The sequence below is a fragment of the Bemisia tabaci genome, chromosome 9 (genome assembly GCF_918797505.1).
Source record: "Bemisia tabaci chromosome 9, PGI_BMITA_v3".
Classification (NCBI taxonomy): Eukaryota; Metazoa; Arthropoda; class Insecta; order Hemiptera; family Aleyrodidae; genus Bemisia; species Bemisia tabaci.
The window spans coordinates 29983006-30044117 of record NC_092801.1 but is presented as its reverse complement, the minus strand read 5'-3'; the positions used below and the strand labels follow the sequence as shown (position 1 = coordinate 30044117).

At 41.9% G+C, this 61112-nt stretch overlaps 1 protein-coding gene and 2 non-coding genes across 3 annotated transcripts; all 3 read left to right on the top strand.

The window, feature by feature from the left end:
- Positions 1-15210: 15210 nt before the first annotated feature.
- On the top strand, positions 15211-57586 carry LOC109030378 (high mobility group protein DSP1). Its single transcript, XM_019041314.2, has 5 exons — positions 15211-16217; positions 41290-41460; positions 53633-53793; positions 54729-54903; positions 55801-57586. Exons 1-5 carry the CDS (start codon positions 15789-15791, stop codon positions 55903-55905), a joined length of 1041 nt encoding a protein of 346 aa, XP_018896859.1. The 5' UTR covers positions 15211-15788; the 3' UTR covers positions 55906-57586.
- On the top strand, positions 24730-24865 carry LOC140225554 (small nucleolar RNA snoR639/H1). The gene has a single exon (XR_011900600.1). It is a non-coding gene; the product is annotated as a small nucleolar RNA snoR639/H1 (small nucleolar RNA).
- On the top strand, positions 25062-25195 carry LOC140225553 (small nucleolar RNA snoR639/H1). The gene has a single exon (XR_011900599.1). It is a non-coding gene; the product is annotated as a small nucleolar RNA snoR639/H1 (small nucleolar RNA).
- Positions 57587-61112: the final 3526 nt, after the last annotated feature.

Here is a 61112-nt window from a genome sequence, read left to right as displayed (position 1 = left end):
AACTTCAGATTAGGTAATGCGAAGAACAGCTCATGACAGTATTGTGCTGCGCCCTATCTGACCTATTCTCTCGTCTCTTCGAATCCATAGTCTCGTGTAGCAACGAGGCGTCAGGAGACAATGGCGGACAATGAACCGAATGAAGTTAAGTAAGCCCGGAGAAAACTCTTAGGTTTCACAGGCTCTCTTTACTTTGAAATAATCTGCAGAAAAAATGCAAGCGAACGCTTAAATTTCGTCCGAAACGGAATTTCCGTTTAGACGCTAGAGTCAAACCACGGTCAAATTTATTTCCCGCCCAGACTAACGGTCAATTCAATTGGCACAGCTGCTAGCTTACGTCAGTAGCGTTCTCCACTCTCATTGGTCACCGGTTTGCGGTTAATCTGAATTGCGCCAATCAGAGCGAGGCTTACCTCCCTATGTTGGTTTCGCTGTACTGTGCAAGTGGCGTGGGGTCTGTGCATAGAAATCGTACAGTGAAGATTGCTTTAACTTGTGTCCTATTCTAACTCATTGGTAAGTAGATTATTTCAATATTTCATGTTTTATTTTGTGTCAGATCGGTAAATTCAATGTGTGTGAAGTTAATTTTTGATCAGATTTATTCGCGAAGTCTCCGTATGCCGCAGTGTTTCGTAAAAAATCTAGACGGTTTCTAAATCTTCGTTTTTCCCTATAGCCGTTGTATAGGAAATGGCTGCCTGTTCGCTGTACAAACCAATGGAGGATTTCTCGTTTTTTGGTCGGTCATTTTCCGCTATATTTCGCATTGGAAACTAACTTTACCGGGTGATTATTCAAGTTTACTCAACTTATTTTGCAGTTTTGTTCATATCGGCTTATCGGCTCGGGAGTTATGAACCGAAAATCGGCGGTAAAAACTAGCCCATTATGTCAAACGGAGACATAGCTAAGGGTATATCCTCCATTTAACTTGCATTGAAAGCCATAGGGAATGTACTCATAGCAATGCTACTTATGGCTTAAGCATAGGGAACGTGAAAATTTTTCGAAAACTCATCTAATCTTCACAGTTTATCGAACTTTCAACCAGTTTTGACTGGAATCTTGGTTTTGAGGTGGACTTTCATTCATGGAGTGGGGGTATTATTGCGTCTTTGTCTTATTATTTGCATTTTCAGTCCATTCCATTCTTCCTATGCTTTTCACAGTAACGGTTCCAGCCGAACTTACGAGATTTTCGCCACCGATCAAATGATTTTTCCCTTCCTCGATTCCATTAATGGGCTTCCTATTACGGCCTATTTTCTTTGTTTAGGCCTTGTATCCGTTAGAACCTTGATTTATTGGTTTTTTAGTGACACTTCAGCCCCTGAGCCACATTGAAGTGGGCCTGTAACTGACATCCCTTGAACTGTTGTTGTATGGCACAATGTCCTCGAGGCAGTTGTAGAATGCCTTTTATTATTTCTGATACTGATTAATCTTTGTGTTACTTCATCTCCTTACTTTAAATTGGTGTTTGGGGAATGTGTTAGATTGAAAATGCAGTAATTTTGTGCGCGTTTCCATCTCCCCAAAATATTTGATTTTTCCTCTCCCTTGATTCATGGTTAACCTCAAATGAAAGCATGTTTTCAGGGAATGGAAAATGTTTCAGCGACACGAAACAGTGAATGCCTCCGATTGCCTGCGTTAAACTTTCGACTCATGCTGATGAAAGGAATTAGTCCACGATATGCTGATATGGCCCATCCAATCCATTATACCAGTTATCTAGTAGCTAATTTCATTCTGAACGGATTCACTTCTTACTATAAAATGATTTAGTATGCTGCTATGAGTACCCTTTAACTCCAATTTGTTTACTCATTTACTTAACATCATGAATTAAAAAGGACTCACTAGTGAATTTTTTCTGCCCGTCTTTCAGTTCAGTCACTTCTGGGGCCCTACATTTTCACCAATTAATGCATTATTTAACCTGAAGTTAGATAATTTCAATATACTTCAATACTAATGACTAAATCAAGGTACTTGGGGAAGGGGTCACCAATGTGGTAGGATGGAACTATGGTTTGAATCTGTCATCGCGTTATCACAATGGATTTTGTAGATTCACTCAGCGCATTATTGACGGTCCACAAAACTTCTGTTTTTACAGAGAGATTTAATTAACCGTGAAGAACAAATTAAAGTCCTCATCAAGGTGATTTGTCCTAGGTTCTTGGTGCGCAACATATTCTAACGATCATACAATGAATCTTGGAATGTTTCAACCTTTCAGTCAAGGAAAGGATATAAGTAAGTCTGTGCACGTGTATGACGATTCATTCTAAACTGAAAATGTTATACAATTTGGAGAAACGAAAGCAGGATTTGGCCAGGTCTAGAAACATATTTCATTTATTGCAGAGGTCATTTACTGTGTTGAAAGCAAAGTTTTTTCGAAGTCAAATTTTGTTCTTACTTTTGCAAATTTTATAATAATTTTCATGGAAAGGACTCTTATTCTACTCATGCACAAAGGCTATCGTCCTTTTTTAGGTTGCTATATATCGCACACCAGTTTGACCACACTGAGACTTTAGGATGGATCATCTCCATTAATGTGACCTTATGTAGAGCTTCTTTGGTGTGTATTCTAGCGGGGTTGCCTAGCCTATATTTTCAGGGAAGTGAAGAAATTAGCTATCATGAATTTATAAAACATGATTTTCTGAATCATAATTTTGTCGAAAAAGTATTTGTACTTTAAAGAAACATAACTATCTCAAGTATCTTCAATGAAGAACATGATTTTAATCGTTTGCTATCTCTGCAAGCAGCTGTAAAGTTATCCTGAAGTCCGCAGCAACAGCACCTAGCAGCGTTTCTGTAATCTATGAAAAAATTGAGATAGAGATTTGAAATTTTTGTGAGTATCTAAGTACAAGGTCAAAGGAAACAAGTTTTGGAACCTCCCTAGAATTAAGGAAGGCCTTTCTGAAAAGGGTGAAAAAATCCTAGGGTTTGTAGGGGCACTGCGGGACTTTTAAATTATTCGTATATTACATACCATAGGTACCTTCAACCCGCAGCCATGCCTGGAAGTTGAAGTTAATGCAGGGATGCCAATCTCATTCATTTCCTTAAAATGTCAGTACACAAGACATTTCTTACTACAAGACCTCTACACCCATCTCTGTTTCATCCCATATCTTCTGCGAATTTGAGTCAGTAGCCCCCCATAGATTTCAGCTTTCGACAAAGCTCATTTTTATTTTATTCTGGCTTATATATTTTTGTTCAGCACCGTATGTACTAAAACGTTTTGCCGGTTTTACAAGAGTCTGCATAGTTTGATCAGCAGAACATGTGAATTGGTTTTTGTTCTGCTATAAAGTCTGTGCTAAATAAATGTGAATGATATGGAAAGTGGTGAATTCATTCTCTAATGCACCCGGAAGATCATTCTGACAGCCTCTCAGACATGGTTAAACCGTTGTTGAAGCCTTATACCAAAAACTCGGGTAGGGCAGCCTTGGACCACATTTTGCAATAGGGAATTACAATATCTGGCTTGCCTGTAAAAACAGTCAAGTGCACAGAGAAACTAATGGTACATACAATACTCCTAAATTGAGTCAGGAATTTTAGTTCCCCATTACAAAATGCAGTCTACTTCCTTTTACCCGTCATATTCATGTATATCAGCTCACAGCTTTTATCCCCTTAATAATTAATAGCCTTTGCGCTTCAGCTTGTACTAAATCCTTTTTTTTTATCATTTTTTACTGAGGTACATACATTTTTTTTCATCTATTCATCATCTGCTCAAGAATAGGGAGAAATAAATGTGCAACCCTAAAATATTATGAGTCGTCAACATAATTTGAATGAACACTGACAGGGCATTGCTGTAAAGAAAATATTCTTCCCAAAACTGAAGTTGTGTTTTTGAACTGCAATGCATTTTACCTCGGTTAGAGAATTAGAGAGCGTTGTAGTCTGATTTCAAATTTTTAGAAAAGTTCACCTCTTTTTCATGTCTGTCGGTAGATCTTGGGCAGGAAAAGTGAGGGAATTTTTTTCATCCCAGAATTTTATGATCAACCAAGCATTCGATCACTGTTTTTCTGTTACCTGTGCGGTTGTCAACTAAGCTGTCCGTAAAATATTCAAAGGTTGCCCTCTTTCCTATAAAATATTTGAAAGGTGATAAGTAAGTTCTCGAAAAAGGACAAACCGTGAAACGTCTAGGAATTTTGCTGCAGAACCTTAGATTTTTTTCTTTCAGCTAGAAAAAAATGCTTCTCTTCATTTTCAAGGGAATTTAAAAATTTTTCATGACTAAAATTTTCCTCGACTAAAATTCTTTTGGGAAATCATGCCAACTAATTCCTTGAAATTCAGATTATTTTAAAATCCAAGAAAACTTGCAACTTAATTTATTTTCGAGAAGTGGATGGATAATTGGATACTATCCCAGGTGTGTAAAATGTTCCAAAATGCCCACAGTTAGCCATGGTGATCCATCAAAAATGTCCTTTTTTCCGGCAACATGTGCGGCCTGTCCCACTATTTGTAGTAAGAGAGAGAAAAAACGTCTCACAGTTGATGATTTGCCCCCCCCCCCCCAAAAAAAAAAGAAACCCCTCACATTTGGACCGCGTTTAACAGAAAGGAACCAAGCCACATCAGCTACTAACAAATTTAACGGGGCATTTAATTTTTTAACGAGGAAACGTTTGTGGATTCTTTCGAAAATTTTAAGGAATTTGCCTCGCGTTAGGGAGAAAATTCCCTGAAATTTGCATGATAATCTGCACAACCGTTTTCATGTTAAAAAATCAAAGTGCCCAGTTAAATTTTGCAATAGCTGATGTGGCTTGGTTCTCTTTGGTTAGAGAGGAACTAAGCCACATCAGCCATTGCAAAATTTAACTGGGCAATTTATTTTTTAACATGACAATGATCGTGCAGATTTTCATGCAAATTTTATGAAATTTTCTCCCTAACGCGAAGCCAAATCCTTCAACGCGGTCCATTTGTAGGTTTGCCCTACGTTAGTTGCGATCCTTGGATCGCCAGATCAGGCATTTTTCAATCCGTTCTCGAGACCGTGAACAAGATCAGCTAAAAAGTCTCAGAAAAATGCACCCATGTCACTACAAATACTCGATAATTGGGCAATTTAATTTTTTACGCGTTCTTCACAAAGTGCAGATTTGGCTGCTGGAGCGAGGATCGCTGGTCCCGCCTAGAGTCCTTTAACTGAGAGTCAAGACAATGCGGTCCATTTGATTGGTCTACGTTTTTGCGTCCTTGTCACAACGGGAATAAGATTACATTTTTCGATTCAATATAATTGGAATGTGACCGAGAATTGGGTTGACAGGACAAACGGAAAAATGCAGGAACGGAGCAAGGAATTCAAGAATAGCCGATCAAAGATTACGAAAAACGTTCAATTTGTGTATTCTCTATTCCCGTTGTGACTCCATGAGGGGTGTTGTCTTGACTCAGTATAAGGGACTAGTCCCGCCATTCCCGTGATCCAGTGTCGCATTTCTCCCCTTCCCGGTCGAAACGACGCCTCGAACCCCGGGTTCCCGCGGGACATGCGCGGTTCTGCCATGCCGGCCGGCCGCGATGCCATTCATCCAGCATTTCCCGCGTTTTCGTGCGTCCCCCCTCCTACCCCCTCCTCCTGCTAAGCGCCTCCCGGCGGCGGTTGATCCCGCTTCCCTAATCTTCATCCGGCTCCCGCCAATTAGGGCCCAGGTCGGAGGTTCCCGGAGCCTTATTTCTCCTCGGAGAGGGAAGACGGATGAAGGAAGGCCCGCCGTTTTTTCAAGCGTACCTTTCTACGTCACTTTTGCCGCCCCCCCCCCTTGCCTTTCGTGTCGGCACCCCTCACCCCTCCTCCTACCTTTTTGGGGCTCTCGCCGTTTTCAGTGTATTTTTACACTGTTTCGTATTCGGTGGCGGGGCGTGATGATCGATTATCGACGTAATCCGGTTTGAAGCCATGGTTAAGAATCGATTACTAAGGTGTTCGTTGCGATCCGGTTTGAAGCAATGGCAAAGAATCGATCACTAAGGTGTTCGTTGCGAACACCCTGTTTATCGATTCTTTTCCGTAGGGTTAAACGGCAGATCGATCGATATATCGCAAAGCACGCCACGCCACTGTCGTTATTGGTTTTAGCCCCGTACGTCATCGACGCGGAATTGGATTACATTTTGCAATAAGGAACCACTATTTCTGGCCCATTTTAGATACAACATACATGCCATTGGTTTTCCTTTGCAGATAAGTGATTTTATGGGAGAGCCAAAGATAGTGGTTCCTTTTTGCAAAAAGTAATCTAATTAATAGACTGACGCTTACGTGGATTACGGAGGCGGATCTTCTCTCGAAGTCTAAAAGTGCTTAAACTTATTTGGCGTGGACTCGACCAATTTGGAGCTGAGAAAACTTACATTTACGAAAGCATGACTGTTTTGCAACCAACTTTGGTTCCGCTATCTTGTGAATAACGGGCAACAAGAGTGAGAAATCCAGGTCGCCTTCAACTCAATAGATACAATTTGAGAGACTTAGGAGTTTAAATAGTTGTATCACATAGTTTAGGTTAGCGTGGTGTCCAGAGACGAGTGACTGTCGTTGTAATCTTCATGTTTTTAATGACCATCGATGCGAACGTCCAGTACCTTTTACTCGATTCTTTCTGCAGAGAAATATTTTGATACCTACGAGAGAGAGAGAGAGAGAGAGAGAGAGAGAGAAATCAGTTCGCCTTCAACGCGATGGATACAATTTGAGAGACTCAGGAGTTTAAATAGTTGTATCACACAGTTTAGGTTAGCGTGATGTCTAGAGGAGAGTGACTATCGTTGTAATCTTCGTGTTTTTAATGACCATCGATGCGAACGTCCAGTACCTTTTACTCGATTCCTCCTGCAGAGAAATATTTTGATACCTACGAGAGAGAGAGAGAGAAATCAGTTCGCCTTCAACGCGATGGATACAATTTGAGAGACTCAGGAGTTTAAATAGTTGTATCACACTGTTTAGGTTAGCGTGATGTCCAGAGACGAGTGGCTATCGTTGTAATCTTCGTGTTTTTAATGACCATCGATGCGAAAGTTCAGTAACTTTTACTCGATTCTTCCTGCTGAAAATCCTACGAGAGAGAGAAATCAGTTCGCCTTCAACTCGATGGATACAATTTGAAAGACTCAGGAGTTTAAATAGTTGTATCACACTGTCTAGTTTAGCGTGATGTTCCGAGAAGAGTGACAATCGTTGTAATCATTGTGTTTTTAGTGACCATGAATGCGGAACGTCCAAAAACTTTTACTTGACTCTAATCATAGAACAATATTTTGATATTGACATCGATATAAGTTTCAAAAGCTAGAATGTAGCCCCTCTCTGGCAGTAACTTTTACTCGATTCTTCTTGCAGAATAATATTGTTATACCTACGAGAGAGAGAAACCAGTTCGCCTTCAACTCCATAGATACAATTTGCGCGACTTAGGAGTTGGTATTGTTGTATCACACTGTCTAGTTTAGCGTGATGTCCCGAGAAGAGTGACTATCGTTGTAATCTTCGTGCTTTTAGTGACCATGAATGCGGAACGTCCAATAACTTTTATTCGATTCTAACTGCAGAACAATATTTTGATTTTGACATCGAGATAAGTTGCAAAAGCTAGAATGTAGCCCCTCTCTGGCGCATAAATGAAAGTTGGAGATAAAAACCAAGTTCACATGGATCTCGGTAGAATAAGCTGAAGTCTCAGCGCAGGGTTGCAATTTTTCATAAAAAATAAAAGCTTGAAATTTCATGTATAATATTTCTCGTCTCAGAAAAATGTGAAAGATATTGATAAATATTTTTCGAAATCGCATGCAAAATTAAATGAGAGGTAAATGGATTTTGCTTCTTGTTGTATTTTAATGCGTGTTGCATACCCAGCCTCTTTAGATATGTTTCATATTTTTCACAGCTTCGTAAAACTCATGAAATATTTCACGAAAATTTACTATTTTTCACATTTGGACCGCGTTAAGCCAAAAGGAACCAAGCCACACCAGCTATTGCCAAATATAATCGTGCAATTCAATTTTTAACATGTAAACGGTTGTGCGGATTTTTGTGCAAATTTCAGTGAATTTTCTGCATATTACAAAGCAAATTCCTTAAAATTTTCAAAAGAATCCGCGCCAACGCTCCTCGGTAAAAAAATTAAACTACCCAGTTAAATTTGGCAATAGCTGATGTATCTTGGTTCCTTTCTGCCAAACGCGGCCCATTTTTTCCTTCACTTGCGCTACACTGTCCAACGGTAGCCGAAGTCAGGAAAATATGAAGAAATTATGGAAACCCTGTATTCAACTTTGCATTGGACCGAAATACTTAACCGATGCCGTCACCTGACTCGGCTGGCCCGATGACGGATACAGCTGTCGTTTTAACGCGGGGAATGCCGCCTCTCGACCAGAAACCTTTGCGCGGTGTACCAGGTGGCGCAGTCAGACATATACTGCCGTGCTAAGGACAAACGCCGTATGAACCTTTAGACGTTGCCAAATTTCCTTTGATAAAACTTTAATTTTCTGGAAAACTTATGAATATTTTCGCTCAAATTTTTCAGATAATTTAGTTCTAAATTTGATCTAAATATTCTGAAATTTTCAATGATTAATATTCATAACTTTTCTTAAAAATGAACATCTCATCGAAGGAAATTTGGCACTCTCGAATGTTCGTACGGCGTTTTTCCTCAGCACGGCAGTACAGGTCTTGGAGCCGCAATAATTCGAGTGCAAGCTCCCAATTAGTAGAGCCGACTTCACCTCATGAGCCGCGCATTCTGGTCGTTCCTTTCGTCGCTCCTCCGACGTAAGGGCGTATCCCTGTTTCCTCGTGAGCCCTGTCCTCTGTATGAATCAATGTTTCCTGGGGCTCACGTGAAAATTGAGATACGCCCTTACGTAAGAGAAGCAACGCTTTGTGTCTCAGGCCTCACGAGACCTTGCGGCTAAGGCGTGGTTCTTTTTTCGACTCGAACCTTTAGAGAGAATTATCATTTCAGAACGGCCCGTTCAGGTGGTGATGTTCAGGAAAACTCCTGGAAAGTCAGGGCATCTTTAACAACCTGTAGATTTTTCCCTCTGATTTGGGGGGGGGGGGGGGGTGTAGAAAATGCCTGAGTGAGTGAGCCCCAGCTCTTGCGCATTGCGTGAGAAAATTTTTCGATGATAACATTTTACCTGACCGAGCAATAAACGAGGAAAAACAGCTTTTCATTACTGAGAAAAAAATGAGTAAATTTTAATTTTTGGCTCGACGCGTTCTTATAAGTTCCACGCAGAGTGAAGAAAATACTTGAGGCAAATACTTAGTAGAGAGAAAGAGAAAATAACTAGCTTTTTCAACTTTTTGACTCAATGCATCTACAGGGTGATCCGAAAGTTCGCATACCACCCCTATACATTTTGGTGTTCCACCCCAAATCAGGGAAGTTCCTCTTTTTCATTTTCTAAATTCTGTGACACCCTTAGTTTGATCAGTTTCAAGATGCAGATAAGAGCTTTTACAAACGAGTTTGAATTTAGACTTTCTAATTGCTGAAAGTCCAATAAGAGGAACCCTTCCTCCGTTGACAGGCGGCCTTGACCTATTCTAATTACTGCGTCAGGTCGCAAGAAATCGCTCAGTGAGATGTCTCGTGACACTCCCGAAAGAAATCAGCTTTAACTCGACGATCTCTTGTTCTCGAGTTCCTCGTTAAGTCGTTAGCCGCGCTAAAAGCGGGCAGCTTTCGATGCCAGGCAGGAGGGGCAGGGGAGAGATATGTATACGCTCCTCTGCTCGCTTTTCGTACTGATATCAGAGAATAACCTCATATGCCGACTCGAATGTATCTCTAATTTGTTTGTCAATCTTGTTGCTCTTATCAGACAAAGTAGTGCACAGCGTTGTCGAGTGGGACGGGTTGTTATCGCTCTCTTTGCCGGATTTCACGATCGGGTTTTCCGGATGAAATCTTCAACTATTACCGTCGAGATCGGTGATTCGGTTTGAATGAAGTTTCGTTATCGGCTTTTGACGCTTCGTGGTTTGTTTATGTAATTTCAATGTCAGTTCTAGTTGAGTTCCCTTTTCGTTTGTCGTTTTAGTATTTTCTGATTTCTTTAGCGAGCCCTCATTTCAGGGTTGCCACAGGCAGGGAGCCCGGGAAATACTAGGGAAAATGACGAAAATGTCAGGAAAAATTGCAGGGACACCATTATTCGCTGTCCAGAATGGATTCGATGTTTTGAACAACAAATTCTGCCTAAAAACTATTTCTAATAATGTCTTGTTAATCATCTGGCGTACATTCAATTGTCAGGAAATTTCACCAAAACGTGTCAGGGAAATCAGGGAAATGTTTTTGCAAAATGGAATCCATTTAACCCACGACGCTCAGCTAAGCGAGAAAACTGGTAGGGTGACGAGAGCACAAGAACAGGAAAAGACCAGCGCGGAATATGCTGAGAAGGCGTTGGACATGGGAACACGGGAATCGTCCGTTCGTCTCGTATAGGGCTCCGCGCGATTTTAGAGAAAACTGCTGTCGTCGGGGTTTTTTTCCCCCTGAAAACGAGGAGAATTTCAAGAACAACGGTCGCATTTAAGCAGTGGCGGTCTATTTCGAGTGCGATTTGCATGTCTCATGATTTGCAGTCGAGCCCATTCGGATTGTTGCCGAATCGATCGATGGAGTGATCGTTGCACCTTTTCTGCTGCGGTTATCTTCATGATCGATACACCATAAACAGGGTTGCCGCAGTCAGGGAAAATTTGTCATATCACCCTCATTTGCTTTCTAGAATAGGTTTGCGATTTTGAATAAGAAATTTTGCCAGAAAACTATTTTCAATTTTGCCCTCTTAACCATCCGTCATATCTTCAAATGTCAGGGAATTGCACCAAAATGTGTCAGGGAAATCAGGTAAATGTCAGGGAATTTAATTATCTAAATTCTGTGGCAACCCTGTAAAATACGCAACCCTCTAGGGGGTGAGGGATTTAGGATAGCGTTACGTCATTTTGATTTTTAATTGGTAAGATCTGAGTCATAAGCGAGTCATGAAGGGGCAGTGGAGAGGAGGAAAATAAATCCGAAATTTTGTGTTGCGTAGTGCATAAGCGACGTCTAAAAGAACAATTCAAGTAAACTTTAACGCTTTTTGTGACTCTTGATTTGAAGTATGTAATTGTATTTTTAGGATCCTTTTTCAGAGTGACAATTACCTGAAAAGTCAGGGGAAACCTGGAAAAGCCAGGCGAAATTAAAAAAAAACCAGGCAAAACCTCATGACACGAATTTTGTCTCTCCAATCCTCTTGCAAATTTTAGTCTAATCGAGCCTTGTAATGATTTTGGAAGTGCAACAACGCCGCCCCCCCCCCCCCCCCCCCACCCGCACGTACCATCGATTTCAAGCGGATCGGTCTTCACCCAAATCAGCGGACTGACTATCGAAATTGATAGACAAAGCGATAGACGCAGAAGACATAGGGAGTATGCATCGATCCTATTGGTTGAAATGGGTGGTTCTTACAGAGCAAGGGATTAAATGATGAACTAACTGTTGAGTCTTTCGTGGAATTCCGTTATTAGTTAGTCCATTACCTACCTCATTTGTCCATTGCCACCACCCACTTCCACCAATAGGATCCCTCCAAATCCCTTTTGTCGTCTTCGTCTATAGCTTTGTCTATCAGTTTCAATAATCGGCCGGCAGGGCGACTGATGCGACCACGTTTTTGGCGGGAAAACCTGCGGCTTGTAGGTCAGGAAAGGGCTCATACTCTCGCCCCGCAATAAATCCTTATTAGTCGTATACCTATTTTCGCGGCTCCAGTGGTAGCTGTGGGTGGTTCCGACTTGGCAACCGTCAGACAGGCATGTAATGGTGTAACGCGTAGAATAAGGCGAGACTGAAGCAATTCCTGTTCAGAATGGGCGTTTCTCGAGTTCCTAACCTGTTCCATCGCTCCGGCCGTAAATTTTGTGAACGCACTTAGTGCTGCAGCTGACTCACAGAGGGCGCTAGCTGTTACGGAAATGTTCCAAATTACTTACATAACCTTTCAACGAGGAGCCCACGACATTTACATTGGGTGGTTCTATTATTGTTTTCTTTCGGTATTCCTTTTTTCAATTATTGGATTATTATTGTCAGCGAGTCGTATGAGTAGCCTTGGAGTAGTACCTCTATATCCATTTTTTGCTCGAATTCTCCAGTTTTTTCCAGTTGGTTATCTGTATAATATGCAATAAGTATCATAGTCATCTACCTATTCAAAGACAATTGAGGCATTGGGTGCAAAAAAGGCATTTCTTGGTTGATGTGTCTTAGAATCGCCAGTGCTAATTTTTATTTTAGAGAGGAAATTATCAGGTAAATTTCTGCCATTTTTCGTGTTCAGCTCTGTGAAATCCTGCAGAATATTCAGTAAAAGTTACAATTAATTACATATATTTGCTTCGATGATAATGGATGAAACGTAAGCGGAGATTTTGAGACACTGCAACCAAGAAATGCCATCTGTGCACCCAGCGCTTCAATTTGTGTCACCCCTTTTTACCATGATGCAAAATGTTCAAAATATTGGCGTGGTATCAAAATATCATTAAAATGATATTATGTAATCGAAATTTGGTATTTTGGTTCATGAACTCAGAGACTTGATGAGTTGGGGATTAAAAACTCCTAATGTATTGTAGCCCTAGAAAGTCCACATTTTTTGATGCTCCGCCGTCAACACGCTCGCTATTGTGTTTCCTGCTACGTGCCATGATCCTACCAAGTGACCAAAAGTTTTTTTTTTAAAAAAAAGGATTTCCTGCTTTTTTCCCTCTCAAATCAACGATTGCACGTAGTACACGTGCTAGGTATCACCATTTTTTCACTCAGTTTTAATTTTCTCCCCCCGAAAATTGGAATTTGCGTTTTTTAGCCTGCGCAGGCTACCACAAATTCGTTCAATCGCAGGAACATAGTTTTTGAGGACCGTCGCATTTTGCGCCCCTTTTTCTAAGTGAGAAACTCTTCATCAGGTTATCATTGGCAGATTTCGGTCAGCTCTAAAACTACTTCATTTTTAGAGTGTTCAATTCTAGTACATCCAAAGAAAAAAATGCCAAGTATTCAAGTGCTACTGTCATTTAGGCTCTCTATTGATTGTAAGGTTACAATCATGCATTGTAATTATTTTCGAATCATGAGAATAAATGACTCCGATCAGTGTTTTTCTCCTCTCCTCCCCCGAGAGTAAGGTCGTTTTTTATCCAAACGCTTGAATTTGACGTCGATCAGCGTTTTCTCGTTCTTTGCCCGAGGCTTGGGTCGTTTTTGATCCAAACGATTGAATTGGACTCCGAATGGTTTTTTTCAGTGAGACCTGGGTCGTTTTCGATCCTAACGTTTGAGTTTGCCTCCGATCAGTGTTTTTTTAGTGAGCCCTGGGTCGGTTTTGATCCTAACGATTGAATTTGACTCCGATCAGTGTTTTTTCAGTGAGACCTGGGTCGCTTTTGATCCGAACGATGGAATATGACTCCGATCAGTGTATTTTCTCTCGTTTCCCGGATACTTGGGTCGTTTTTGATCCGAACAATGATCAGCATTTTCCTGAGACTTGGGTCGTTTTTAATTCGAACGATTTTTGACGTCGACTAGCGTTTTCTTGTAATTTTCCTGAATTACTAGGAGCGGTAGCGACCCCATCAAGCCTATAGAGATCTCGAACAACGAAAATGGGAGCCGCTACTGTATTTTATTACCCGAACGATTGAATTCAGCTCCGATTAGTGTTTTTCTCGTCGCCCTGAGACATAGGTCATTTTTGACCGAAGGAATTAAATTTTTCATCGCCTAACGATCAACCAAAAGACCTTCACCGCACATAACGTTTAGTTCCATCGGCGTCCATTCGAGAGGCCGGGGGCGCCACCGCCGCCCATTGTTTCGGAGGCGTCGGTCCCGAGCCGACGGGGGAGAAAAAGGCAGGCGAAAAAGGCGCGATGCTACCGCGAGAGATATGGATACAGAGCGACACAAAGCCATTCCATTTGCCGAATTTATAATTATCGAGTGAGCCGAGGCACAATGGCAAGCGCCAGCGTTATATCCTCGCTGGCCGCCCGATCCAACAGCATCTTACCGGCCCGGCCGCCCATTGCCGCAGCCCGGCTGTGTAGGTAGCAACTGGCATACGAATGTTTCCCCTCTCGCGACGGCGCCAAGTCGATATCCTCTCTTTGTTCGATTTTTGGCGTTTTTGGTGTTTTTTTCGGTCAATTTGGGGTTCCACCACATTCTAAATGTACGTTTTTTAGGTTTTGGTGGTGAAATTAAGAGGTGGATCTTTAGGGGGGTGCGAAAGGGGGGTGTGCGGACGCTTGGGAGATTTGGCGGCGGTGTCGCGAGGGCGCCAAGTCGATATCCTCTCTTTGTTTGATTTTTTGTATTTTTGGGGATTTTTGCGGTCGTTTTGGGGTTCCACCACATTCAAAATGTACGTTTTTTAGGTTAAAGGGTTGAAGTTGATAGGTGGATTTTTAGGGCGGTGCGAAAGGGGGTATGTTGACGCTTGGGAGATTTGGCGGCGGTGTCGCGAAGGCCCCAGGGCTGTAGCCAAGCCTGGGAATTCTCGTTCCTTTATATTGACCGGCTTCGGCGCCCCTCCCCCCTGTTTCCCCTCGCGCCTCGCTGGAGGGGAGGGACTCGAGCGTATCCAACCCGGTCGTTTTTCGTTTCTTTCTACCGCGCGGCGCACAGTGGATCGAGTCTATAGGAAGGAGGGTCGGACAAAATTTGGAAATTTTAAACGCCTACAACTCCGTTTATTCAACATTTTGAGGTTCTAAAAGTGGTTTCATTGGTTTCCTCGTTAAATTTTCTTCGGAAAGCACCCCCTTGAAATGTAAAATGTGACGAAATAAACACCAAACTTTGCAGTTTTAGTTAAAAATTTCATGTCCGACCTCTCGAATTGACTCAATCCACTGTGCGGCGCTCTCCCGCTCCTCTCGCTCGCGCTCTCTCGGCGCGGTTTTTTCTCCCGAGTTTTTTAGCGGCCGCGGCTCGGTTCCCGGGCCGGCCGCTCGGAGCGCTAGCGTCGCGGCCCGAGACGCAGTATCCTCGGCGGTTCCTCGCCCGCGGTCCCCAATCTTGACGACTCGGTCTTGGCAGGACTACCCGAGCCGCGCTCTTCTCGCAGACGTGCAATATCGTGAACCTCTCGTGCAATCCCCCGTTGTTGTGTTTGAATCGTTCGGATCTCGGTTTCGGGAGTTGTTACTGTGTTGTGCGAGGTTTTGTTTCCCGGGCGTCGCGCGGAGTGACCTCGAGTGGTGTTCGCCCCCTTCGGATTGTTTGGCCTTGTGCGTTCGGTTTCCTTTGTTGAAGCCCGAGCCAAGACGGCCGGGAGAGCGAGAGAGAGGCAGCGCCTCCTCGCCCCCTCCCCTCGCGCGGATTCTCGCGGTGCGCGCGGCGTCTCCCCCCGCGGCCCCTACGGCGGCCATCCTGTCTCTGTCGCTCCGGCTCCGCGCAGCAGATCACGCCGGAAAATCCCGTCGGAATTTCTCCAGTTTCCCGCGACGCCCGCCATGGTGGTAGTGTGAACCCTCCCCAAGTTACCCTCTCGTTCCTCGATCCTTTTGTTTTTGTTTTCGGGTGTGTTGGTGGATGGTGTGAGCGTGACCGCGAGTGTCTCCCAAATGATACGGCGCGCCAGGCGCGTTTGATCCCCCGTTCGACCCCCGAGTGATGTCAGACCAGCGCGGGATGTGGGGAAATTCGCGGCCCGAAGACAGCAACGTCAACGCCTGGTGGCAGAACAGCTCGGACGCCAATGCGACGACCCAGCAGCTCCTGGCTGCCCACCAGCAGCAACTGGTGGCGGCCCACCAGCAGGCCCAGGTGGCCCAGAGCACCGCGGCGGCGGCCCACCAGTTGTTCTCGTACAAGATGGCCACGAGTTTTAACAACTCGGCGCCCCAGACGACGGTGTCGTCGTCCATGTCCCCCCAGAACTACTACCGGAATCTCCAGGCCGGCAACGCCAGGCATGACGACGGCGGGATCACGGCCAGCCAGGCCGCCGTCGCCGCCGGCTGGTGGTACAACCCTAGTTTACAGAACAATATGGCCAATATGCAGAATTTCCAGCAGGCGCAGAATTCACATTCGTTACTGGTATGCATCAACTCCGCCTTATCACTAGTTGTTAGCTAGACGTACCAGCGTGGGCTGTGGAAACGCAGCCCGGAGATCGGACTGTCCTCAAGGCAGAATTTAGGTTAGGTTTGGGACTGCTATGATTGGAATCAGGTGAACCAAGGTTGCCACAGTCAGGGAATACCGGGAAATGTCCGGGAATTTTAAAAAGTCAGGGAAAACCTGGAAATATTAGGGAAAATGACAATAATGTCCGGGAAAAACGTCAAATTACCGACAGTTGCTTTCTAGAGTGGATTCCCCAGTGAAAGCATTTCTACTAGGGTTTCACGTTTTGAACGACAAACTTTGCCTGAAAACTATCTCTGACTTTGCCTGAAAACTATCTCTGACTATGTCTTTTTAAATTCTGGCATTTGTTCAATTGTCAGGGAATTCCACCTAAATGTGTCAGGGAATTTCAATTTCCAATTTCTGTGACAACCCTGGACTAACAGAGCGTTCTAGCTTCCTACTGGCTTCATGGGCTTAAATCTGAGCTTCAAGTATCCTTAGAACGAAGCATGCCATTAGATTCAAGCTGAAGTCATTCCAATTTTTTTCACTAAGCAGTAAACGGCCAGGCAGTAGAGACAACAGTAAAAAGTATAGACCAAACAAAAAACGACTTTGAAAATCGAAGGAATTTTGTCATAAATACTCCTAAATGGTCTCAATGCCAGACCTATTTCGGTTCTCTTCTTTTGAAAATGATGAGTAAGTTCACAAAAAAACGTGAGAAAATTATTACACAGGGATCTTTGACCCTGAAAATGTCTTGAACCCTGTTTTTAAATGCTATCAGCTGATAAGTCTTACTGTAAAATGAACCTAAGAGTATGAAAGAACCTAAAGGGTTGCCCACTGGCAACAGAATCTTCAACTGTCAAACTTGCCCGGGAGTAGGAGCTGACCTGAGAACTTAAAATCAAACATTTATGTTTCTGCTCCTGCCAATTGTCAAATTTCTAGTCAATTCGACTTCCAATTCTAGTTTTCTGCGTAATATGTGAACACTCTACCATCAGCCATGTGTCATACACAGATGCTGAAGTTAATGGATGTCAGGGCACAGTGCTCTGTAGGTCAGTGATCTGGTCAGTCTCTCTTAATATAGTCATATCTTCGTTTTTCCACCTCATTGAATCAGTATGTGTGAAATTCGGAGATCATGATAGTGCAGACTCAGCTTGTGTCATTTGGCTAATTGGAGCGGCTTTATGACCCATAAATGAGTCCTTTAATGACCCATCAATTTTCCTCTACACTGAGACATGGAGTAATTGTTTAACTATTTTTCGAATACATTTTATTACTTTGTTGTCTGTTTCCGGAGTGTTAGAACGAGTTGGCTCGAAAAGTGAGATAACTTTTGACTTTGGCGGTCCGCTTTGATTCCGCGTTGAAGGATTAGCTGAGTAATGAAGAGATCGATAGCTTTTCTTTGACTTGAGCATCAAAATGTCGGTCATGAAGGTATCGTCGGAAAAAAGCTCCATACGCAAACTCGAGACTGTAGAGACAACAGTAAAAAGTATAGACCAAACAAAAAACCACTTTGAAAATCGAAGGAATTTGTCGTAAAGACTCCTAAATGGTCTCAATGCTCCAGACCTATTTGGGATCTTTCTTTTGAAAATGAAGAGTGAGTTCACAAAAAAACGTGAGCATTCGAGAGTTGTCAAGTTTACTCCGATAAAACGTTTATTTTTTAGGAAAATTATCGATATTTTTCTCAGATTTTCAGACACTTTAGATCAAATTGAGGAGCTTTTCGGAAAAAGGGCACACAGCAAAAAATAGCGTTAGAGAAAAATGCATTTTAAGTTTCCATCATTAATTTCTGGCCACTGATTGTACCTTTCATCGCAGCTTGGACTCCTGATTCCGAACGAAAGTCACTGTCAGTGGCCATAGAGAAATGATCAAAACTTAAAATGCATTTCTCTCAAACGCAATTTTTTGCCATGTGCCCTTTTTCCGGAAAGCTCCTCAATTGCGAACTAAATTATCTGAGAAATTGGAAGGAAAATATGCACTAATGTTCTTGAAAATTTGTGATTTGTCAAAGGAAATTTGGCAACGCCCGAAAGCTCATACGGCGCTTTTCCTTAGCACGGCAGCGTTGACTCCTCGATCTCCGCTTTATTCTGCCGTGCTAAGGAAGAACGCCGTATGAACACTCGAGAGTTGCCAAATTTCCCTTTATAAAACGTGCATTTTTGACAACACTTGTGCATTTTTCCCCTTGAAATTTTCAGATATTTTAGATATAATTGCGTACAAAATTGTCTGAAAATTTTGGAAAATAATATTCACAATTTCCCCAGTAAATTCGGTTTCTATCGGAGGAAACGTGGCAACGTCTGAAGGCTCGTACGGCGTTCTTCCTTAGCACGGCAGTATTTGCCTCGAACGCTTTTCTTTTCTTTCTTTCCCTCATCGATCGATCGAGAGCAGAAGTACTCAACTTCACGGTCGCGACATTAAAACGCGATGACGATGGACTCCGGAATGTAATTTTCGACGGAGGGGCAGCCGTGATCGACAGTATTCGTCAACACGTGAAACTACAATTGCGATTATTTCGGCTCGTGACGTCACACGTCAGGCCCCGGTTATTGAGTCACCGCATGGCTTTATTTTAAACCTTGGTGTCCTCCCGGCGTCCTCAGAGTGGCCGGCAGTCGGGTCAATTAAGCACTCCGCTGTCGATTAACTCACCATCGCAAAGAGACCGTTTTTCGCTAATTGTACGAGGCTGGCGTCCCATCGTCGGCTGTGTTTGTTTCACTTTCCGATTACGCAATTTTAGAAACTAGGCAACGTCTTTGCTGAGTTTTTAGGCTACACTGGGGAAAAAAAATGCCACGGGCCTTTTAAACATACCGGCCGTTCCGGGCTCAGAGACTGGAAGTTCCGGGTGCTGGAGCCGTAATTTCTACTACTCCGGGTGCTACGCCTGGCACTTTCGGCCTCTGAGCCCGGAACGCGGATGATATGTCTACACAGCCGGTAACTACGGCTTCCTCGGCCGGAGTTTTTTTTTTTCAGTGTTTTTCACGCTTTTTGCCTTCAAAATGTTGCATTTCGATCATCGGTATGCTAATTCTTAAAATATGAGAAAGAAACTAATAAATGTGGCCCGAACTGTTCGTAAACAGGGTGGTAAAATAGTGCTGGGTCCACACTTTCCTGCGGGGAAAAGAAAGCCAAAAAGTTCAAAATTTCACCTAGAATCAAAAGTTTTTGAGCTCTAATGAGTATCAGTTCAAGACTGATGGGGAGAGTGTTCAGTTCAGGCAAATTCATTGGAATGTTACAGCTCAAAAATGTTCGACTCTAATTGAAATTTTTGATCTTTCTGGTCTTGCTTTCCCCGCATTTTACCACGTAAATCCATATATCGATAGCCAAAGTGCATAACCACGTATCTCTATTACGATGGTATTTCAAAATTTCCTCCCCAATGCTCCATGCACTGATATCAATGACGTGACCCTTGTAAGGACCTAGGTCCCTTCTCCTGCAGTCCACGGGAATAAAAAACACATTGGATCTAGAGAAACATTAATAAGAGAACGGACTCTTGATTCAATCCGATTTTTGCTTAAATCAAAAGGAAATCCGCTCAAATTAAGAGGCTTGGTTCTTGATTTAAGCAAAAATCTGATTGAATCAAGAGTATTTTTTCTTGTCGATGTTTTTAAGAGTCTGGACTGTAGATCCAATGTGTTTTTTTCCAGTGTCCGTCACAAACATTGCATTTTTACGCGGATGAAACAATTAAAATCTCATTCTTTTCGGAAACAATTCGGAGAAGTGATACAATTTTTCGCCTGGAGTTTGTTGACACCCCGCAGATCAAGGCCGCTCGATAACCCATCGATGGCTTCCGTAATCAGTGCGTTGCATGGTGCGAAGGCTGTCCGTGACGTCATAAGTAAACCCTCGGCAAAAAATCGCCCTGCAGGTCTATTCTTACTTTCGTTACCTAAACCACGGAACGTTACTCCATTCCAAGATTGCAGAATTGACTGGGTTCATGCAATATATCCCGAGGACGGTGTCTTCCCTAACGAAACCGCTGTAGCTCCGTTCTAGATTTTTTCAATTTTTTCTGATAAAATGCTTCATCACAGAAAAATCAACGAGCGTTTATCCTCCAAAAGTCACCAACCACCCCTGTAGAGAGAAGGAGAGGAAATAATTCAAGAGAGTATTGCAGCTTAGAACTGAGATGTTGCATGTGGGAGGGATTTGCGATTTGACCATTGATTTTTAAGTGAAAGTTCGCGAGAAATACGATGGTGCCACTGGTTTTCTCTGAAATCATCTCCCAAGCTCAAAAAAAGCTCTCAAAGTGAGGCCAAAATGGAGGGGATATCCCACCCTACCCTGAGAGTCCACGTCTATATCAATACAAACTCTCCATGCAAAGATAGGAAGCAAATACATTGACAGGGCTGCCACTTTATTTGGGGACTCCAAAACTGAAAACACGGCATCATTGCTAATGTATTTGCTAGCTATCTTTGCATGGAGAGTTTGTCTTGTTGTAGAGGTGGACTCTCAGGATAGCGTGGGATATCCCCTCCATTTTGGCCTCAACTTGAGAGTTTTTTTTGAGCTTGAGAGTTGATTTCAGAGATAACCAGTGGGACCATCGTGTTCCTCGCGAACTTTTACATAAGAAACAACAGTCAAATCGCAAATCCCTCACACATGCAACATCTCCATACGCCCCTGCAGTCCGGTCGTTTAACCCTGGATCAACCTGCGGAGGGAAAAGCGTCGATATTTCAGGACAATCCGGCAACTACGGCGCCATGCGTCGTGCGAGTGAGTTTAAAGCCCCGGTTACCATTGCAAGGGCTTCGGGAGGAGGTAATTAATTTAGATGCAAAATAGCGCGGGGCGCGGGAGGGGCCAAATGAGATTATCCCTGTCCCTGCCTGGCCCTCCGCTCGAGTTACGAGAGCAAAGGGTGCGAGCCGAGAGCCAGGGACCCTCCCCAATTTACCCGGGCCCCGCGCCCTGCCCTGCGTCGCCACGCGCTGCGTTAAAAAATTATTCCACCCCCCGCCACCCTTCGTCTTGAGGTCATAGCCCCGCGGGGGTCGGAAGGGTGCGGATTCTTGTCATCTCGAGCACCTTTTTGTCGTGGAGGAATGGACGTGCATGTGGGATAGTGTGGGAATCCATCAGGTTTTTACCGATGCCTTTGTGGATGAGTTACAACCCCAAAAGTTTGGTAACTTAATGGGTTACTGGTATGGAGTTTATGGTGTCCTGCACTCTGGATAGTCAGGAATGGAGATGTCGCATGTGAGGAATTTGCGATTTGACAATAGACTCTTACGTAGAAGTTTGCGAGAAACACGATGGTGCCACTGGTTTTCTCTGAGATCAACATCCAAGCTCAAAAAAGCTCTCAAGTTGAGGCAGAAATGGAGGGGACATCCCACGCTATCCTGAGAGTACACCTCTACATAAAGACAAACTCTCCATGCGAAGATAGGGAGCAAATACTTTAGCAGGGTTGCCGTGTTTTCAGTTTTAGAGTCCCCAAGTAAAGTGGCAGCCCTTCAATGTATTTGCTCCTATCTTTGCATGGAGAGTTTGTTTTGATGTAGAGGTGGACTCTCAGGATAGCGTGGGATATTCCCTCCACTTTGGCCTCAACTTGAGAGCTTTTTGTGAGCTTGGGTGTTGATCTCAGAGAAAACCAGCGGCCCCATCGTGTTTCTCGCGAACTTTTATGTAAGAATCCACAGTCAAATCGCAAATTCTTCACACATGCAATATCTCCATTCTGAGTCCTTCAACATTTTTTAAACATTTTATTCATTCCATTAAATACTCGCGTTGTTTTTCTAAATCAAACGATTCTCAATTCATTTGCACCAAAGCAGAGTGAACTTTTTTTTGTTTTGAAAGTTGCTAGAACACCGTCCATGGTCACCCTGATCAGGGTGGTGAAGTTACATGAGCGCGAGGCAAGTGCCGAAACCGATCCGCGATATCTGTAGTCGGTACCTTTACCACGCTGTGACATAACAGAACGCAAGACGAAAAACCGAGTGGTAACCGCGATTCCACACAGGGTTTCCACCCGATTTTACGCGGTTTTGACCTTTAGGGCATAGCTATCTACAGCCAACGTTGCCAAGTTGTCGTTTCACGCTCGTCACGAACTGATCTAGACGGTTCGATTCGGCAACATTGCCGAAGCGGGCGCAGATAAGACGCTTCATCTAATAACGCGATAGCGCCCAAATCGACTGGATAAGCGTGTTTCTGTGCTGGATCCAGTAAAGCAGAACTTTAAGATCGCACATGGTGTACGTAATATCTTTTTGAGGTATAATTTTTTGGAGGATACCGATGGCATACGAAAATCGTTGTTTCCCGGGCGGAAGAACGTACACTGGGGGAAAAAAACACATTGGATCTGGAGTCCAGGCTCTTAAAAAAATCGACAAGAAAAAGGACTCTTGATTCAATCAGATTTAAGCTTAAATCAGGAACCCAGCCTCTTAATTTGAGCGGATTTCCTTTTGATTTAAGCTTAAATCTGATTGAATCAAGAGTCCTTTTTCTTGTCAATGTTTTCAAGAGTCTGGACTCTAGATTCAAAGTGTTTTTTTTTTTCCCAGAGTATCGCCTTGAAATAGCTGAAATCACTGAAACAGCGAAATCAGCAAAATTCATCGTAATTGTATAAAAACGAGACATGAGGAATCCGTTAGTGAGCAAAAAATGAGGTAGTTTCAGGCAAGTCAGCAATGATTGCCATCATTCCTCTAGACAGTCCAAACACTAACGTTACATGGAAATGAAAAATACACTCTACATGTAATGGAAATAAAATCAGTCGATTTTCAATAATCAAAACGATTTCTAGGCGTCTTTCACATGATTAGTGCGATTTCACAGAAGGACGGAGGCTTCTTTCATCAAAATTTTACCGGCCAGACGCTTCTGAGCCCGTTCTCTCAAAACTTCATTTTTGCACTTGCTGCTCTCTTCGCTATCACGGCAGCTCTGCTCCCCCATCTTCGCATACCTTATAGTCCATCCTAGAGTACCTATATAGGGAGAGTATGGACAACTCGAAATATGTAGCTCTTAGGGCCCAAAAGGGTAGGTAACCCTTGAAAACGAAAAATGTCACTGTCAATCTTTAGACTCCAATATTAAACGAAAATGGACAAGAAAATTCGTAAGTAAGCATTCTTCCGCAAAAATGAGTAAGTTTATGCAAAAACCAAGTCAAACGCGTGCTTTACTGACGACAGTTCCCAACAATTGTGATCTTAAATCACTCTGGATAATTTGAATTCATAGATTGAGGGATAGATTTCCCCCTTTGGGGTCTAAGAGCTCCATCACCTAACCTCAAAATTTTCGACATGTCCATACTCTCTCTATATAGGTACTCTAGTCCATCCTGTACTTATTCCTCTGCAAGTTCCATCCGATGGACGGCAGGGAATTTTCGGATCCCAGCAGGGCGCCGCCGGGTGTATTGTTCGTAACTCGAGCTACTCGAAGCTCGTTAGAAATCAATTGTTCATTGACGCCACTTGACTATTGATACGCGCTTTGATTTATGAATGGAGACCGCATCGTCGCCCGACCCGGCCCGTACAACCACTACGATCCCCACATCCGGATCCACGTGGGTTGTAGTCGGAAGCTTCTCTCGATGAAGTTCACTTTAAATGACAGGGTGGCACAGTCAGGGAATACCGGGAAACGTCAGGAAAAAATCGTCAAATCACCTTCCTTTCAGGGTTCCCACAGTCAGGGAAAACCGAGAAATGTGAGGGTATATTTGAGTCAGGAAAAACCTGGAACTGTCGAGGAAAATGACGAAGATGTCGGAGAAAAATCGTCTACTCACCTTCATTGGCTTTCTCGATGGGGTTTGACGTATTGAATAACAAATTTTGCTCTAAAACGATTTCTGACTGTCTTTTTGAAAATATGTGTCTGGAAAATCTGGGAAATGTCAGGGAATTTCATTATCTTAGTTCTTCAGCCACCCTGGACGACTGATCTTAGCTCGTAAGCTTATTGGTGACTGGGTCTGTGAAAAGGGATCTTACCTTCCAGGAGAAAATTTTCTTCAATTTTTTTCAAATTCATGGAGAAAAATATCTAAAAATGTTGGCCTTCGCTCGACAATGAAAGCTCCAAAATTGAAGGAAGTATGAGAGCTGAAGTTTCAAGACTATAAAATTCTTAGCTTGTAGAAAAATGTGGTTTAAGTTTTTGGGAAAAAAACCGTAAATTTTTCTCCCTGAAGATAAGGTCCCTCTTGAAAAATCTGATCTTGTCAGAGCTACTATTTGTCCTGATGCGTGGTAAAATGCCATACCGGAAATTCGTATCCAGTAAAATTCGAGAGTAATTCGCTCTAGTGGTCAGTTGCTTTTTGCGTTGTTTTTTATGGTGTATACATTTTGAGGCTGTTTCTGAGCCTACCCCACAATTTTAAGCCGGCTGGATAGTGGTTTTTCACTATTCCAGTGTGCTCTGCGTGGGAACATCAACTGATTTCATGTGTATGATGATGTATTCCTCTTTGGATAGTCATCAAAGGACGATTTCGAACAATACCTATTTGAATGATTCATGTATTACATGAAAAAGAGGCAACTTTTCGTGTGTTTCCCGGGAAAACGCGATGAACTTTTTGATGAGCTTTCTTGACTTGACAAAATCAGGTCACGTTTTATCTCCGATAGTCGTTTTTTACTCTGACGAACCTTTTCGGTAGTTTTGAATATTCTCACATTGTAATTAGTTATTTTCACCCCACAATTTTAAGCCGGCTGGATAGTATTTTTCACTATTCCAGTGTGCTCTGCGTGGGAACATCAACTGATTTCATGTGTATGATGACGTATTTCTCTTGGATAGTCATCAAAGGACGATTTCGAACAATACCAATTTGAATGATTCATGCATTACATGAAAAAGAGGCAATTTTTCGTGTGTTTCCCGAGAAAACGCGATGAACTTTATGACGAACTTTCTTGACTTGAAAAAATGAGGTCATGTCCTATCTCCGATAATCGTTTTTTACTCTGACGAACTTTTTCGGTAGTTCTGAATATTTTGACATTGTAATAAGTTATTTTTACCCCACAATTTTAAGCCGGCTAAATCATGGTTTTCTCATTTTTTAGTGTGCTCTGCGTGGGAACATGAACTGATCTCTTGTGTATGATGAATTTTTTTTGCCTGAACTTTCATCAAAGGACGATTTCGGACATTTTTACATTGCTAAAAATTATTTTGTCAGTGAACAAGATTTCGCAAACCTTTGAATTTAATTAGATCGGTGACTTTAAGTGGCGCGACATGCTAATAGTAAGGTACGACTGGAATCATAGAGTGAATTCAATATAGCGCCCCTCACAATTGTTAGGAACACTCATCATCTTTTTTAAAAAGGCTCGAAAGTGGCGGTACTGCTGTTAAGTTTTTCTGGAGGCAAAATTTACTCGGAGAGAAAAGGGTTGACAGTTCAAAACATCTCTCAAATTGTCGGTGCGTAATAAAATCCAAGCAATTGCAAGTTCATTGAGGAGTGAACGACGCTAATCGGGGACGAAGACATGAGGAAAAGTCGTTATGTGGCTATAAAATTTGTCGGAGGCCTAAACAGGATTAACATTCTATTGATATCCTGTATCTTTTCCGGGAAGTCGAAGCCTTAAAAATTTCTGCGAGGACTTGATCCACTGATCCACAATCGCCTATTCGAAGGATTACTCACGCACTTGCCCTTATAATTGTCAGGGTTGCCGCAGTCAGGGATAAAGGGGAAATGTCAGGGAATTGTGAAAAGTCAGGGAAAACCTGGAAATGTCAGAGAAAATTGCGAAATTGTTAGGGAACAATTGCTAGGTCGCCTTTATTTTGTTTCTTGAATGAGCTTGACGTTTAGAACAACAAATTTTGCCTGAAATGTATTTCTAATTATGATGTCTTACTATCCATCTAGTATACACCTTAATTGTAAGGGAATTTAAGCAAAATGCGTCAGGGAAATTTATTTTAATTCTGTGGCAATCCTGAAGTGTCCGAAGCTTAAATTTCGTCCTCTTCCAATTCTGCCGTGCTAAGGAGAAATTTCGTATGAGCTTTCGAAAGTTGCAAAAATTCCTCTCTGACAAAATTTTTTTTTGGACGAAAGTTCTTTTGCCTTGCAATTTCCAGGCTTTTTAGATCAAATTACCAACGAAATTCTCTGAAACATGGGAAGAGAAATATCCATAAATATTCTTGAAAATCCGTGATATTTTGAAGGACAGATGGCAACGCTTGAAGGTTCATACGGCGTTTTCCTTAGCACGGCAGTAATATTCCCTCATCATTTGCCGGAAAAGAAAGTCCACCTAGGCGAAAAGTACCCACATAATCAACCAATTCAGGAGGAAGCAGGAGTGGTCAGCAAGCTTCCTCCGTTCGTAATTTCCGAAATCTTCATTTGAAGTGTTGAAAGAGAGAGGCCCGAAGCCATTTCTCGGATCACCCAGGATTTCTTTTCCAGTTAAGAAACCGCTTTTCCGGTGGTGGCTCGGTCGTGGAACGCTGTCGGTCGTAAATTGTCGCACGAATCGGCTGCTTGGCGGTCGTAAAATTTTAAAAATGTCGCCAAACCGGCCCTCTTCTCCTGACGCGGTATTCTTGACATTTTTCAGCTCCTGCGGTTCATTCATAGTCCTCTCACAAGGGGAGTCTACGAAGTGACATCCTGGGATTGGGTTCATTTTGCTTGTACATGAAGAAGAGACAAATCTAAGGTTGACGTATTTTTTTTTAGCCGCCACCTCCCAACCGTTCTCGAGATATCGATTTTTAAAGTTACGATTTTTGCACGTTTCCGCGCGGAGTTCCGGCGAGTCAACTGAGCGCCGGCAAGCTGCACGAAGCGCGTTTCCTATCAGCGCTGCAGACCGGCCATTCTTATCAGTAGTTCCGTGGCCGAGTGGTAGAGTGTTCGCCTACCGTTCCGTAGATCGCGGGTTCGAATCCCGCTTTGAGCCGTAACTTATAGGGTACGCCGCAATGCGTTTTTACAAGTTTTCTTTATTTTTATCACACACCAAGGGGTCCGCCCCCTGGCCGCTACGCGGCCCAACCCCCGGGGCGAAAAGGCGCGCTTCGCGGCGAGGGGAATCATCGAAATCGACCGTTGACGGTTGCAAATTCAGAGTAAGGAAAAAGTCATTAAGAATATAGTGTGGTGGGAAATTTTTATTTGAAACATCATTTTATCATTCAATTAAAATTATTTACCCAGTAACCGTCAACGGTCGATTTCGATGATTTCGCTTGCCGCGAAGCGCGCCTTTTCGCCCCGGGGGTTGGGCCGCGCAGCGGCCAGGGGCGGACCCCTTGGTGTGTGATAAAAATAAAGAAAACTTGTAAAAATGCATTGCGGCGTACCCTATAAGTTACGGCTCAAAGCGGGATTCGAACCCGCGATCTACGGAACGGTAGGCGAACACTCTACCACTCGGCCACGGAACTATTGATAAAAGTGGCCGATCTGCAGCACTGATAGGAAACGCGCTTCGTGCAGCTTGCCGGCGCTCAGTTGACTCGCCGGAACTCCGCGCGGAAAAGTGCAAAAATCGTAACTTTAAAAATCGATATCTCGAGAACGGTTGGGAGGTGGCGGCTAAAAAAAAATACGTCAACCTTAGATTTGTCTCTTCTTCATGTACAAGCAAAATGAACCCAATCCCAGGATGTCACTTCGTAGACTCCCCTTGTCAGCCAGGCAGAAAGTTCATAGCCTTCCCATTTTTCGTATTGGCCTCCCGATTTTGAAAACCCCTTCTCCGTTTTTATTTCTGGGTTTTTTTTTTAAAGAAAAAAACTCTGGGAATTCTAATACCAGCGTTCGGCCTCTCATCCCCGAACGTAGGAACGTTACCTCATTCGAAGATTGCAAATTTTACTCTTGACTGTTCAATTTTTTACAAGAATGTACCTTTCAATTATTGTCCAAGTTTTTCTGATTTTTGAACGAAATCAGAAGAAAACTTCGTAAAATTTTCAGTAAAAATTGCCCTAAAATTTTCAGTAAAAAATGCCCTAAAATTTTCTTTTAGAAATTCCCAAAATTTTTCCAGTAAAAATGCACTTTGCGAAGAGAAATTTGGCAACGTTGAAATTAGCTACGCTCTTATGCGAAGGAAACATCGTTATTAGAGGTGATTAGACGAAGGATCGGTGGAAAACCTTCCCTTTTTGAAGAAAGCCCCCGACAATTTTGGGAGCGTAACTTCATTCGAAGTCCGAAATTTGAGTCAAACAATTTTTTTTTTTTTTTTACGAGGATGTAACTGAAATTTTTGTCCAAGATTTTTCCGATTTTGGCATGAGATCAGAAAGAAACTCAGCAAAATTTTCAGCTAGATATGTCCGAAATACTTCTGACATAAATGCGATTTTCGAGGAGACCTTGCAATATTGAAATGGAGTTAAGTTCCTCGGAAGGAGGATGACGTTATTAGAGCTGATTATACTAAGGATCTGTATGAAACCCTCCCGTTTTGGAAACGTTTGCGGAAATTCTGGACAAGAACTTTCTCTTTTCAGGAACTTGACGTAAAAAAGCTTTGTAATGTACGTACTTAGTCCGCACACACATTCTTAGGAGCGTTCCCGGAAATTTCCGTTCTCGTTCCCGGAAAATTCCGTTCTCGTTCCCGGAGTTCTCTGACTCACCCGGATCCTCGAGATCTCACTGTTGAGTCTTCTCTTCGTGGTGGCTCTATCGCGAGCATAAAGAAGATGTCGTAACAAGAGCAAGGGCATGGCTCATAAAAAGGAAACTGACCAATCAGGAGCCCGACGCGTTCAATTGTCCTGCCAATTGGTCGATTATTACTGGCCGGCCGAAGTGTTGCTTCAGTCCTCATGTCTGTACTGACTATCCTCTTCAAGACACTGTCCGATCGTTTTCGTGTTTTATTTGTTTATTCGTTTTCTTTCTCTCCCCGTTTGAGGTATAAAGATTTTCAAACTTATTTTTCCAAGCTCTAGAGGAAACGTGAATAGGTGTGCTCAAATTATGGCGAAAATGCTGATTTTTAGAAACAGAAATAGGTGTGAGCTGAGTTTTTAGAAAATCATGTCACATTTTTAACACTTTTCTTCGAAACTCCATAATCGTCAATAGGAAGTGCTCAGGGTTGGAAAGGGTCAATGGGTGGAATGGACTATTAGTTTTATACACCCATTGACCATTGACATGACTACCGTGCTAAGCAAAAACACCGTAAATCCATCAAGATTTTCCCTCGTTTTTTGGAACATAACACTATGCAAAATATAAAGTGTGTAACCCATGCACCTCAAATTTTCAAGTTAAGTTCACTGGGAAAAAAAAAATACTCTTGATTCAATCGGATTCTTGCTGGAATCAAAACGAAATCCGCTTAAATTACGAGGCTTGGTTCTTGGTTTAAGCTAGATTCTGATTGAACCAAGAGTACTTTTTCTTGTGGATGTTTTTAAGAGTCTGGACTCCAGATCCAATGTGTTTTTTTCCCAGTGTTCTTGATATTATTTGCGAAAGAATTCTGTAAAAACACTGTCCCAAGGTACACAAGTATTTCTGCTATGATACATTGTTTCCAAAAATTGCAAAATGGCATCAGCACTTCCCATTGACGCTCCCAGAGTCTCGAAGGAAAGCGTAGAAAGTGAGCTGCGGTTTTCCAAGAACTCCGCTCTTACCTATTTCTGTTTCACAAAATCAACATTTTCGCCATAATTCCAGTTTATCCGAGAGCCCTGACCATCCTCTCTCTCCATTTCCCCACGTGGACCTTCCCCGGTCCATTTCCCCCGCGCACTCGCTCATCCATCGCTCGTCACCCGAGCCCTGGAAGCTAAGGAGACGGGGCTACGTCAGCGGGTGTCCCCGCCCGGCCCGGCGCGTTTGACCGAGTTGTCTGGCGTCGCGGCGCTGTCAATCCGTGACGGACGAGACGTCGGGCGTCGCGACGCCCGTCCCCGCGCCCCGAGTTCAATGTCAGGATCACCATCCGAGAGCACCACCACCGCCGCCGATGCCATGCGAGATGAGACGAGACGGTCCCCACCCCGCGTCCGCGACGTCACTCCATTGTGTCGACGTCGGGAGGGGGAGGGGGGTTTTCGCGCGTTCGCGAGTCGCGCCGTCTACCGCGTCCGCGATGGCCCCCCTCCCCAACCCGGGGGGGGGGGTGTTGAAGGCCTCGCGACGGTTTCCTTGTTTGGGCGCCGGCTGGATTCCGGATCCAGATGACGATTCGGCGATCGGGTGCGTCATGGAGTCGTTATTCGGGGTTCCGGGGCGGGATGGGGAGTAATTGCGTCCTATCGAGTCGCGGAAAGTATAGGAATTAGATCGCGGCAATGGCTTGACAGTGCTACCATTTTATTTTACCACGGATTCTGGGTTTCCCGGAATTATTTCCGATTTCCCGAAGTTCCGTGAAAAATTTCGGAATACAAAGGCCCGGCAGTGCCACCATTGTATCTTACCACAGACTCTGGGGTTTCCGGAATTAATTCCAATTTCTCTTAAGTTGTGAGAAAAATTCCGGGGAAAAATTCCGAAATGCGCCCGGACGTAGTTCCGAAGATTTGTCTAATTTGATCAAATAATCGCGGTCAAACTGACGAAAACCCCCCGAAATTCTGAATAATTACCAAAATAGCGGAAAATTTTAGGAAAAGTTCCGAAAGGAATTGATTCCAGAAAATGGTAGCTCTGAAAAGTTCTAGAATCTGGAACTGATTCCGGAAAATGGCAGCACTCTCTATTTTTCTGAAAAATCGCAGAAATCGGTAAATTTTGAACATTGTTATAGAAGAAAGCGTGTGTAATAGAGAAAAGCCTCTCAAAAATTGGAAAGGCTGAGAACTTGCTGCCTTCCTGCGAGACCTTTTGAAAAAAGAGGTGGAGTCCGTGCTCAAAGAAATCCTCCAATCCTTCTCACCGGAAGGAGGTCAAGAAAAGTGGGACATTTTACGTATCTATGAGACTGGTATTTTTTTCTAGCTAATAAGGAGTTTTCTTGCTGTCACAGGTGCACAATTTCAATGCGAGAAAAGGGCTCTGCTCCCTCTCCTTTTCAAAATTTTCCAAGCCTTTGAAAAAATAAATGAAGTCCGTTCACGACATATCCGAAAAGTCCCAATTAAGTTTTACAAGAGATGAAGTGTTTGTAAAATTAAAATGCACAACTTGGACTTAAAATGAATTGAATTGGAGAGGATTTATGAAAGAGAGGTCGACCCACAACATGAGCTTGCCGCGCAAAGCCCGCCTCCTTTTATCATTTAATTGCAAACACCATTTGAAAGAAGCCGGGGAAACAAAGGACACATTTGCATACTAGCTTTATCGATAATCCGATGTGATAACCGGAGCTATTACCCGCTCCCATTCTTCACCAGCCCCGCTTTTTCTCTGTGTGATTTTTTCCAGCGTGAAGCGATTCCCTGAACCTATTTCACTAGATTTCAGAAATTTTTTAACTTTGCTTCCTACGATGTTGACGTGATCGGTCGGTGGTGTTATACGATGGTTTTGTTGAGAAATGTTGCGTCGGTTGTTGTTTTGGTATTTGGAATTGTCGGGTGGGAAAGATGTGCTGCAGATGACACTACTACTGCCACCAACACCGAAGTTAGTATAAAGAAGTTAGTACGAAGATGTTTCGTATGTTTCGTAATGTATTGCTAACTCTACCAAATCAACCACATTAAGTGATTTACCTCGAGTTTAAAATTCTGTATACTTGCCAGAAAAATCGGAAGCAGAAATAAAAAAGTAAACCGTCAATATAGGGAATTTAGTTGTTCCAAGTTCGATTTTTTCAATCCCAGTGTGTAAAATTTTACGAGTAATTGAAGCAGAGAGTTATGACCTTTGAAAAAATTACTTTGTGCTTTGACTTACTTCAAGGTCTCGAAAAAACGTAGGTTTATGGCACCGTCTATAATACGCAGTTTCGATCAAGGGAGAGGTCGTCTCGTGACAGAATAACGTACCATTTTTTTGATGACCTTTCACTGGGAGACAACCTTTGACAAGAATTCGGCTGTTTCGTTGAATCATCATTCAACGAAACAGCTGAATTCTTGTATTAAAATAATTAACGTATTAATGTACAGGGTGATCCAAAAGTCCCTTCCACCCCCTCTAACTTTTTACCTAATTGAGGTAAAGACTTGAAACTTGGGGGATACTCCTAGGTCAAAGGGAGCTACTTTTTGGCCCCCCTAAAATTTTCAGGGGGCCCCCCTTGGGGGGGCAACGGCCCCCAACTTTTAATTTTCAAATGGGAAGACCCCCTTTGTGATAGCTCGTTCGAAAGAGCATAAAAAAAGAAAACTTTTCGTGCAAACCCGAAGTCAATATCTCAAACCGTTTCAAAATGGCGGCCGGTTAAAGTTCAAAATGGCCGAAAATTCACACCGGTTTTTTGTCGATGGATTTGCGCGAAAATCGGAATGTAGAGGTATTTTGACACGAGAAAAACGAATTTGACGTTAGATTTTCAAAAAAACCAAAATTTACAAAATGGCCGCCGGTTGAAGTTTAAAATTGCCGAAAATTTTCACCTCGGTTTTTTCCTGATGGATTTGCCTAGAACTTGGAATTTGAGAGTATTTTGGCAGAGGATAAACAAATTTGAACTTAAATTTCTAAAAAAAATCAATTTTTGGTCATTTTGAACTTTAACCGGCGGCCATTTTGGAAATTTTGGTTTTTTTGAAAATCTAACGTCAAATTCGTTTTTCTCGTGTCAAAATACCTCTACATACCGATTTTCGCGCAAATCCATCGACAAATAACCGGTGTGAATTTTCGGCCATTTTGAACTTTAACCGGCCGCCATTTTGAAACGGTTTGAGATATTGACTTCGGGTTTGCGCGAAAAGTTTTCTTTTTTTATGCTCTTTCGAACGAGCTATCACAAAGGGGGTCTTCCCATTTGAAAATTAAAAGTTGGGGGCCGTTGCCCCCCCAAGGGGGGCCCCCTGAAAATTTTAGGGGGGCCAAAAAGTAGCTCCCTTTGACCTAGGAGTATCCCCCAAGTTTCAAGTCTTTATCTCAATTAGGTAAAAAGTTAGAGGGGGTGGAAGGGACTTTTGGATCACCCTGTATAATAATTTGGCTTACTGGTTTTTTTTAAAAAAAAAGAAAAAAAAGTCGCAAGATTATTTTGCGTCTGCTGCTGTTCTACTCATTTTGAAGTTTTAACGACTTCAAGAAGTTAGTAGCGATGAATCAATAATAGTTAGCATTTTAGTCTATTTACGTTACTTTGTCGTCTATTCCTGTAACTCATTTGATAATCGATCGAATTACGATAACGTGCTTTTTATGAGAGCTTTTACTCTCCTACGATGAATGGCGCAGCCTATTATCCATATCAAACTTTAAAACCTCTAATTATTATCGACCTGTTTTTTCAACGGTGCAAGAGACTTCTCGAATATCAAAAGAAACCGCAGATTTTTTTTTTTTTTTTTTTTAAATCAAACGAGTGTCAATTTATCCGCGAGAAACATAAGGAAATCTCGTCTAAAATATCAGAAAAACTGCCCGAAATTCTACCCTAAAATCACTGGCGTGCTCGAAGAAATTACTGCCCTGATAATATTGATACATTTCCAGGATTCATTGAAATAAGTCAAGTGAAACCTTCAACCAATAATGAAAGGTCTATAAAAGTATAGCCCGACAAAATTCGCCAATTTTTCTTCATTTTTCCGTCAATTATATTTTGCATATGTTTTTCGCTCTTTTGAAGTGCAAATCATAGAGACGCGGTCGCCGCATTCTTTCTTTTTCTCGTAATTTCTCACTCTTCACTTTTCGGTTCGAGTATGTCAGTGTTGCGAACACGATCCGCTGTCATCAGTCTGAAACTTGGCCAAGCAATAGTCGAGGGTGTACTAAGCGGCTGTCTCATCACTCTGACCGCCAATTTTTTCGTCTTTGTTTAGTATTGGATCGAATTCCGCACGATGACGAAATCTACGGTTCGGTAACGCCGTCGCACAGTAGGCTACAGGCCGCCGGCTCTGTGTTAAATTGGGAAACCAGGGTGTCTTCAAGTCCAGAAATAATACTGATTTTTTAAAGAAGGTCCGGAAGTACTGAAAAAGTACGTAAAATCCGCAAAAAGGTCCGGAATTTTTTCATTTGTGTCGCAATTTGAGCGGGAAATTTAAATTTTTGAAATTTTTCGAAATTCGTCAATTGGAGGTACTGAAAAAGAACTGCATTTTTCTTTTCTGTCGAGAAGGTACTTAATTTCTTGGGAATTTACTGTAATAGTACTGATTTTTGGTCAGCCTGTTTTAGTAGACCCCCTGGAATCGCAAAAAACGAAGCTAATCTATTCGTCGAAAGATTATTAGGAAATACAAATTGAATGAAAATGATGATATTTTGGAACATTTTTATGGTTTTAGAATGTTTGTACTTTTTTGGAAATTCCGTACTCTCTTCTGAATTTTCTCCTGCTCAAATTGTCACGTACTGTGCGTCAATCACCCCGCTCTTCAATATTGTTTAGAATTCAGGGAGGTTGTCATGTTTTTTGAGAGATCTCGCCTAGTCTCAACACGAAATTATCAAACATCGAGCATAAATATTTATGAATGGAAATTTGTTTGGTGAAAAACTGTCAGGCCGCAGATGAGACGGGGTCTCGTAAAGAAGTGCATCTTTCCTTTTAGCAGCGGCGATTTTTCCGCAAGATTTTTTTCTTCTTCTATTTTATCAGATGAAGTTACTACATTCCAACGTTGCAAAATTATTCGGCTCGCCCCCTTGAATGAAAGTCTCTTGGGTCCTGAATCCAGACTTTTAAGAAATTGACAAGAGAAAATACTCTTGATTCGCTTGAATCGAGAGCCCAGTCTCTTAATTTAAGCGGATTTCCTTTTGATTCAAGCAAAAATTCGATTGAATCAAGAGTTGTTTTTCCGATTTTTCTAAGTCTAGACTCAGGAAATGAGGGACTTCTTTTCCAGTGTCAATGATACTTTTAACTAGGAAAAAGTCTGAAGTTTCCAAGTAAAAACGTTATTAACGTCTTCTCTGATTACGCGCCAAAATCAGCTAAAGTTTGGACCAAAATTGCACGTACAATGTACATGTTTGCATTCGTAAAGTGAAGTTGTGCTCCCTCGTACAAATACGATGTATAGCACTTTCTAAATTCTCCTGCTTAAAAATGAAAGTCCACCTAAAGTTAATTAAGGTTTAACTAAAAGTGACTTCGTCTCTTTCGGTTTCAACCCAAGACATTTCTGATTTCTTCTCTGACGCGCCAAAATGCGTCGTTTCCCTCACGAAAGAACGTAACTCCATTCAAATGTTGCCAAATTTTCCCTCGTAAATTGCCTAGTAATCAAGAGAATCTTGGGCATTTCTAACTGAAATTTCCACTGATTTTCCTCTAGATTCCATGCAAAAAGAAAAATTTTGGATGAAAATTGCTCACGTACATTTATGTAAAATTTAATGATTGTTTGAGTCAATTTGGCAACCTTGGAATGAAGTTACGTTTCTTCGTGCGGGGAACGACGAATTAGCAAAATTTCGGACAGAAATCGCACGTCAATTTGCTTTCGAAAATAGGATCCTTGCGCTTTAGAAAAAATATCCGATTTCTGCCAACGTCCAGAGCTGGACCCAGCATCACGTCCAAGCACCGAGCCTTTGCTGCACACCCAAAGGCCAGAGCCCAGGTCATCAGGGTCCGCCAGGGGTGCCCGTTGGTGCTGATCCAAAACCCCCCGCCTTATTTACTTTTTACCTCGTCGAGTCCCGGTGTAGTGGCAGCGCTGGCATTTACGGAAACGCTTGATATATTGCGCCAACCGCACGGACCCCATTGCCAATTCCTCGCGAATTTAGCGATTTTCGCCCGTGGAAATTGTTCGTTTCGAGGAGATTTGGCATCGTTCCGCCGCACCCGCGCCGGGCATCGCGGTCGGGCGACTTAAAAAATGGTCGTTTTTCCTCGCGTCCGAATGCGTTTATTCGGTCGGCTATCCCGGTTGAGTTGGCACGACTGCGCCGCGCCGCGCAACCACTTAAATTCGCCGCTGGCACTTTAGCTTCAGTCCCGCCCTGCCCCGACACCATTGCCAAATGTTGACGCCTCGAACGCGGGTGCATGCTCAACTGTTGAAAAAAACGAAAGCCAACATCCAAGGCGTCCGTATTTATCTCGTCCAGGCATGCAAATTACCATTTTTTGACTTGTTCATCTCGCAGGATCCAACACACATACATACAGGGACACACAGTCTGGGAAAACTGGGAATTGACTGGGAAAATGACTGAAGTGTCAGGGAAAAATTGATGATTTTTCAGGGATGTCAGGGATTGATTACTTGTCAGGGAAAATGACGGAAGTGTTAGGAAAATATTTTAATTTCCCTTTATTCGTTCTGGAATAGATTTGACTAAAACGAAACCCAACATCCAAGTCGTCCGTATCTTTCTCGTCGAGGCATGCAAATTACCATTTTTTGACTACTTCAACTCGCAGGATCCCACACTAGGGTGGAGCGTTTTTGGGTTTTTTTTTTTATTTTGAAAATGGACATAGCACAGTAGTTGTGAAATGGTCTAAAAGTAACGCCTGAATTTTCCTGAATTTTTTCGTCAACGTTTAGGCCTCCCGGATTGACGTTGACGTCAAAATTAGCGGAAAATCCGGGTTTTTTGACGATAACTTGGCAACAATGGCAAATAAGACAAAAATGCATAGAATCAGAGTTGTTGGAAATTAAATTTCCAACAAATCACTTTCTTATCATTTTTTCTGTAAGTGCAACCGTTTTAGTGTAAAATTCGAAAACCCGTACTTTTCCGGAAATTTGGTACACATTCTCGTTCAGTCCGGGAGAAATACGGGAGAAAGAGGGCTATCTCGGAACAAATTGCGTGATAGACTTGTCCTACAAGAATACCATCATCGGGTTGGCCTGAATAACACAAAACATACAAAATGTTTTCCACGGCTCCACCGCGGAACACCCCTTAAAATGCCTAAAATTCAAAAAGGCGGCCGTGTTTAGATTATCAAGCATCAAGTTAATTTTAAATGTGCATCTCGTGTGGTATGAGGTGTCAATTCCTATGTACTTTTAGTCGTAAATTTCAAATATACTGTCAAAAAAAGCCCCTGGTCAAACGGGGTGCATCAAATCCAGGACGGCGGCCAACTTTGAACGGCAGGAGGGTATATTTGTCCAATATGCCCTCACATTCCCCCCTGATAGTTCGTCCTAGTACCACTTCTTCGCGTGATAAGTCAAGTGAGGTATTAGTTCCTTAAAGAATATCGACGGCGAAATTCCCAAACCAGGTATCTCGTTTGCAATATTTGAAAATTCCAAGAATTCTGCAACATCGCAAACCGATACATGCTTTGGTTGTTTCATCGTAATTTTGGTCGTAGATTTCCAGTATAACGTGATGAGTACCACCTGGTTAATTGGGCTGCACAAAACTCAAAAAAGACTGATAAGTCTGAAGGGTGGGAGGACTTAAGCAAGTTAAATAATGACGCAATGAGTGAAGTGAAGTATTATTCCCTGTGTAATTTTGGTAAAATGTGAAGTAAAAAATTAAGTGGAAAATGAATGGTCAAACAGGGTGTCTCAAATCCACGATGACTGCCTGTAAAAGGCAGTAGTGTTAACCAGAGGTGTAGGTATAATGCTGGAAGGCAATATCTGAACGGTGTTTGCGTGCAACATAGCTCCTTTTAGCATTACGTCTTATTTTAAAATATGTCTTATTATACATCTTCGAAAATAAGGTACCGATTTCCGTGTAAGTAATATTCGCGTTTAAAATCCTTTTATTCTCCCCGAGAACCAAGACTCTTTTTATTCGAAATGTGAATAAAGCAAATTAGGTCACGTAAGAATCATGGCGAAATAAAAAAAAAATCAATTTTCTCTAAAATCAAAAGTTGACGACACCACTGATTAAAAAATATACTGAGGAACATCATCCGGTGGTATGAATCATCAATGTTTTCATTTTTTCATTATTTTTCTTTTAGTAATAGGTAACTCAATTGCATGTAAATATCGCTTATTCAGCAGTCTCTTTTTGAATTGTACATTTATTTTGTAGTGTCGTTTTATTCATTCTTCATATGGAGATAGTCACCATCCTCGATTTCAGCTCTTATTGAGGAGTAATATTAATTGTGAACATTTAAGAAAACTGTTAGATTTATTTCAAAGATTTTTTACTATCACACTTTGAAATTTTCTGTTCTGTCCTTCACATTTAGAAGTCATCCACTTATCCCATAATCGGGAGACCCTGCACGATTATGGGGCATTTTCTGTCGTAAATTTAAAATTTACAAACAAAGTTATCTAAATTCACCGCAAACATTGCGGCATCTTAAACCCTAGTAACCTGCGGATTCGGCCCGGATTGCCAGTTTTACGCCTCCTGACCAGGTGTCATTCATCGGATCATAGATGAGGTCTTATAAAAGACAATTTAATTTTGAACCTCTAATCAAAATGCTAAACCAATATTATCCAGAGATCGTTACCTTACTTTCAATTTAAAATGTAATACACTAATCAAATTTTATAAGTTACCCTCCCGCCGTTCAAAGTTGGCCGCCGTCCTGGATTTGATGCACCCCGTTTGACCAGGGGCTTTTTTTGACAGTATATTTGAAATTTACGACTAAAAGTACATAGGAATTGACACCTCATACCACACGAGATGCACATTTAAAATTAACTTGATGCTTGATAATCTAAACACGGCCGCCTTTTTGAATTTTAGGCATTTTAAGGGGTGTTCCGCGGTGGAGCCGTGGAAAACATTTTGTATGTTTTGTGTTATTCAGGCCAACCCGATGATGGTATTCTTGTAGGACAAGTCTATCACGCAATTTGTTCCGAGATAGCCCTCTTTCTCCCGTATTTCTCCCGGACTGAACGAGAATGTGTACCAAATTTCCGGAAAAGTACGGGTTTTCGAATTTTACACTAAAACGGTTGCACTTACAGAAAAAATGATAAGAAAGTGATTTGTTGGAAATTTAATTTCCAACAACTCTGATTCTATGCATTTTTGTCTTATTTGCCATTGTTGCCAAGTTATCGTCAAAAAACCCGGATTTTCCGCTAATTTTGACGTCAACGTCAATCCGGGAGGCCTAAACGTTGACGAAAAAATTCAGGAAAATTCAGGCGTTACTTTTAGACCATTTCACAACTACTGTGCTATGTCCATTTTCAAAATAAAAAAAAAAACCCAAAAACGCTCCACCCTATCCCACACACACATACAGGGACACCCACAGGGACACACAGTCTGGGAAAACCGGGAAATGGCTGGGAAAATGACTAAAGTGTCAGGGAAAAATTGATGATTTTTCAGGGATGTCAGGGATTGATTACTAGTCAGGGAAAACCTGGAAATGTCAGGGAAAATTACGAAAGTGTTAGGAAGGAAAATATTTTAATTTACCTTTATTCGTTTTCTGGAATGGATTTGACTAGGGTTGCTACAGTCAGGGTATACCGAGAATTGTCAGGAAATTTTCAAGAGTCGAGGAAAACCTGTAATTGTCAGTGAAAATTGCGAAAGTGCCAGGGAAATTTTTTTGATTTTCCTTTGTTAGCTCTCCGGAGTGGATTTAACGTTTGTAACTACACATTTTGCCTGGAAACTATTTTAAATTATGTCTTTTTGGCCGTGTGGCATATCTTCAATCGACAGGGAATTTTACCCGTAAGTGTCAGGAAATCAGGGAAGTGTCACGGAATTTAATATTCTAAATTTTGTGGCAACCCTGAACTCAAGGTGTCTAGAACCGGTTGTTAAATCCCTGAAAGACGATGAATTTTCACTTTCCACGGTTTCACCCCTCAAGACCCTGAAAGTATCGCTCTCTAAGTTTGCATCAGTGTTTTATCCAGCGGCGTAGCGTGCTTTTCGATATAAAGATTGATCTGCCATTTACCTATGGAATAGGATCGATTATAAAGTGTTCGTTGTAATCGATTCTTTAATATACCTTCAAATAGGAAAATATCGATAATAATCGATCATTCACGCCTCGCCATTGGTTTTATCTTTGTTCGTGTTCGTTTATAACTTATATTGCGTATACCTTTGATGTGTTGATGGAAATAATGGAAGCTAAGTCGTGATGATCTCATGTTAGCTCTTTAGAGAAAATGATAATGAGGAAGCACAATTTGGAAGCATTGGAATGGATGTAGCAGGTCTAGCTTTTAGGGTGCGCAATTATCGTACTCAAATTGTCAAATGTATTGCTCACGTTTCGTAATGATTATAGATAGAAGTGCCCGTAGCACGAGCTGCTACAAGTTGTGTAACGCATAACGCTAGCACAACGTTTCTTTTCTGTTGTGGTTGTTTTTGCCGCGAGTAATAACTGGGTTTCCTCCGATGAACGAATATTTATATTTTCCCCCCAGAAAAATCAAGTATAAAAATACCATTGATTATCAGGAAACAGGGAAAAGTCCGGACATTCATAGGAAAAGTTAATAAATTTTGCGGGGTGCGTTTATCAGAAGTGAGAGTAATTTAAAGGAAAACATATCGAAGAGGAGGTTTTTTTAGAATGTTAGGGAAAGTCAGGGAATCCGATGATTTTGGAGTCAGGGAAAAGCGAAAATAGCCAGGGAAAAGTTAGGGAAAGTCATGGACTTTGAACATGAAGGAATTATGGCAACCCCGCTTGATAGGTGACGTCGATCACTATGGTTCCCAAACGTTGATATCAGATGCCCCAACTTGAAGTTGCGTTGTTTTGCACATCTGTCGGTTCGCTTTCCATCCTTTATGCTATTTCAACTCTGAATCGCGTAAAATTCTCACCACTGTCATATACCATGTAAACTCTCTTGTTGCGTTATGTGATGTCTGTTCTAGCTGGATGTTTCTAACTTTCTCTTTGCTATGTTTCAGAACAGACAAAGAAATATGCCTAGAGGAGGTAAATCAGACGCTAAGCCCAGGGGTCGTATGACCGCCTACGCTTTCTTCGTTCAGACGTGCCGAGAGGAACACAAGAAGAAGCACCCCACTGAAAACGTAGTCTTCGCCGAATTCTCCAAAAAGTGCGCCGAAAGATGGAAGGTAAGACCACAACTCAAGATGATACTTTTCAATGATCTTTTGTCTGCCAATTTCCTTCTGAGCTCCAGCTTACGCGGCAAGTAGGCGGAAACGTCAGTCCCAAGGGGACTTGCGCGCGAGGAAAACAAGGGCCGAGGTTGCCAAGGAAAGTAGGAAAATCCCTGAAACCGTTCCTTCGCCTAAGACAATGAGAGACGCAACTGAAAGCTTCAGATCTCGATCTTCTTGAAAGAAATTGCGCTAGTGACAGAGTTGCCACAGGCAGGGAAAACCGGGAAATGTCAGGTAATTTTAAAAAGTCAGGGAAAATGACGAAAATGTCAGGAAAAATTGCTGGGTCACCTTAATTTGCTGTCTAGAATAGCTTTCACGTTTCGAAGAACTCATTTTGTCCAAAAACTATAACGTTCTATTAACTGTCTGGCATATATCTTCAATTGACAGGGAAATCAGGGTAATGTCAGGGAATTTCATTTTCCAAATTCTGTTGCGGCTCTGTACTGAGTTTTTGCCTCTGTCAACTAATGCCCCCTCTCTAGCGGACGGCCTCATATCAGGAAAATATCTGTTCAGTCCGTTTTTATCAGACCTTTTTATCCATCTACCGAGGAAAATCAGTATACCATCGGAATTTATTGACGAAGCTATGGACAAACAAGACGATGGGAAAATCAAGTGATCCTATCGGCCGAAACGAGTGGTTCTTCCCGAGACAATAAGACCTTCCGTTTGCATCTCGGCGAGGGGGGCAATACTTACGGTGATACTTTCAGGACTTCAATATTCCACTGTTGACCTACCTACCAGTTGGATTTTGAACACGTATTGGCAGTTTCGTTTTGCAAACAAACCGAAGTTTGGTAAACTTGTTGGCTCACGGCGTCACCTGAAGCTCATGATCCACCTAGTCGGGAGGTCATCACCAGCCAATAAAAAGAGAGATGATGGTTGCTGCCTTTTAATAATCCGAACGGAATCGTCGAATAATCGGACGTGAAAGTTTTCACTTGTCACCAAGAGGCGAGTGGAGGCTAGAGGGTCTATTTGTCTCTGGGTTCTTCAGAATAAATGAGAAAATGATGGACTAACTTCAGGGTCTCTTGTGGGTTGCCTTTAGCTAGGCTATCACTTACCTCTCGTGTCTATGACAACCACTCGCTTCCACCGATAAGATAGCTCTATCTTCTCCTTGTCTTCTTTGTCTATCGCTTTCTCTATCAGTTTCATTAACCAGTCCGCAAGGAAATCCTCAGGAATGAATAAAATCAAGGAATCTTGACACTATATTCCTGTCAGTCACCCTTAGTACATGGTGTCTAGAATGGGAAAATCAGGGAATCTGTTCCAGAAACCGGGAATCTCCTCTTTTGCCGCTTAGGGATCATTTCGATTTCAAATTTGGCGGTCTAATATGGCCGAGCGCTATTATCAACCTTTTGAATGACACATTTGAAGCTTCAAATCATCAAAAGAATGGAGAAGCTTTCATTGACCAGATAACATAAACATCAAGAACGCTACTGGAATTAAAATTTTGAAAGTGTGCCGAAGAAATGGCTGAAATATGAATCACAATCCATATTCATTTATGGAACTCTGGCTAATTATATTCTTTTCTCCCAGAAAATCCCGGGGAAGTGGGAGAAAACTCGGGTCTTTTATCAGGAAATGAGCTCCTGAAAATTAGGGAAAAATTAGGGAATGAGCCTGATGAAAAATTTCTAGATACCATGCCCTAGTATCTCTAGTTCAGTTCCCACGATCTAACAATTCGAATACTTGGATGCTCCGTGCAAACCGAACTTCGGTCCCTGCAACCGAAGTTAGGTCCCTGCAAACCGAACTTCTTTTTCCCCGCGGGGGCGCACGAAGCGGCATCGCTGCTCGTGTCTCCCGAGACGCTGCTCGTTCCCGGCCCTGTCCTCGGCTTCTCGACTCCGGCCGCGCCGTGGCGGACTCCTCCGAAGGCTAACTGGTTTTTTTGGGGGGTTCCTGAACCCGCCCCCCGCCCGCCCCGGCCGCGGTTTCGTCTCCCCCCCCCCGCGCTTCGCGGTAGCAACCAGTTTCCCTCCCCCCGTCTCCGCCCCCGAACCCCGGCCCCTCCGCGGGTATCGGAGCGTGCGCTCTCGTTGCGCCGCCCGTGGAAATCGAAATCGGGAGCTTTTTCTTCGATTTTCGTGATCGGGCGCCGAAAGCCGCGAGTGGGATTTGCATCCAGGTGCGACGTCTTTTCCATTTTAGGAAGAGAGCGTTCGAATTTCAACGTAACTTGCAGCGAAAGAGCTTCAGAATCTTTTCCCCCTTCATCCCCTGGTGGTACAGTGCAACCCTCATGCGGGCTGATTGTTGAAACTGATCGACATAGCTTTAGACAAAGAAGACATAAGGGATATGAAGGGATCACATTTGTGGAAGCAGGTGGTTGCAATAGATGAAGGAGGTAGGTAATTGACTAACTAATGGCAACCCATGAAAGACTCTATAGAGCTGGTCAATCATTTATTCCCTTAATCTACAAGCACCGAACATCTCCACTACTAGGCTCGCTCCATACTCCCTATGTCGTTTGTATGTCGCTTTGTCTATCAATTTCAAAAATCGGCAGAGTGTATCCCACGTCTCCCCTCATAGTGTGGCAAACGTCAGGAAAAGTCGGGGAATTTTGCTGGAGGATTTCTTCATTTTTAGAGGAGGCCACACTTGAGTGTTACTGGTCATTCAGACAAACTATTAGCAAATGTGCAAGTTTTATTATTTTTAAGATGCACTGAGACAGGGCGTCTCTAGTCTCGTTCGTATAAATGCAACTGAGTGAATTTCACCTTTTCAAACGTAGTCGAGCAATTGTTTTTTATTTAAAAAAATTGCAGGAAATTCTGCCAAAATCAGTCTCTGAATGTTTTTTTTTGGAAAAGGCAGAAAATTTCCATATTTCAGTTCATTTTTCGCCCTGTGCGGGACGATGACCGCCAGAGAAAACCTGGGCAAGTCAGGGAACTTTTTCATTTAGCACAAAGGATGGAACTATACTAGTATCCTCTTTCCAAAAATTGTCCAGGGACTTCCTTTAACTCTCAAGTCGGTGAAAGGTTCATGGTTGCCACAGTCATGGAATGCTGACAGGGAATTTTAAGAAGTCAGGGAAAACCTGGAAATGTCAGGGAAATCAAAAGGCAGGGAAAAGTTGTTAATTTGCCTCTATTAGCTTTCTGAAATGGATTTGACGTGTAGAACAACAAATTTTGCCTGGAAACTATTTCAAATTGTGTCTTTTTGACCTTATGGCCTAGCTTTAATTGTTAAGGAATTTCACTGAAATGTTTTACAGGAATCAGGGAATTTCATTTTCTAAAGTTCGTGGCAACCCTGAAAATCCTTGTATTTTTCAAAAATCCGTCAGGAATTTTCAATATTTTCGCCCTGCTCAGGGGATACTGATTGTAACCCCCTCTTTTCTATACCTCATTTTTGCACCTACCACGGCTCTCGGGTAACACGGCAGAGGTGGTGGTCCCCAGGTATCTTTGCAGAGAACAAGGCGAAGCATGGCCGGTCAAGAGGTCCGCGGCGATCTCCCGCCAAGCGTCCGCGAGGGCCAGCACGCTGGGCTCACCACCTGCACGACGAGGGCGGGGAATGGCCGTGTTTATACCGAGATCGGGCACCGGTGCCAGCTCCCCCGCCCCCCTCCGTCGGGGCCCCGACTCTCTTTGTTTCTTTCGAGTCCACTAATTCCCCCTCCGCCCCGCGCGCGGGTTTAAATTTTATTCAGTTTCCAACCGGGCGGTTTTTCTCCAATTCCGAGGCGAGCGGCTTCATTGGGCCCGCTGCCCTGTTGCCCGCCCGCTGGCGCGGTGTCCACGCGGAGGCGATGTGTTTTTGAGGCCCTGCACTGACAATAGGCAGGGTGTCTACCGGTCCCCAATGTCCCCGATTATCCCCGATTTTCAAAGGGTGTCCCCGATATCCAAGAGTGTCTCCCATTTTTTTGTTCAGGTCCCCCACAAGATTACGTAGCATGGTGTCAACGATCATGGTGTCAACAAACAGTTTTTCTAAGTTTTTGTTGACACCATGATCATCCAAAAATAAAAAATTCTGACCCTTATGAAAAATGATCACGGCGTCAACGATCACGACGTCAACGAAACTTAAAACTTGCCTCAATAACACCTTTTAAATTTCAAGTCTTGTTTTTCTTGTGTTATTTACTCTAATCTAACCTAACCTAACCTAACCTAACCTTACCCAACTTCACCCACAGATTAGTCCAGATCGCTAACATCCAATCTAGCCAATGCTTCAGAAGCGTGAGTAATTTTGCTTACAGGTTAGGCAACTTTAGAAAATTGATGGCACTACCAGTAGTGAAAGAACTTGACCGGATCGAGAGAAATTTCCTATTGAATCTGATTATAAAGCTTGAAAAAAGTATAAATAGTAATGTGTAATAATGGTTTTTGATCAAATAAGATTTTATCAAGTACTGTTATGCTAAGTATTCTGTTTCAATATTCTTACAACAGTTGGTAGCAATTAACTTCTCTCATGGGGGCCTGGCGGGAATTCAAAACTAGGAACCAAAAGTCTCATTTTGGAGGGATTTTGCTTTAATTTTCGGTTTCTAAGGCTTTAAACTTCAAAAATATGATATATTATAATCTGCAAATTTTTTCAATAATGTTATCTACTCAGTATACTGATGAACTCTGATTTGTTTATTTCCACCGATAAAGCACAAAAACATAGCCCGATTATACGAATAAAGAAGGAGAATTAATTAAAATACGGGTAAACAAGGCTAAAAATTATTGAAACACTTAAAGGCAGGACGTTTCGAACTGCTACCAGCTCATTTTCAGCTGCAAAAACACATAAAAACAAGTAAAAAATTGAGTGGCGACCTGACCCCAGCCGTTATTATGAGTGGTTACGTGATAACGGCTGAGGTCAGGTCGCCACTCAATTTTTTACTTGTTTTTATGTGTTTTTGCAGCTGAAAATGAGCTGGAAGCAGCTCGAAACGTCTTACCTTTTAGTGTTTCAATAATTTTTAGCCTTGTTTACTCGTATTTTAATTAATTCTCCTTCTTTATTTATTTCCACCTTAATTATTTAATCTGGAAATATTGAACCACATAAATTCTACTGAGAGACTAATTCTTGAATTCTTCGGAACGTTTCATCCCACAAAAATCTGAAAGAGAAGTATTCTCCCGCCGAAAATCTGCTGAAAATAGCCAAAATTTCAGTTTTGGTTCCTAGTTTTAAATGCCCATGGATTTTCCCGCCAATGGCGCTCACAAAACTACTCACGCTCCTCCGCCGATGTTAGCGATCTGGACTAATCTGTGACTTCACCTTACAAGACCTATCCCACTTTCACAGAGCTTAACTTTCCCCGACCTTACCCTACTTTAACCTTACCTACTTAATCTAACCGTAGGTACATGTCCTGACCTAAACTAACCTAATCCAACTATACGTGACCCAGACCTCTCCTGTACACTTAATTTTTTAATTTTACTCACAAGGAAGATATTTTTCTGTTTGTTGACACCGTGATCGTTGACACCATGTTCAGGGCCCATTTTTGCGTTTTACTGCCTGATCACGACGTCAACAATCGTTGACTCCATGATCAGATTTTTGGTTTGTTGACACCATGATCGTTGCCACCATGCAACGTTACCCCCCACAAATGACAAAAATCGTCCTAAACACCGGCATTCTCAAATTTTCAGCGGCGCGGTATAACCTGCAGGAATTAAAAAACTGAAGCGTTGCCTGGTTTTTTGTATGTTTTCATCGGTTCAACATGCCTTGTAAAATTAGTCGTGTAAACGCTCTTATAAACGTCTTTTAACGCTCCTACTAGCTCCCTTTCTCTTACTATTTCGGGGAAGAAGTCCCAGATTTTCTTCGAAAAACACCCCCAAACAGTCCCCCCTTGTCTTTTTGTTTTTGTTCCGAACTATCTCTCGTGCCTGTAACAGGGCTGCGACAGTTAGTAGGGTATACCGGGAATACCAGAAAAAGTCAGGGATTACCTGGAAATGTCAGGGGAAATGACCAAAGTGTCTGGGAAAAACAGTTAAGCCACCCTTATTTGCTCTCTAGATTGGGTTTAACGTTTCGAACCACAAATTTGATGCGAAATATTTTTGAAATTGTCTTTCTAACCATCCGACATATCGTCACCTTCCGGTCAAAGTATCACAAGCGCCATGCGACGTTTTAAAATTTCCACCGTCATTTTATTTTTTTACAGAGAAATTGTCCAACGAAGCTGTTCGAAAATTTCACTGAATTTTCTTTGCACTGCCGATAAAATTCAGTGAAATTTTCAAATAGATTCAACCAACAATTTCTCTGTAAAAAAATAAAATCGCGGCGCAAATTTTGAAACGTCGCATGGCGCTTGTGATACTTTGCCCGGAAGGTGACGATATCTTCAACTGCCAAGGAATGGAACCAAAATGTGTCAGGGGAAATAGGGAAATATCAGGGAACTTCAGCCCCTAAATTCTGTGGCAATCCTGCTTCTTCTGCTATCACGGCAGAACAGCAATAGACCCATTTCATTTTCCAAAAGCCAAATGTTGATAGATCCCTATCGTGGACGACATTCACCCCCGTGTCGTATCCCTTCTCCCCTGGGCTCCGCGTGGGGTATTTCGGGACGGTCAGTGTCACTGTCAGGATCGGGCGGCGATGAGTGATGGCGACAACTCGTCGAGCCGCGACTCGGCTCGTTCCACAGTGGATTGAGTCAATAGGGGAGCTCGGACAAAATTTGGAAACTTCAAACGCCTGTAACTCCGTTTATACAAAACTTGAGGTTCTGAAAGTAGCTCCATCGGTTTTCTCGTGAAAATTGCTTCTAGATGTACCCCTCACAGTTGAAAATGAGACGTATTAAATATCGAAATTGGCAGTTTTAGTCAAAGTCCATGTCCGACCTCTGTAATTGACTCGATCCACTGTGCAGGGTGTCCACGAGACCGGAATTTCCGGAAAGTCCGGAAATAGTGTGGATTTTTTTAGGGACGATCCGGAAGTACTGAAAAAGTGCGGAAATTCTGTATGAAGGTCCGGAATTTTGTTTCATTTTTGTCGCAATGGAGATGTTGCATGTGTGAGGGATTTGCGATTTGACCATTGATTCTTATGTAAAAGTTCGCGAGAAACACGATGGTGCCACTGGTTTTCTCTGAAATCAACTCCCAAGCTCAAAAAAAGCTCTCATGTTGAGGCCAAAATAGAGGGGATATCCCACGCTATCCTGAGAGTCCACCTCTACATCAAAACATACTCACCATGCAAAGATACGGAGCAAATACATTAGCAGGATTGCCGTGTTTTCAGTTTTGGAGCCCCCAAATAAAGTGGCAGCCCTGTCAATGTATTTGCTCCCTATCTTTGCATGGAGAGTTTGTCTTGATGTTGAGGTGGACTCTCTGGATAGCGTGGGATATCCCCTCATTTTAGCCTCACTTTGAGAGCCTTTTTTGAGCTTGGGAGATGATTTCAGAGAAAACGAGTGGCACCATCGTGTTTCTCGCGAACTTTTACACAAGAATCAACAGTCAAATCGCAAATTCCTCACTCATGCAACATCTCCATTGACGCGATCCACTGTGCGTCCGCTCGTGTGCGCGCGTACCGCGACGACGACGGCGACGGTGTCGCGCGTGGGCGGGCCGCGAATTAATCGCCCCCCGGTTCGCCGTTCGGGGTTCGGGTTGCCCCACGCGACACTCTCCCCCTCCCCCCGCTGTCGCTCACTAGTGGATTGCGTATTGGTCATCTCGATGCGATTGAGGTCTCCTGGAGCGACACTGGACAATTTGAATACACAGGACAGAAATCTTGGAAAAATCCTTGTCGTCACTCAAAAAAAAATAAAAAATTCTTGAGATATTTTGACTCGAAGCGGCCTTTCTCTTCGGAAAAGCTTAGTTTTTTAATTATAAAGCGTCGTTTTTTTATCGTTCGGTTTAAGTTTAAAGAACAATAACAAAAATCGGGGAATCCTAGGAAAAGTTGAAGAATTCCGCAAGCAGCGTTTAGCAGAAGTAAGTTTAGTTCAGAGAAAAAAGTTCTGAAAGGAAGTTTTCTTCGTATGTCAGGGGAAGGCAAGGAATTTGAAAATGTTTGAGTCGGGGAAGAGAATACAAAGACAGGGAATGGGGAAATGAGAATATTATGTTAACCCTGCTAGGATCGACGCATAATACACATTTTGTGCAGCGCCCTTTTGTTTCGGCGCCCGGTGGGGTTGAAAGACTAACTGCCCAGTATGCAAGGGCTTGCATTCAGTATAATTCCCTTCGAAATTTCGCGACACCACTCCTAATCCTTCGAGTCGAGAAAAGTTGAGGAAATAAAATCAGGATTTCGAACTCGTCTGTAACATTTCAATTCTGAATTCGTGTGGGTATCGTACCCTGTACACAAGCTCCGGAGTGATGCACACTCCAATGTCTTTCAACAGCAAAAGCCCCCTATTTTCAGGCGCCACGTTCGAAGCAACATCCCTTGTCCTTTAGCGCACTTGGCACCCTGTGGAGTTAGGACATTGACCTTACATACCCTACGTACGCTACTAACCTTAAATACGAAAGCTCGCATTTCGTTTGATTCGATGCAGCACCCCTTATTTTTCGGCGCTTCCGGCAAAGGCCACCGCTCCACATGCAAAAAATTGCATACGCTTTAATTATTGTGAACAATTTTTTTTTTTTTTTTGGTGCATCACCACATATTTCTAGGCTAGAGTCGCTACAGTCAGGGAATACCGAGAAAATGGTGAACTGTCGCGGAATTTTAAGAAGTCAGGGAAAATGACGAAAATGTAGGGTAAACGGTAAAGCCACCCTTATTTGCTCTCTAGAATGGGTTTAACGTTTCGAACAACAAATTTTGCTCGAAAACTATTTAAAACTGGGTCTTCTCAATCATCTGTCATTTCTTTAACTGTCAGGGAATTTTACCAAAATGTTCGAATGTTTGTCGTTCGTTTCAAACAACGAATTTTGCTTGAAAACTATTTTAAATTGTGCCTTTATCCATCTGGCTCATCTTCAACTGTCAGGGAATTTTACCAAGATATGTCAGGGAAATGTCAAGAAATTCAGTTTCAAAATTCTGTGTCCATCCTGCTAGGCGCACCCGGTGAACTCCACCGGCCTACGTGCAAAGCTCTCGCTTTAATTCTCCCCGACATTTTTCGATACCACCCCTAACCAACCCCTCAAGTCAAGAAACGCTTAAGGAACAGGCGGGATGCCGAAAAAGCTCTCGCTTTAATTCTTCCCGACATTTTTCGATACCACCCCTATCCAACCCCTCAACTCAAGAAACGCTTAAGGAACAGACGGGATGCCGAAAAAGCTCTCGCTTTAATTCTTCCCGACATTTTTCGATACCACCCCTAACCAACCCCTCAAGTCAAGAAACGCTTAAGGAACAGGCGGGATGCCGAACCCGCCTTTGTTCCGAGGGGCGACACTCGAAGGCGCGGGGTAGTTTACGCCGCGGAGTCGAAAACGGGAAACATAATGGGCAATAAAACCTTCCCCCCAGTTCGCGCTCCGGAGCGATTCCCAACCGCTGTGCGGCGCCTTAATTTTAATATTTTGCGCGCGCATTTAAAGCCCCCTCCCCCTTCGCCCCTTGCCCCGCGTTCATCGGCCACTATCGACCCCGGACCCCTCGCCCCCTTTCACGCACTCACTCGGCGTAAGTTGGCATGATTAGAGACCCCCCCCCCTCCCTCCCGTCCTCCTCGCCGCCCCTCCCCCCCTCTTCGCCCGAGTATCGGACCCTCTCAAAAATCAATGGCGCCGTATACAAAACAGCACCTCACCCTCGGCGCCCCTCGCTTTCGGAGCGGGCTCCCCTCCCCTCCCCTCGCCGTGTAGCACCAGTTCGGCGCGCTCGCCGAGAGAACGGGATTTATTCCGAATTTTAGACCCGGGGTACGGGGAGGGCGCTCGACGAAGGCGCCCTTTCGAATGCACGGTCGTGTCGCGCTGCCTTGCAGCCGGCGCGAGTGCACTCCCGTTTGATTGGGCTTTCGGCGGCCGGCCGATTATTGGAATTCCTAGGTAGAGTCCCTTCATACTGAGAGTCAAGACAATGTGAATCCATTTCTGATTGGTTCCCGTATTATAGGCCTTCAAAGTGTCACAAACGGGAATAAAGATTACGTTTTAACCGATTGCAAAGATTATAATCTGGAATGGACCAGGGAATTACGGGTTCGGCAAGGAACAAACGGAATGAAAGGAAGAACGGAGAAAGGAATTTGAGAATGGGCCGATCAAAGATTACGAAAAACGTTCAATTTGTGTAATCTTTATTCCCGTTTGTGACTCCATGAGGGGTGTTGTCTTGACCCTCAGTATGAAGGGACTCTATTCGTAGGCATAGCGATAGGCAAAGGAGACGGGGAGAAAATGCAGCGATCCCATGGGTGGAAGCGGGTGGTTGCAAGGGACGAAGGAAGTGAGTAAAAGTCCTCTTTTAATTGGATTCTCGGCGCTGAGCTGATTACTGAAATTCTTCGACGTAGCGATAGATATAGGTAGGGTGGTCGGTGAAAAACCGAGAAAAGTCAGGGAATGTTAAATTCTCGGTGGGCTGATTACTGTAATTCTTAGACATAGCGATCGATATAGGCAGGGTGGTTGGCGAAAAACCGAGAAAAGTCAAGGAATGCAGCTCGACCAGGAAAAATCAGGGAAAAGTCAGGGAATTTCATCAACGGTCAGGGAAGTTCTTGCGGAGCGGGTTCCACGTAAAAATTGGACCAGCTGATCGCGTTGTTGTAGATACTGAGACTTCGAACTTCATAAACCTCAGTTAAACCTATCTCACTGGAAAGAATTTCTGAAGGTCGCTCAAGCATGCTTCTCGGGTACTTTTTGACTAAAGTAAGTGCCCTTACGTTATTGTAAGAACCTGAGCCACCCGTTCCAACCAATATGATCGCTCCGTTTCTCCATCGTCTTCTTTGTCGATAGCTTTGTCTATCAGCTCCAGTAATCGGCCCGCGGGCTGTCAGCTCAACGCGATTGCCGGGGACCGGAGTGGGGGTGATTTCGCAGATGAGGAATCTAGATTTTGGGGGAACTAATAACAAGGCAGAACCTCCGTAAAATACATGGATGAACTTCCTTTTCAAGGCGAGGAGTTTCAGGAACAACCACGGGGGGATGATCTCTGTCACACATTGGCGGATCCAGCAAATCGGCAACATTGTTTTTTCCCGTTTAAATCTATGGAAATGTATCGATTCTTGGAAAGGCCAGGTGCTCCGACACTAATCGATTATTTCACACAGGTTTAAATGGAGGGAATCAGGTGTTGCCAAATTGCTGGATCCGCCTCTGCTGTCACATTTTCTTTTCCCTGCCTCGGCGACCCCTGGGGGTTTTAAGAGTTTCTCTTAAGTGGCAGTCGAACGCTACCTATTCGGTTCTGAACGAAATGTAGTAGTAGGTTTTCCCCGGGGATGAAAACTCGCGAGGTTGGTGAAGAAGGGGTGAAAAGTTATGAAACCCTGCAACCGTCAGCACACGTCCCTTACTGCGATAGCGAAAGAATTGCACTTTGCTGCATTGTGAGGCTGTCCAGCTAGTCCCGCTGCTCCACCGTCTTTACTTTACACCTTTTCCCGCGATCAATTGGACGTATTTATGCTGAAAAGAACTATGTTACCCGCAAATCCCATGCACTTAGTTCCTTATAGCATAAATACGTCCAATTTTGAAATTGCGAGTCTCCGTTCTCATGATTTTGGAATCAGCAGATCCCTATCCTGCTAGTAATGCTGTAATCATCACTAGAAGATTTTAGTATAGAGAAAGAGACAGGCTGTGACCACACTGTTAAAAATGGAAGAGTGGAATTCGGTGCTGGATACTATGTAGTGCCGAAAAACCTCAAGTGATATGAATGCGAAGTAAAATTAACATGGTATAAGCGTATAACTCTCCGAAAATTTCCCTATTTCATGCTCCAATTTTAGTAATTGAAGATGCAAGCTAGGAACTCCTCAATTCCCCATCGTTCTACTTTCAAATGAAAGTCTTCACTGGGCTTTTTGCAAGTTGAACATAATTAAGCATCAATTGTGCTAACAATTGCTCTCTTTCTGTTTCAGACCATGTCCGACAAGGAAAAGAAGCGCTTCCACGAAATGGCAGAGAAGGACAAGAAGAGGTACGAGTCAGAGATGCAGAACTACATTCCTCCCAAGGGTGAGAAGGTTCGCGGAAAGAAACGCAAGCACTTCAAGGACCCCAATGCACCCAAGCGAGCTCTGTAAGTATTAGTTTCAAAGACCCTAATATCATGATTATTACTTTAAAAAAAATACAGAATTCACCCATCCATTTTTGTACACCATCAGAAAAGCTCAGCAAGGGAAGTATGTAACTTATTCCAAGATGAATATGCTATGAACATATTTTTCCTCTCAATTCAAGGTTCTTAGTGACTGTTAAAAAAAGGGAGAATATAATCTGGCAGAATAAACCATACAAACTACATGACGTCTGTTCTAAAATCCTGAAACAGTCTTTTGACACTCGGTAGTAATGAGTGTTAGAAATTTGAAGCCCCCAGAAGATTTTTACTCGATGAAAGTTCAGGAAATTTTGCTTTCATCCCAAGCTGAGGCATACAAGAAGGTGTCTATATGCTGAATTGTGTTTTATTTCCTGTGCAAAGACAGGAAAAACTGAGGGAGTAGAAAAAGGAACTCAGCGTCTTGAAATCGCTGTTATACTAGAGATTTTTTCATATCACTGGAATTTTTCGATGAAAACCAACTTGTAAGGCTAAATCTTGCTAGATTACATATGTGTACATCCAATCAATGCGCCTTTTGCAAATCCCTTAAACATGTGAAAAGTCTGTGGAACTTGCCATCTTCCTCCGGAGGAGAGAAGATGCGATTTTTTGATCAGTGGCCAGAGATCAGCAAGGCAGATTAGTGGGCCATTGTTGGAAACAACTTCCTGGCATATTGGCAAGACATGGCAAGTCACAGCCCTATTCAAATCATGTAATTCATCAATTTTTGATGTCTTCTTGTGCTGACATGAATTTTAATCAGCCCGCTGACAATGAATCTGACATGGTGACACTTCTTTACCTCACATCTTATAACTCAAAGATGATTGCAGGAGCTCAATTTTAATCTGAAGCTGAATTGCGAATTTTGAAGATTACTAACTGATGTTCTTAAATTTCAGGTCCGCCTTCTTCTGGTTCTGTAATGATGAACGTGGAACCGTCAAGGCAGCAAACCCCGAATACGGTGTTGGAGATATTGCCAAGGAATTAGGGCGCAGATGGGCCGACTGTACCTCAACAATGAAGCAAAAGTACGAAGCCATGGCCGAAAAGGACAAGGCCCGTTACGAAAGGGTATGTATTGTGTCACCTTTAGGAGTACTCTTGTACTTATTTCATATCCATAACACGTCCAAAGATGCAAGTGAGAGACACTAATATTGTTGTGTTCAAGTGGAAAGGTTGGACAAAATAAAAAAGTATGGAAATACTAACTTAATTCGTTCGTAAAGCAGCCATCAGTGTCACTTTATTCATGCCTAATCAGGCATCGCCATTTTAAATAGCTTACTCAGAAACTTTAATGTTTTACTATGAAGTGAAGTGTATCAACAGAAATTTTAAACCTTCTATAACATGATATCAGTTTTCTGGGGTCAACTGAATGTTGAAACTTCGTTTTTTTTTTTATGAAAAATGTTAATGGAATTGAAATCCTAGGATTCTCTTGTGGCATGGTCTTATTTATTTGTAACAGCGCATCTTTAATTTTTTATAAATGAAACCTTTCCTTGGTGGGATAATTTTGCGAGTTTTCATCAGCGTTTTCTTTTTTGAAAAATGATACTCAAAAATTTGAAATTTTGACAAAAAAATTCGGGTTTCTTTATTTTAACAGCAGCCACAACTTCGATCCACTAGAATCCAAGATCTAAAATTAATTTATGCAATTGAAGGCTAAAATTTTGGTCCCATTTTGAAAAGAAGTTTTAGATATTGTATTTGCTACAGGGATTTTCAGCCAATAGGTCTCATGTCTCAAGTAAAACGATTGTTGGATCTTGACTCACAGTCTTATTGACCGAACTTAATCAATTTTTGTTGCTATAGTATTCAAATCTATTTTAGCTCCAGGCATGTAATTGTTGATGTGAAAAGTCAAGGAATTTTTTCCCTCAAAGTTTGTAGATACCCTTGCTGAGTTTTTTCCTGTTGTCATCTGATTTCTAATGGCTATGTTTCTGTTTGCAGGAAAACAATGAGTACAAGAAAAAATCAAAGCCTAGCGTGGCACCAACCGTCGCACACGAAGAAGATATCGATGACGAAGAAGAGGAGGATGAGGATGATGACTAAGCGTTCACTGCTGGAACTCCTCCCTTGTACATAAATAGCTCCCATGCTTTCAGACTCCCTTAAATATATGTATGTAATTTTAAGTAAGAAGTTAATTGATGCAGCCCACATTGACAGAAAGAAACGACCTTGAAAGTGGAAACGTATATATAGCGATAAAGAAAACACTTGTACAGAGCATGTATTTTCAAATGTTGTTTCTCCACAGGGCCATACGCCATGCCTCTGTAGAACCTTGCTAATTAACTCAGGTGAGAAATGAATTTATGTATATGTGAAAGCCTCTCAATTTTTATTTATTCCGTTCTACGTCCTTTGTGTTCTCGACAAGTTTTAAGTTTTTCTACAGACGTTTCCGCGAGGAGCCGCATGGTTTCTTGGTTTTAATTTTTTAAAGCAAGTCTTCAAACAATTAATGAATTAATTTCCTCCTCTTCTTTGTTTTTATTGTAAGCGGGTTCAGCCTCACGGTTCCGAGTGAAAAACAGTTGTAACTCAGGGATTCTTGAAGTGGCAGTTAGAATAGCGAAGCTTTTCTCTCAAAGAGTGCTTTTCGTAAATATCTCACGTAAACTTACTCATTTTTTTACATAAAAAATAACGTTCTCCATAAGCATGCAAAACTTTTAATGTTCCGAACTTGGATTTTACCTCGTTTTTTTAAATAAAAAAATGCCATCTTTTTTTAAAAGTCATATTTTAGTTGAACCAATTTTAGCATGAAAAAGTAATTTTAATTCATGTACATAAGCTCAGAATGTTGAAGTATATGCTTAAAAAAATCTTGGATATTTTTTATGTATGGAACTGTAATTTTTGGGCCTTGTTCATGACGAAGTGGCTATTTTACCCTGTAGGACATTGTTCATTTTCCCATGATTTTAGGTTTTAACGAAGATCGTTTAAAGTTTTGCGTCTCGCCACACGCAACGTCTCTTGAGGAATAAGCAACTGTTATAACTTTCAAGATTTGTAAATGTCTAATTTTCTCCCGAGGGTTTTTTTTTCTGTTGGTTTGAATTTTCACCGCTCCTCTTTCCCATGAAAATAAACTAATTTGCTTTTTAATGTACGATGTAATTAAGACTGTAAAAATTGTAAATTAATGCCTCCCTCACCCCCTTGTTACAACTTAGCGAAAATTTGAAAAGCAAGGATTTCAGCTCTTTTCAACTAATGTTTTCGAGTCTGAAAAGCACGTTACAAGTGTCGACATTGAAAAAAATCTTAAATTTTCATAGCTATTTTTGTACAACTTTTAAGCGCTAGTGAATAAAATTTGCAGTTCCATGTTTTGGTTTTTTATTTTTTAATATTTATTTCTTCCTTTTTTACGGCTTTTTTAAGACTTAGTTAAGCCCCACCCTTTTCTCGTTTAAAACAGAAAAACCGCCCAGAATAACAGTAATTTTTAAGAAGGATTGAAAAACTAGCGAACTTTAATTTTTGTTTTCGAGTCATTCGTATGATTTGTGGGCGTACATTCATGATTATTTAAAAAAAAAGCATCAAAAATCTGCATTTAGTTTATTTTCTCTCGAGATCTCATTTCTTTATTTAGCAATTTTTATTTTTTATTATTATTATTTTTTCTCTCTTTTTGAACCTATGTTATTACTTTAGATTCGACCTCAACTTGCTTATTTATGAAAACATTGAAGTAAATACATTTTTGAGAGTATTTTTTTGAACTGGCTCTTTTTTTACGTTGTTTATCCAAAAATATTAGCCCCGATGCTATACCTACACAAGATTTTGAAACATGTAACATACTGTTGTTTTGAAAGTGAAGGACATTTTTGTTGCTGAATCACATTACAAAATCCATCACACATCAATCGAGGACTTTGGTGCGAAAAGGTCACTTCTCCATTTGAGTGTTTTAGAATTTCTATTAATAATTTATTTTATTTTAAAGGAATCAGTCTATCATTTAACTGAAGATTTGTCCCAAGGACATTGTTAAATTATGTACAATATCTGGTTAAATTTTTACCTCAACCAGCAATTTTGCCTCTGTCATGAGTATAAACGCACGACTGAAAAGTACCCTTTTTACACCCAAGTCTTCAACAAATGTCTTCTACCCAGAAAATCTTTAATACTGTTGTGATGAATACACATTAATTTTCAATTCTCCACTAACACTAACACTTTCTTTCCAACTGCAGAAGTAATTAAGCATCTACATGCAGTTTCTTGTGAAACAGTACTTGGAAAATCATTTCATTCATCAATGATGTATTATTATTCGTCGATGCTGCATCATTGTTTTTATCCCAGAAAGTTTCAGCAAAAATGAAAGAATATCTCCTTACAAAGGTCTATAGGGTCGTTATTTCTTAAAAGTTACTGATAATCTACTATTTCCTCACTGAATCATTACTTGAAACTGAAACTCATAACACAACTAGACCTTAAGCAGGTTCTAAAAGAATTGTTCTCACAATCAGTTCAGAATTGTTCGTCTCAAGAAAATTCTCTCTCCTCCCATGGGTATTCATCGTAACTTTTCCTTGTCTTTTTCAAAAATCCATTGGCATAAAAGTAATTAAACTTGCCTCTTAAATCACTTGTTTTTCAAAGTGAACGAATGAAGTTAAATTATGTTTTGTGGTTTATGTCAGTAGAAGATTCATTTTTACATAGTTACCGCACTCGAGTATCTTACTGAACTTTCTATGAAAGATTGAACTGCTTATGTTGGACGAACGTCGCCATCAAATGAGGAATCAAGTGTGAAATAGGGTCCTACAGTGTCTTAGAACTTCCTTTTACTTTTTTGTACTCTTAGCAAGGTTAAAATTGCTTTGCAGGGATATGGCAATTTGACAGAATATTCTTCACAATTTAAGTTATTTTTCACACAAAATTTAAGACCAGTAGTTTCCTCATGAAGAGATTCTCTTTTGAAATCCCCTAAATGCTGCAACAAGGAAGAGCCCATTTCCACTTTTCATCTACCACATAGTTTCCAATGAAAAGACTTCATTATAAAGTTATAATACTGAAAATCAAACATAAAATCTAGAGTATATTTTCTTCCATAGTCAACTACATAGAATTAGTGATGACTAGTTCTAAACCTTAATCCCTGAGCTCTAGGTCTGTTAATACGTAACAATGAGAATGATCACTCCTCTATTAGCTGTATACAGCAGGGCCTTTTGACTCATTATTTCCTTATTAGATCTTCAGCAATTTGTTGAAGCGTGAATAGAAAGAATCAATTTAGAATGAATCTAATCTAGTGTCTTGAAGCTTAATTGTAGGGAATAGAATTGACGTGCATCAGGATTCCACTACCTAAATCGAATTTCCATGACTCAACGTTTCCGCACACAGGAACATATCTTAATTGTGCTGTTTCAGTATTTCTGGATTACAGTTTATTTGTTGACAGCAAAACTGTTCCATGAATTTCTCTGAAATTTTCAGTGCATTTATATCACTCTCATGAAAACGGACTCTGAAATTTCCAGACCAATTCATGCGACAGTTCTGCCATGAAAAACAAAAAATTTTCTAAGAAACACTGAAAGCACAGACTAGATAGATACGTTCTTATGAGCGGTAGGCAATGAATTCTAATAAAAATCGAATAATAAACGTTTGAAAACCAAGGATAAACATGAGACCAGTCTATAAGATGACCTGTTAAACGGAGAACAAAGTAGATTTTCTTTATTGGCTCATTCTTCAATCGAACTGCTCTTTCTCAGCCAGGCAGGATTGGGAATTCGCAGTTTTTGACTAACTACTGATTGGCTACGCAACACATTGATAGAAATTTTTCAAATCAACTGTGAAGTATAAAACTGATCCATCATCTAGGGAATCAATGATACTGCTGTTGAAAGGAGAATTTGAGAGATTAATATGGAAGAAATGAAAAGTTAACTAGTTTGGTGATTGGTGAGCAAAAATAGGATGGACAAAAAATTACTGTGCTTTCAGTACCATCTTCGTCACTTCCATTTCTCATGTTCTTCTTCTTTCTTTCTTCTCTTTGGTGCTCATTTGATCAAGCCATTAATGGCTTTTATGAACCGCCCGGATTCTCTCCTGCGTGCCGGTAAGTATAACTTTTCTTAAGATTCAAGTTTTTAAAGCAGCTCAAATTGGCTTTTTGATTCCAAGAGAGTGATCTTGCTCTCTAGGAAAAGAACTTATAGGTACTGGAAAATCCTTCTTTATAAGGAAACACTTTTTAGAATTTTTCATTATTGTCTTTCATTGATCAAGTTTCCATTGCCATCAATTTTCGAGAGTACGTATGCATGAAAATTGCTAAAATGCTTATAAATGAGAGTCCTGGGAAGTTACGTTACACCTGATGCTTTGAAACTTTGCCTTTCAGTAGGCAATGTTTTCGTAAAATTTGCAGAACAAAAAATAAATGAAAACAAATCATAGCATGAGGTGATATTTAGAGAATTTCAGGAGAGTTCTCCTCTGTTAAATTGTTTCCCATCATTCATCTGGTCACCTACTCACCTAAGTAAAATCAGAGAGAGCGTTTTAGGTAAGATTATTTAAGTATTCATAATTCATTCGGTATTATACACTGTATTTGAAGTGTGAACCAGAGATGAGCTTAAATTTTTGCCCCTTCAATTAGCAGAGTATGCTGTGTGCACGTTAAGTTGCATACCTCACTGATTGAAGGAAAACGAAGTAGTCACAACTTATTTGACAGGTGAAAAACAATTCTTTTTATAAGGAACTTACAATGCCACTATTTTAATGTGCATCCAAGTTAAAGAATTGTTCTCTTTCCTGAATTATCTAGAGATTCTTCAGTAGGCACCGAGGGACTTTCCGTGAAAAGACGTGTCAGTTTGTTCCGTGAAAAGTAACTGTATTCAATAAGCAAGTACTTGGTGATAGATCAAACTTGCTAGCTGACATTCCTTGAAATCGAGCATCTTCAGCTTTTTTATAGGGCTGTCAAGAATTTAACATTTTTACAGGTCTGTTCCTTAGATAAGTCTGACTATTAAAGGAATAGATTATCATTAATTGGTCTATTGCGGTCACTCCACAATCCAACACCGAACAAAAGTGAAGTTGCTGTAACATTCAGGATGTAAAAAAAGAGTGAAAAAACATATAAAATGCCGAATTATCAGCTACCTACAGCAGTTACTTTTGCAATGCCAAGATGTACAAATAACTGCTATAATGCGTAATTAAGCATTTAGTTC

What these genes read in the sequence shown, in the direction of transcription:
- LOC109030378 (XM_019041314.2), top strand. Translation starts at nt 15,789, where the DNA reads ATGTCAGACCAGCGCGGGATGTGGGGAAATTCGCGGCCCGAAGACAGC. An exon ending in AGAATTCACATTCGTTACTG is followed by an intron (nt 16,218 to 41,289) that starts GTATGCATCAAC and finishes GCTATGTTTCAG; the next exon opens with AACAGACAAAGAAATATGCC. An exon ending in ACAAGGCCCGTTACGAAAGG is followed by an intron (nt 54,904 to 55,800) that starts GTATGTATTGTG and finishes TTCTGTTTGCAG; the next exon opens with GAAAACAATGAGTACAAGAA.